This window comes from Eutrema salsugineum, unplaced genomic scaffold, assembly GCF_000478725.1.
Source record: "Eutrema salsugineum unplaced genomic scaffold, Eutsalg1_0 scaffold_13, whole genome shotgun sequence".
Lineage (NCBI taxonomy): Eukaryota > Viridiplantae > Streptophyta > Magnoliopsida > Brassicales > Brassicaceae > Eutrema > Eutrema salsugineum.
In genome coordinates this window covers 1,181,515-1,238,064 of record NW_006256885.1, presented here as the reverse complement: position 1 = coordinate 1,238,064, position 56,550 = coordinate 1,181,515, and the positions used below count along the sequence as shown (strand labels likewise).

General features: G+C 36.0%; 12 protein-coding genes and 1 pseudogene across 18 annotated transcripts; 5 read left to right on the top strand and 8 right to left on the bottom strand.

Annotated features, from left to right (window-relative positions):
- The first annotated feature begins 7,001 nt into the window (after window positions 1-7,001).
- Window positions 7,002-10,016, top strand: LOC18023662 (pentatricopeptide repeat-containing protein At3g22150, chloroplastic). Of its 2 annotated transcripts, none has more exons than XM_024159608.1 (2): window positions 7,002-9,624; window positions 9,735-10,016. In XM_024159608.1, the coding sequence occupies exon 1, from the start codon at window positions 7,064-7,066 to the stop codon at window positions 9,539-9,541; it is 2,478 nt and encodes an 825-aa protein (XP_024015376.1). In that variant the 5' UTR covers window positions 7,002-7,063; the 3' UTR covers window positions 9,542-9,624; window positions 9,735-10,016. The 2 variants fall into 2 exon arrangements, with proteins under 2 accessions (XP_024015376.1, XP_006406206.1); XM_006406143.2 differs by having other exon boundaries at window positions 7,002-9,628.
- A 2,038-nt stretch (window positions 10,017-12,054) lies between these two features.
- LOC18023661 (VQ motif-containing protein 22) lies at window positions 12,055-12,950 on the bottom strand. The gene has a single exon (XM_006406142.2). The coding sequence runs from the start codon at window positions 12,885-12,887 to the stop codon at window positions 12,309-12,311; it is 579 nt and encodes a 192-aa protein (XP_006406205.1). The 5' UTR covers window positions 12,888-12,950; the 3' UTR covers window positions 12,055-12,308.
- A 2,019-nt stretch (window positions 12,951-14,969) lies between these two features.
- LOC18023660 (protein FAR-RED ELONGATED HYPOCOTYL 3) lies at window positions 14,970-18,993 on the bottom strand. 3 transcript variants are annotated; one of them, XM_006406141.2, is made up of 8 exons: window positions 18,710-18,993; window positions 16,245-18,471; window positions 16,091-16,147; window positions 15,937-16,005; window positions 15,784-15,852; window positions 15,610-15,678; window positions 15,471-15,515; window positions 14,970-15,374 (listed from the first exon to the last, which is right to left on the bottom strand). In XM_006406141.2, the coding sequence occupies exons 2-8, from the start codon at window positions 18,417-18,419 to the stop codon at window positions 15,318-15,320; spliced, it is 2,541 nt and encodes an 846-aa protein (XP_006406204.1). In that variant the 5' UTR covers window positions 18,420-18,471; window positions 18,710-18,993; the 3' UTR covers window positions 14,970-15,317. The 3 variants fall into 3 exon arrangements, with proteins under 3 accessions (XP_006406204.1, XP_024015054.1, XP_006406203.1); XM_024159286.1 differs by having other exon boundaries at window positions 15,610-15,672; XM_006406140.2 differs by having other exon boundaries at window positions 16,245-18,463.
- Window positions 18,994-20,550: 1,557 nt separating this feature from the next.
- On the top strand, window positions 20,551-24,220 carry LOC18023659 (probable protein S-acyltransferase 20). The gene is made up of 9 exons (XM_006406139.2): window positions 20,551-20,595; window positions 20,732-20,845; window positions 21,085-21,480; window positions 21,603-21,671; window positions 21,785-21,856; window positions 21,939-22,067; window positions 22,144-22,224; window positions 22,529-22,720; window positions 22,973-24,220. Exons 1-9 carry the CDS (start codon window positions 20,551-20,553, stop codon window positions 23,999-24,001), a joined length of 2,127 nt encoding a protein of 708 aa, XP_006406202.1. The 3' UTR covers window positions 24,002-24,220.
- On the bottom strand, window positions 24,160-27,264 carry LOC18023658 (protein IQ-DOMAIN 1). 2 transcript variants are annotated; one of them, XM_006406138.2, is made up of 7 exons: window positions 27,094-27,264; window positions 26,686-26,807; window positions 26,361-26,579; window positions 26,018-26,245; window positions 25,796-25,909; window positions 25,006-25,483; window positions 24,160-24,645 (listed from the first exon to the last, which is right to left on the bottom strand). In XM_006406138.2, exons 2-7 carry the CDS (start codon window positions 26,767-26,769, stop codon window positions 24,506-24,508), a joined length of 1,263 nt encoding a protein of 420 aa, XP_006406201.1. In that variant the 5' UTR covers window positions 26,770-26,807; window positions 27,094-27,264; the 3' UTR covers window positions 24,160-24,505. The 2 variants fall into 2 exon arrangements, with proteins under 2 accessions (XP_006406201.1, XP_024015079.1); XM_024159311.1 differs by having other exon boundaries at window positions 26,361-26,573.
- Window positions 27,265-28,117: 853 nt separating this feature from the next.
- LOC18023656 (gamma-aminobutyrate transaminase POP2, mitochondrial) lies at window positions 28,118-32,010 on the top strand. The gene is made up of 19 exons (XM_006406137.2): window positions 28,118-28,259; window positions 28,666-28,763; window positions 28,854-28,938; window positions 29,064-29,136; window positions 29,262-29,359; window positions 29,515-29,607; window positions 29,700-29,773; window positions 29,860-29,898; window positions 29,989-30,077; window positions 30,158-30,234; window positions 30,320-30,394; window positions 30,493-30,540; window positions 30,663-30,746; window positions 30,832-30,919; window positions 31,012-31,090; window positions 31,229-31,322; window positions 31,400-31,478; window positions 31,575-31,690; window positions 31,808-32,010. Exons 1-19 carry the CDS (start codon window positions 28,215-28,217, stop codon window positions 31,883-31,885), a joined length of 1,512 nt encoding a protein of 503 aa, XP_006406200.1. The 5' UTR covers window positions 28,118-28,214; the 3' UTR covers window positions 31,886-32,010.
- Window positions 32,011-33,705: 1,695 nt separating this feature from the next.
- On the top strand, window positions 33,706-38,269 carry LOC18023657 (annotated as a pseudogene).
- A 28-nt stretch (window positions 38,270-38,297) lies between these two features.
- LOC18023655 lies at window positions 38,298-38,938 on the bottom strand. Its single transcript, XM_006406136.2, has 2 exons — window positions 38,751-38,938; window positions 38,298-38,639 (listed from the first exon to the last, which is right to left on the bottom strand). The coding sequence occupies exons 1-2, from the start codon at window positions 38,844-38,846 to the stop codon at window positions 38,520-38,522; spliced, it is 216 nt and encodes a 71-aa protein (XP_006406199.1). The 5' UTR covers window positions 38,847-38,938; the 3' UTR covers window positions 38,298-38,519.
- Window positions 38,939-39,145: 207 nt separating this feature from the next.
- LOC112088848 lies at window positions 39,146-42,526 on the bottom strand. Of its 2 annotated transcripts, XM_024159154.1 has the most exons (5): window positions 42,292-42,526; window positions 40,156-42,022; window positions 39,852-40,056; window positions 39,579-39,766; window positions 39,146-39,470 (listed from the first exon to the last, which is right to left on the bottom strand). In XM_024159154.1, exons 2-5 carry the CDS (start codon window positions 41,999-42,001, stop codon window positions 39,382-39,384), a joined length of 2,328 nt encoding a protein of 775 aa, XP_024014922.1. In that variant the 5' UTR covers window positions 42,002-42,022; window positions 42,292-42,526; the 3' UTR covers window positions 39,146-39,381. The 2 variants fall into 2 exon arrangements, with proteins under 2 accessions (XP_024014922.1, XP_024014923.1); XM_024159155.1 differs by lacking the exon at window positions 42,292-42,526 and having other exon boundaries at window positions 40,156-42,227.
- Window positions 42,527-43,155: 629 nt separating this feature from the next.
- LOC112088862 lies at window positions 43,156-43,635 on the top strand. The gene has a single exon (XM_024159196.1). The coding sequence runs from the start codon at window positions 43,156-43,158 to the stop codon at window positions 43,633-43,635; it is 480 nt and encodes a 159-aa protein (XP_024014964.1).
- Window positions 43,636-47,808: 4,173 nt separating this feature from the next.
- On the bottom strand, window positions 47,809-50,369 carry LOC18023654 (probably inactive leucine-rich repeat receptor-like protein kinase At3g28040; the record flags this gene model as incomplete). Its single annotated transcript, XM_024159195.1, has 3 exons — window positions 47,809-48,460; window positions 48,507-48,945; window positions 49,739-50,369. Coding segments are annotated over 3 exons (1,278 nt in total), but the record flags the coding sequence as incomplete, so codon positions are not given.
- Window positions 50,370-51,484: 1,115 nt separating this feature from the next.
- Window positions 51,485-52,102, bottom strand: LOC18023653 (60S ribosomal protein L27-3). Its single transcript, XM_006406133.2, has one exon. It carries the CDS (start codon window positions 52,035-52,037, stop codon window positions 51,630-51,632), a length of 408 nt encoding a protein of 135 aa, XP_006406196.1. The 5' UTR covers window positions 52,038-52,102; the 3' UTR covers window positions 51,485-51,629.
- A 1,046-nt stretch (window positions 52,103-53,148) lies between these two features.
- LOC18023652 (cysteine-rich and transmembrane domain-containing protein PCC1) lies at window positions 53,149-54,452 on the bottom strand. 2 transcript variants are annotated; one of them, XM_006406131.2, is made up of 3 exons: window positions 54,307-54,421; window positions 53,987-54,119; window positions 53,149-53,405 (listed from the first exon to the last, which is right to left on the bottom strand). In XM_006406131.2, exons 1-3 carry the CDS (start codon window positions 54,335-54,337, stop codon window positions 53,360-53,362), a joined length of 210 nt encoding a protein of 69 aa, XP_006406194.1. In that variant the 5' UTR covers window positions 54,338-54,421; the 3' UTR covers window positions 53,149-53,359. The 2 variants fall into 2 exon arrangements, with proteins under 2 accessions (XP_006406194.1, XP_006406195.1); XM_006406132.2 differs by having other exon boundaries at window positions 53,160-53,405; window positions 53,987-54,125; window positions 54,307-54,452.
- Window positions 54,453-56,550: the final 2,098 nt, after the last annotated feature.

The window sequence follows — 56,550 nt, the reverse complement described above, 5'->3', positions numbered from 1 at the left end:
AGTCTCTTCTTTAATAGGCGGTATTGGTGTCGGCGGTGTTATGACGGGTGTTGGTGGTGACTTTGGCGGCGTTATAACAGGTGGTGATGGTGGCATTATGACAGGTGGGCTTGGTGAAGGCGGAGGCTTGATAATAGGCGGTGTTGGGGTGGACGGAGGTGGTTTTACGGTGGGAGGTTTCGGGTGGGGGTGAGGTTTTGGGTGGGGGTGTGGTTTAGGGTGAGGGTGGGGTTTAGGGTGGGGGTGTGGTTTGACGGTTGGTGGTTTAGGGTGGGGATGTGGTTTAGGTGGTTTGAGGGGGATGTTTTGGCGGTTTGTGGGGATGTGGTGATTGTTTAGGAGGGCTGGGGCTACAGTGACGAGCGTAGGAGACGGCAAGGAAGCCGAAGATGAGAAGAATGAGCAAGGGGAGGTTTTGTGTGGGAAACCCCATCTTTGAGAATGTGGGTGTGGGTTTGTGACGAAGTGATGAGATTCAGTAAGTAAGAGGAGTGTGAATGTGTTCCCTTTTATAGAAAAAATATTTAAAGATATTATTTTGTATATCTTAATGTAAGCACCAAATTGAGATTAAGGGAATCGGATATGATTTTGTTAAAGCACATTTCGGGTCACTTAGTAACAAAAAGAAGAGGCGTATTTCTAGTTTTAGATTCTTTTACGTCTATGAAAAAATTAAGAATTATACCAACTTTTTAATAAATACTCGGTTGTAAAAAATACTGCAAAAAATAATGTTATCGGAAATATCATACTCTTGATATGGGATCCAGTCTTGGTTTTGGAAATCGTTCGACCCTAACCCTCTTGAATTATCATTTACGCTCTTAACAAAGTTTATCAATGATAATAAAAAAAACCTTAACAGTAATGTTATCCTAAATAAAATATTGTGGCTATTAAAAATTAAGATGAACTCTTATTAATTTGCTAATAAAATATAACATATATTGAACTAAAGTCTATAGATAAATCAATGGGTTGGTATTCTACGTATAAAATAGAGAAGTTCTTAATAATACTTTATTTTTAAACTCCTAAGCTTTCACTTAGATGGATTGGGGTTCACAACTTCAAATCATATAATTACCATCGATATTAGTACTAGACATATATGATAACTATTAGCCTGCTACTCGACACCCTTAAAAAACAAAAAAAAACTCTTACATGCCAAAGCAGGGATAATTTTATCATTTGATCCTTGCCCTCGGCTTCTTTGTTAATTTGAACATGCTAATTTCTATCTTCCCCATGTAAACCATGCATAATTTGTGGTGTGATCAACATTAACTTTAAAAGAATTGATTGACTCAACTTTGCTTGGAATATTAACTTATTGAATTACATATATATATATATAGTTTTTATTACTCTTGTAAGTAAATTTTTTTTTCAATATATTCAAAAAATTCTAAGAGTAAGAAACATTTTTATATTTTCGTTAATTTAACTCATCGTTCCTGATATCTTCCAATCTTTTATTTATTATATAGTGGCAAGTAATTTTTATTACAAAAATGTAGGTTAGTATTTCATTATATACACGTGCTAGTTTTGTATTTTGGCATAGATACGAATATCTATTTATATGGACTCAATAATATACCGACATAACTATTTTGTTTTCTTATATTTTTTTTATTAAGTTGCCAATTTCATTTTTCCTAATTTTATTTTATTGCCGACTTCAGTTCTCTTAATTTTTTTATTTGTTATTATTATTTTTGACCACTTATCTATGAACCTCATATTTCATGACCACTTAACTATAGTATACAATTACAATTGTGAATATCTATTTTTATTAACTCTGTCAGCACTAATCCATAGTTAAAATAGAAAAGATCATTCTTTTTAAAGCTAACAAAAAAATAATTAATCAATATATATGTATCATAATCTGATTCGTTAGAATTTTGAATTACATGTACAACGTGATATAGTAAGATTTTTTTGTAGTTCTGATTATTATTTTATTTTTGGCAATTGGTGGAACAATTTTACTTGTTTTTTAAGTTTTAACTTTGAAAGAACAGTTTTTTGAGAATACGATCTTAATATGAAGGTTGTGTTTCTCCACTTGCGAAACAACCATTAATACCCAAACGCGATTAACCAGTTCAATCGGTGTGAGCCTATAATGCTCCATATTCATCTAATGTCCGTTCTTTATATTAATTGTAATGTTCCGATCACCACCATCTTAAAAATAAGAATTTTAAAATCCACGTACGCTTGCATCAATTTGTATTTTTTTCCAGATTGTATGAAAATACGCTCAACCAAAATAAGTTTTTTTTTTTTAACAATAACCAAAATTAGTTTCATTCGGTCGCCGTTCTTTATTAACGTAGCATGTGTTTTTTTATGCGAGCTCATCACATGTACTATCATTCTATTTATGAAACTTAAAAAAAGCACACACACATGACACATTACACCCGAGAGATAAAATCGTCCAGAAATTATTTCTTCTTTTGACAAGCTTCCCTCATTTTTTTTGTTTTCCTATCTTTTTTTTTTATCTTTTCGAAATTCTACAATCTAACATCAAATCAAAGCATTGAACCAGCAAAATCAGAGAAATCAAAGCATAAAATCTAGTCTATAACCTTAGACTTATGGAGCGATGCCTAGCTAGTCTTAGTATAGTCTTTAAAATTTTAGAAATCAGTAAATTAACATTCGCTAGCGAATGTTATAAAATTAAGAACTTGACGTAGTCATATTTTGTAATTATTGGGTGAAAACAATGGGAGCAACCAAAGGTTTTTGTAGTGTAATGCCCAGTGGGACAATAATACGAAAGAGTTTTGCATTATTATTTGACTTAAGAGGCACTACCAATTGTCTATTTTCTACAGTCACAAGAGATAAGTAAAGACATCCTTTTCTCTCATTTCGTTCATCTTTTAGGTCCACGTTGTTTTGTTATCATGATATTAGGTCATTTTTGGGTGTTAGTTTGTGTCTGTACCTATAGAAATGGAGAATCAAATTTTGCATAGAATCACAAATCTACGAAATGGTCCATACGCTCTCATAATAATCTTATATATTACATTGATGTTGCTGGTAAGTGGTATCGTATTCACTATTCAGTCTAGGATTTAAAGTATAATGTAAAAGATCAACATCTACTATTACTTTTTTCCATCTTTTAATCAAGTCGTTTCACATCATATGCATTTTCTCTCTCACTATGTGAGGGTTTTATGTTAGGGTTCGAACCCTCTTGGTGACATAGAGTATTACCTTGGGCCACTCAAATCTCGTAAACATCTACTTGTTAATGCTAAATTATAGTTTAGCTATGATTAAATTCAAACAGTGATTGTAAGGCAATTTTTACGCGCACAGTTCAAAACAACTAAACCACACACACTGACACGCACACACATATATATATATATATATTATATATAAACAGTTCATAACAAGTTAAACTTCTTCTTTTTTAGAAAATGTATACATATCTTCAGATCTAGAAAAAATTTAATTGGGGACATAATAAATTTATAAACAGGAAAAACAAAAATTAGTTGAGGACAAAATAATTTTTTTACTACTAAATTAAATTTATTTTCATTGAATTTGCTTAAATATTAAAAAAACGAATCAAAAAAGTAGGGGCACATCACCCCACTCTTTCTTTACTACATCCGCCCATGGAAATGTTAGCTCCTCAGTATATAGACAATTTAATATTTATATTCGCGAAATATAATCTAATTTATCTTCTAATTCAGTTGTGTGTTCGAAACCGATATTAGAGCTACCAACCCACCTTTCTTTTTGTTAAAGGGATTAGCTACGAAGTACGAACCCACTTTGTATGATATAATCATATAATCATGAAACTAAAAGTATCAAGATTTTGTCCTTCCGATATATTTACGGTGCATGAGTGCACGATATCCATTCTTTTGCTTGAGCATGAGATGAGATCCATTCATTACGTAACATTATCCATCTCTCTCTGTCTTACGTTTTTTATTCCTAGAAAATTAAATCCTAATAGTGAATGACTTCTTGGGTTTACACTAATTTTACGTACAACCTGCCAACTAAAACTAATGGTCGTCTGAGTACTAATTTTCCGTATAACCGGGTCCATAATTTATATATCGTTTTCTTTGTTTCCTCTCATCATAACAGCAGCACTAATTAAAAAAAATAAAACTAAAACTAATGGTCGTCTGAGTACTTGAGTACTATTCGTCTATTCGTAACGTCACATTGTTGGTCCATCACCAGCAGAAAAGACCAAGAAATTGGGACAAGAAGACGATAGTGGTTTTGATATTTTTTACACATCAGCAGAAAAGAGAATAAAATTGGGACACAAGAAAACGATTATCGTTTTGACATTTTCTATTTTTGACAGAAAAAAAGTTTTGACATTTTGAATAAGTCGGTCAATCACTAGCAGAAAAGAGCAAAAACATTGGATCAGGATATGGTCATTGGTATGATATTTTCTTACACTTCTAAAATATTGCCCTTTTATTTCGAAAATCTTAAAACAAAAAAAGAGTTACGATATGGAACTTAATTTTTAATTATAAAGTTAGTCCTTTTAGCAGTACATTTTTTTATTTTAAAATAAGATGGTTCAAAACCAAATTAGCAGTAAATAAAAGAGAAGACTATTTTCTTTAATTAGCAAAAAAAAAAGGGAAGACTATTTCCACATATAAAAGAAAAAGAAGACTATGTTTTTTGAGAAAGCAAAGAAGACTATTTTCATACGATAGTATACGAGGTTTTTAATTTGCAGAGGTCTTCTATCATATGTATATGCTTACGCGGCTGTGTTCTAAGACATTATTAATAGTTAAAAATAACAGATTTAGGCAATAAGACTGTAACAAAAAAAACTATGGCAATAAGCATCACCAAAAAAAAAAAATTAAAAATCAAAAATCAAATAGTATGGTGTGGCGTTGAGCCTATTTGGAAAAAAAAATCCCAAACGAATTACACATAAGTACATAACCATCATCTCATATGTATTACCAATATGTTTAAATGCTGATTTCAGCTTTAAAACATACATTTTTTTTCTTTCTTTTTGACGTCAGAAATGTATTTGAATTTAGATTTATCAGAATTAATGCAATTTTCGTTTATAATAGGTTGAGCATTTTTTTTTGGCTTCAAAGTTGAACTTCCAAAAATGGACATTATTTCAATTGATACTTTAGTAGTCTATCAGACAATAAATCTGATTGTGAAGGTTTGGCACTTACACCTTGCAAATATAATATTACACATTTTTTCATGTTACATATCATTTTAAAAATTTTCACTCAAATTAAAAAAAACATATTAATTATTTTTACTATACATATTTCTGCCAAAGCAAATTTTTTTTTGGAATGTTATTCTAGATTCTATCTCGTGCAGACGCACAAAAAAATTATTTTTTTAATTTTATTTTATAATGTAATTTGTGTTTTTTACAAATATGATTTTTTTTAATAATAATACAAATTTATTTTTGTGTTTAGATAAAATTTATTTTTAAATTTACAATAAAAACATATTTTAAATGCATCCATTCGATTAATCTGAAAAATTATAAATAAAAAATATAATTTTGTTATGTTCTATCATATTACCATATAATATAAAATTTTATTAATTTTAAATATTTAAATTTTTAAAAAGATTGATCATAAAAAACTATATAATAATATATCTTTTATCATCTTACAAATATGAAAATATTATTTAAATTTAAATATCTAAATAGAAAATAAATTAATATCTTATTTATTATTTTTATAAAAATAATAACAAATAATTTTTATAATTAATCTTACCTATATATCTAAAAAAATCTAAACTAATCAAATTTAAATTTGATTTTTTTCATTAATTTTAAAAATAAAATTCAAATTTATTATTTTATTAAAAATATATTAAAAACAAAAATAACAAAACAGTTATCCAAATACAGAATAGTAAAAAACTAAAAAAATCTGTTTGGACACAAAACATGCTTCTGTTTTAATAGAATAATAATTTAAACCAAAATTATATTCAAAATCCACAATGACATTGATTTAAATTTAAAACATATATAAAAAATGTTATAATGATAATTAATTCAAAAAGGAATAACCGAATACGTAAAAGTATTTTCTTGTTTTTATAAGTTACTTTTACTAATGTTGTTGTCTTATCTCCTAGTATTATTGATTTTAGAGACGTCTATTCTGTAAGGTCCCCCAAAACTTAAATTTATAATAGCAACTCTTTCAAGATGCCAAAAGCAACATACTGTAAATAATGTATCAAAACAAAAGCATCAAAACTCAAGCACCAAAACTCTATTATTTTTGTGACACGATTGTAGGTAAGAACAAAATATCTTTTATGCCTTGTCCTTTTTTCAACCTATCCTTTGATATATTGCTCTATATTTTGTCCGAATCTGTATTTTTTTTGTATGCTGTATGTAGCTAACTTTGAAATAAAATATGGAAGAATTGACATGTTTTAAAATATGCCACTTATCTCGTAAATATACTTTTCAGCACAAACAAAATAGATTCATATACATGACAAAAAAGGAAATACAGTGTCCTTGACAAAAGAACAAAAATAATGATAGTAGAGAGTTAATGCTCATACCTATTACCTAGTACAATTCTGGAGGATTTGGATTTAGGTTTGTCCCACTTTGGGTCGACTCAAACAAGCCGAAGCAATCTAGAGCCCATTAATATTGCACTTTACCGCCCAATATATAAGCCGTTTTTAGCCCAATAAATATAATTTTGATAAAGAAGCCCAATATATAATGTGAAACAGAGCCTCTGTTTTTCTGTTATATGTTTTTTTCTTTTTGTTTTGTTTAATTTGGTAAATAGCAATAAAAGAAGAAGATTGTAAATTGTTTAGAAAAATGGAATATTTATAAATTTATTGAGTGTAATTAAAAAATAAACTAACAAAACAAACTCTTATCACTGAAACTTCAAAGATGATAACATAGAAAGAAGAGAGCCAATAAAGGCTCTTCTTCTTCTTCTTCGTCATCTCCTTCATAATGGCCGGATCAGCTCTGCCACTTCCACCGCCACCGCCACTGTCGTTCCAATCTCCGCCGCAAAATCAAACCCGACATTCTTCTTCCTTCTCACCGCCAAACCTCACTCCCCAAACGCCTTCCATTCGTTCCCGCCTCAGCAGAATCTGCCAAGATGGTAACCCACAACTCGCACGCCAACTATTCGACGCAATTCCCAAACCAACCACTGTTCTATGGAACACCATCATCATCGGCTTTATCTGCAACAATCTGCCTCACGAGGCTCTCCTTTTCTACTCCCGGATGAAAAAGACGGCACCTTTCACCAAATGTGATCCTTACACTTACTCTTCTACACTCAAGGCGTGTGCTGAGACCAGAAACTTGAAAGCTGGTAAGGCCGTGCATTGCCATTTGATTCGTTGTTTACAGAACTCAAGCAGGGTTGTGCATAATTCTCTGATGAATATGTACGTTTCGTGCTTGAACGCTCCTGTGAGTGAATTGGATTCTTCTGATTACGATGTGGTGCGTAAAGTTTTCGATAATATGCGTAGGAAGAACGTTGTGGCGTGGAATACGCTGATTTCTTGGTATGTGAAAACAGAGAGAAACGCAGAAGCGTGTAGGCAGTTCGCGATTATGATGAGAATGGAGATTAAACCGAGCCCGGTTAGCTTTGTCAATGTTTTCCCCGCGGTGTCGACTTCGAGAAGCATTAAGAAAGCTAACGTTTTTTATGGTTTGATGCTTAAACTGGGTGATGAGTATGTGAAGGACTTGTTTGTGGTGAGTTCGGCTATTTCTATGTATGCCGAGCTTGGCGATCTTGAATCATCACGGAGAGTTTTTGAATCTTGCGTTGAGAGAAACATCGAGGTGTGGAATACAATGATTGGGGTCTGTGTTCAGAACGATTACCTTGTTGAAAGTATCGATCTTTTTCTTGAAGCAGTAGGATCAAAAGAGATTGTGTCTGACGAAGTAACGTTCCTCTTGGCAGCAAGTGCTGTTTCAGCTCTGCAGCAAGTGGAATTAGGCAGGCAGTTTCATGGTTTCGTCAGCAAGAAATTTCAAGAGCTACCGATTGTGATATTTAACTCGTTGATGGTGATGTACTCGAGGTGTGGCTCTGTGCACGAGTCATTTGGAGTCTTCGATTCAATGCGAGAGAGAGATGTTGTATCGTGGAATACTATGATCTCTGCATTTGTCCAAAATGGCTTAGATGATGAAGGATTGATGTTGGTGTACGAGATGCAAAGGCAAGGGTTTAAGCTTGATTCCATAACTGTGACTGCTTTGCTTTCGGCTGCGTCAAATCTTAGAAACCAAGAGATTGGGAAGCAGACTCATGGTTTCCTTCTCAGGCACGGGATTCAGTTTGAAGGAATGAACAGTTACCTTATCGACATGTATGCTAAGTCAGGTCTAATTAGGATCTCACAGAAGCTTTTTGAGAGAAGTGGTTATGCTGAAAGAGATCAAGCTACTTGGAATTCTATGATTTCCGGGTATGCTCAGAATGGACACACAGAGGAAACGTTTGTTGTGTTCAGGAAGATGTTAGAACAGAACATCCGACCCAATGCTGTTACTCTGGCATCGATTCTCCCTGTGTGTAGCCAAATAGGTAGTATCGACTTAGGTAAACAGCTCCATGGTTTCTCTATCAGGCAATACTTGGATCAGAACGTATTTGTCGCTTCTGCCTTAGTTGATATGTATTCAAAGTCAGGAGTGATAACGTATGCAGAAAACATGTTTTCTCAGACGAAAGAGAGAAATTCTGTGACATACACCACGATGATATTGGGGTATGGTCAACATGGAATGGGTGAGAGAGCAATCTCGCTTTTCCGTTCAATGGAAGAGTCGAGAATCAAACCCGATGCGATCACCTTTGTTGCAGTGTTATCAGCTTGCAGCTATTCCGGTCTAGTGGATGAAGGTCTCAAGATATTCGAGGAAATGAGAGAAGTTTATAACATTCAGCCTTCGAATGAGCATTATTGCTGCATTACAGACATGTTAGGGAGAGTAGGCCGGGTTAATGAAGCCTATGAGTTTGTTAAAGGACTTGGTGAAGAAGGAAATGTAGCTGAGCTATGGGGTTCAATTCTTGGGTCGTGTAGACTACACAATGAGCTTGATCTCGCTGAAACTGTTTCAGAGAAGTTAGCTAAAGTAGATAAAGGAAAGAACTTTTCAGGGTATCAGGTTTTGCTATCGAATATGTATGCTGAGGAGAAAAATTGGACGGGCGTTGATAGGTTGAGGAGAGGAATGAGAGAAAAGGGTTTGAGGAAAGAAGTTGGTCGTAGTGGGATTGAGGTTGCAGGTTATGTAAACTGTTTTGTGTCTAAAGATCAGGAGCATCCTCAGTCTGATGAGATATACGATGTAATCGACGGTTTAGCTAAAGATATGAGAGACGGCGATTCGTATCTGACGTCATTCCCAACTGTTACTCCAAGTTTTGAATTGGATGAGTGAAGGAGAATACCAGTAACTCTTTAGCTCTCACAGAGTATGGATATAAGATGCGAGGAAAAGTGAGATGTTTCAAGGCCTTAAAAGTGGGTAAGCTCGCAAAAATCTCATAACTTTGCTTTCTGAAGCTCTTTTTTATTGAGGTTGAAGCAAATCTTAATGGTCATAAACACTCTTTGTTCATCATTGTCTTCAGCAATTCTTCTACCTAATTAGCCATCTCTGGATCTGATCCCTGAGAGAACTTTACCAGACATAAAACAGCAGATGGAGGTTTTAGACCATTCTTTGCCACACATTGTACAGTTTGGTCGTTGTATCCAATATTACAAGCCGATCATGAAGAAGGCAGAGTAGAAACTGGGACAAAAAGAGTTGTAAACACCATTGTAGTTTCCTTTCTCTCATCTTCACTCTAGGCCAATTCTTTTGTAAACGGAAATATTATAATTATTAAATTTTCATAATTTAGAATAAATGATGAATGGAATTGAATTTATACACAAATTTAAGCTCATGTAGGGAAAATTTAAAGATATAAACCTAATAATTTTACTTGCTTCGTTTTCATAAATTATGAGAAACTTAAAAAGCTGATTCTAAACAACAAAACATTAATCATGTCAAAAAACAAAAAAAAAAAAATACATTGAACAAATTTATGTACATTTCTAATGAGGTGGAACTTTTTAATGAGTTTGAAATTTTTGTTTACATATATGATTACACTAAATATTACAAATACCATAATGCATGGAGTTTTGAGAATTACATGGCCATCTAGAAAAACTACAACTCAACCACTAGTCCACCTCTCCATAAACTCATAAGAAATATGTTTATATCCAATTAAATACAATTAAATACATTTATATGACTGCAAAAACTGTTAGGTGAAAGAATATTAGAGAGTTTGTTCCAATCAATCCTTTCATGTGTTTTAAAATCACCTTTTAGTCTAGTTGTGTTTCTATACTTTCTAAGAAAATAAGTTAGATTATTTAAATTTAATGAATTAATGAAACCATATCTAATGAAAAGAGACATGATTTAGTCATAAATAACATTAGAATCTATAAAAGTATGAGTAAGAGATCTTTAGATGTTTTCGATAGTAAAAGAGAAGTGCAATTTCACTTAAGCTTAATGGGACCCACAATGTGCTTAGATTCATCCCCTCTTCCCAACCCATTTCTCACTCATTTTATTTTATTTTTATCATTTCTTCAATATTATTTTATTTTTATTTCTTTTGTCCAAAAGAAACACGAATACGACATGATAAAATTATTCTCTTTCATTGATTTATGGATTTATCGTAGGAATCTGAAACCTAACGAAATTACAAAAGAAACAAAAAAAAACTACAGACATTCTATAAGACTAAGTATTTGTTATCTACCGTGAATGCGAGGCTTTGGTATATATTTATGCCAAACTCTATATTAACTTCGATCTCCGTCAAATCAAATATAGTAATAATCATAAATTAATTTTAGCGAAGGAATTGGAAAAGAAAAGAAAATAAACGATAAGAATCTAGGCATGTTGGTAGCCTACCTTCACCAAAAAGCTTCCTCCGTTTCCGAACGAAAGGCAAGTTTGATTTCGGTATGATCCAATACTCTCTTCTCCAAATTTTACTGTCAAAGATTATTCTAGTCCCGTTTCAAAAAAAAAAAAAAAAAAAGATTATTCTAGTCTTCAGGAAAATTCTCCTTCGATGTATTTCAATAATCCTAAATGTTAATGATCAAAGACAAAGAAAAAAAGGGGGTCAAATTTAAGTTGTCAAAAGGAAAAGGCTAATCACCGTTTTCCGTCTACAAGTCATATGATTAATATGTAACTATATATTGTGCCCTAAGAAAAAGAAAAAAAAGTTATAACTTATATATTATATATATTTTTTGACAAAACATATAATTTTTCTATATTTTCGCGCTGATTTGTAAAGCGACATTCACATTCTTTTCATGTTTGAATGTCTACAATCCAATAATAAGAATACAAATGCTTCATGATCCTCTATGCACGTTTTATAAAAGAAATTATGAAGTTATAACATTTTATTCATTTTCTCTATTTTATCGAGCTAATTTGGTAAAGCTACATTCACACTAATTTCACAATAATACAAATGCCTCATGGTCCTCTGTTATATGCACTTTTTAGTTATAACTTATATTCATACGTACTCTCTATTTTATCGAGCTAATTTGGAAAATATCCACACAATTTTCGTATTTGAATGTCTACAATCCAATAAGCACAGAAAATTTTGATATGTAAGCTATTTGCCTTAGTCTATGCTATATATATATATATATTTCTTTGACTAGTATTTTGGAAAAGATATAAACTTTCACATGCACTTGAGAACTTCACGTGATTTTTTTTTTATTATAAATATTATATGTGATAATTGATATACATTAGTGTTCGAGCATATTAACTGTTTAAATTTAAATTCTAATAAAAAAAAATATATAGTCCACAATCCATAATCACCATTTTTAAAATTTTGATTGACAGTTTGCAATATGGAATGCAAGTATGCAACTTCAGTTACTGAATATTTGCGGATTTAGGGCCATGATAACGCTATAATCTCTTGAGCCTAAAAAGAAAAAATATTAAATATGAAAACGAAAAAACTTAAATATACAAAAGTCAAAGTTTTCATTCTATGACAAAGAAAGTCAGTACCTAACATTTCTGCCTTTATGCGAAAAAAAAAAAAAAAATTCAAAAGAATCCAATCGTTTTCTCATTGTAGCCTCGAAGAAGACGTATTACTATTCGTTGCCTCCTTAGACGACGGAGCACCAGCACCACCATCCACCGTTCCAAACACACCGGAAACCAAAGTATTATTAGGGTTGTTCATGTTACTATACCCAACGATGGGATTCACGTTGCTCAACGAGAACATATAAGCCCTTTGAGGAGGAGGCTGCGGCGGCGCGTGAGGCTGGAAATTATATTGCCAAGGAGTTTGTTGAGAAGATCCGGCGGTTGGATCCGACGAAGTGGTGAGGCTAAAACCGGAAGTAGTATTACCGGAACCAAAAGCCATAGCGGATGGACCACCAGTGAACTGCTGAACCATGGCACGGAAATTGGATGTGTCTGTGTTGAGAAGTGTTGTTGGTGTTCTACGTGAAGCTCTTGATCTTCTACGTGCCGGTTTTGTTACACGACCGGTTTCAGGACTCAGACGAGAGTCTGTGGAGGTGGCTTCACCGGAGGGAGAAGCGGTTGTGACGGTGGTTGAAGTGATGGTGGAAGTTGTGAAGAAAGTTTGGTTGTTGTTGTAGAACTGAGACCATTCGTTTGGGTTAGCCATTTTTTGTTGTGTTTGTAAAAAGACTATGTTGAGATTTGTTGTAATAAGAAAGAAAGAACTAAAGAAGCTAAAAGCTTTTGTCTTCCTTTAGTTCTTATTTATCTAGGTTTAATTTTGATTCGACTTGGTCAAAAGGAAGACTATTCTAAAAAATTTCTAATCAATCGTGACCGTTGATTTAGGGAACGTTTTCATTACACGTTGATTTTGTAGCTTTGCGTTAATCTACTTTTTGTGTTTAATTGATAAATCTTTTTTTTGGTACTTAGTTTACCTATTCTGATTTAACCTCATTCGATGATATCAAAAATTCATATAAAATAATGGACCTTACGAAGTTACAGTTAGTTGAGTTGAGTTTTATCTATCAATAAACTAGTAGAATTATGTTTGCTATTGGCTACTTTCCCAACAAGTTGACGAAATTGGCCCATTTCACTATTGTGTGTATTTTTTTATTAAATAGTAAATTAAGTCCCTCACTTTACATAATCGTCACAAAGCTGACGGCATATTTTTCTGTACGTTCTTGCTAACAAAAACGTTAATATATTTCATTTCACGTTGCCTGCTTAGTGCAGTAGCCGTATTATATAGCACGAAGTAACGAGGGTCTTACGATAATGATAATGATGCGATTTGCTATATACTAAGTTCTACATGCATATATATCATTTTAAAAAAGTTATAATATAGGTATAGGTTAGACGTAATAGAATATGATACACCGACAATTTTGTTCAACCCACAACAGAATGAAAAGCCTTTAAGCTGTTTTAATCAGCGAAAACGAACGATTAGTCAAATTACAAAAAGAAATAGATATTCGTATATGATACTTAAAGACATAATCTAGAGCTATTGAGACCCTAGGCGGTACCAAGAATGCCTCAATTCATAGAATAAATAATAACTATTAAATTGTGCTTATGTCTATTCTATATTTGAGAAAAACTAATAGTAGTTAACAGTAGGCTATTAAATGAAAAAAAAAATATTTTCCAATTGATTATGATTTTGTTTGTAAATGTAGAAGAAAAAAATAAACATACATTATCTCTGGTTGAAAATAGGTAAAGAGACGAATGTAAAAATTAAAAACAATTGATTAGGCAGATCATGTATATTACCCTAATTTCTTTTTCCAATATTTATTACTATTTCTGAAAAAAAAAATCATTAACTATTTTGATTAAAATTTTATTAGGACTCTGAGACATTGAATCTAATAAAAAAATTAGATCCTTAATATTTTCTTAAAACTATGGGCCCGTAGGCCAATGTTTTATTTTAGTACATATAGGCACGAGCCTGATAACAAAATCATCAACGAGACAACGAAATAAATCAAGAAGATGTTGCTAAGATTTATATATAACCATTGGACAGTGATATATTATTAAAATTTTGATAAGAAACTCAGGATATATCCTAGTGTGTTAGATGCTTTCTACACTCTTGCATACTATTTGATTATTTTAGATGTTAAGATTATTTAAATCCACTGTGGTAGTAAACTGAGGAAAGATTAATTGCGACTAGTGTTTCAATAGTTGATATGTATTATTTACGCAATTTAATAGGGAATAAGTGGACACAAATTAATTGACGGGACAGGTGACTTTGAAATGAATGCTAAACAAGAGACGACCAAATAGGAAACTAGTGAGAATTTTCAAAGAAAACAATAATTTGATTCTAACGTCGTCATAATAGTTACTATCTCATCGTTCTGTTCTGTTAGAATTTTGCATCAATGGAATAACGTAGTTTGTTATTTTGAATTTTTTTGTCAAAAATATACATAGTAGTTTGTTTAGGGGGAGAGCACATTTTCCCTTTCCATATTTGGTATATACTAAAATTTTATCAAATTTAGGCGTTTTATGTCTATAAATGTGTTCAGTAAAAAGTAAAAGCACATTTTTGTTGTTTTCAGATAAATACTGTGTAGTAGATTATGATGTGAGATCCATTCTACAAATGTTAAAAATATAAGGTAGGGGATCAATGAACAAGCCATATACCATTTTTGTATTTGGTTTCAAGATCAGGCTTAATTCTGATACAAATTTAAGAAACTTGATCAAAAGAATTAACAAGAGTTTACAAATAGAGAATATCTCTAAACACTGTTTTTTTCCCTCTAAAATCGAGCAGTCAATGATCAAAGCTTGGTGATCATCTGAACTAACAATACAAACACGAACAATATTAACAGAAGCGAATCTCTGGGATAATAAGCGAAACAATACAACATCCTATTAAACACGTGAGCAGATAAAAACAGATCATGCTCTTGTTCTGTTCCAAACCTCAGTGTGTCAAATGAGCTTCTTTCTAGTGCTTGTTGGCGTCTGTTCTACAGAGATTTGAACCTTTCATCCAAAGCATTTTGAGATTTGCTTCGCAGTTGGGCTATAGTTTTGTCTATGAGTGTCTAGATGCGTCCTCATGCAACTGCGTAGTCCTCACATTAGGATCATCCTGTAGTGAAAATAAGTGTTTCATGAACAAGATAATCCACTTGATACAAACAGGAAAAGAAAAGGTGATAATCTGTTATTACAACAGAAAATTTACCCGGATATCATAAGGAAAATTGGGTGGCCTGAAGAAATCAACTCCCTAGAAAGAAAAAAAAGAGTAAGAATGATCATTTTTGATTGCAGTCTTGTAAGAGATTGACATTGCTCTTGAAAGCTCTGAGAATAACTGTTACCTGTCCATGGATGCCTTGCTGAGCAGCGTAGTAACTGTCGTAGCTTGGCGCTATTGAGTTCAACTGTCGCTACATAAAACCAGCCGGGGATTTTTGTTTTTTATCCAAAAATTAATGAAAGAAAAAACAGCAGAAGCTAGTTTTACAGAGAGTTGTCATGGTCGATTTTCATACCAATCCTTGAATTGTTTGCTGATTCCCATAGAAATTATCGCGAGTTGGCGCCATTAAATTCAGCTGGACCTGTAATCACACAAATCATACCAGATTACATACAGAAAATCTCAGTCTATATGAGAATAATATGAGTATTTTGTGATTAATTACCATGTTCTGCACGCTCTGCTGTGTTCCATAATAACTTTCAATGCCGACTGTCCTTGGGCTCAACTTATCCTGCAATTATAAAAGTCAGATATCAAATACTTAGGGGACTCTTAAGTTAACAAAAGCTTGCTACGACATATCAACAAAGAGAGACCATCTGTTGCAAGCTTTCTGGCGCTGCAACTGGCATAACCTCCTGCTCTGAGTTCACCTGCAATTGGTATTTCGAATCATCAGACTTCCAAACCATAAAAGGGCAAGAAAAACCTTAAGTTGAATGCAAAAAGAGATCGTAAACAAGAAGTTACTTTTCTTTTCTTAGTTGGATTCTTTTTTTTGCTTGTCTTGCCAGCAATTCTGCTCTGGTTATCCTCCTCGACGGAAATCAGACCTTGAGTTGGCGAGGTGACCACATCTGGAAGACTTCTGCCGGAAGTATTAACACTAGCACAATTTCCCAAAGCTTCTTCAATGGCAAGGAATGCAATATTGTAACTCTCTTGAGAGAACGATGCCTCTTCATTCAGCTTCAACGCTCGTTGGCACAAGTCGTTATACCGCTGCAGCCTACTCTGCAACTGCTGAGGTTCTCCTGAAAAATGCCGGCTTTTTGCATCTTTTGTCCACCGCTTCAATATGTACTGCGAGGGGATGGAAGAAAGATGACAACACTGAAGAACATTAAGCGTGTGTCTGCAGAGATAGCCTTTGTACTCAAATAACCGACAGATGCAAGAGACTTCAGCCTTTGCTTGGTTCCATGTTACAATGAAGTCCTGGTTGTTTTCAAAATCCTGAACTCTAAAAGTAGAACAAGTTGCATCTCGGTTCTCCTCTCTGGGACTACACGCAATTGCACCCAAAACTTCAATCTGGAATTTTTTGAATACAGCAGGAGTATAGACTTCAGAAACACTCTTCTCAAAAGGCGATGGAGACTTCATTGCTGGCTGCTTGTTCCACGATTCAGAATCAGCTTTGGCTTCTTCTTCACATCTATCTTGCAAAATTGTATCATATAGTTTCACAAATTCTTGTACACTAGTCTTCTTATGCAAGTACTTGTCGAAGAAGGCGTTAACACTATCAGCTCTTTGAGGTGTAGACATCCCTGCCAAAAGAACATTAGTCATGTAGGTCGGTGCCCATTTCCTGCGGTCTTCATATAACGACTGCATCCACTGATCGTCTTTGAGGCCGAATCTAGAAAGAATCTTCCACCATCTTCTAGCAAAGTCTTCCTCCTTCCATGATTTATAGATGCACTTCTCGAACTTTGATGTAAAATTTTCATGTTGCTTAGCAACTTGACCAAGATTCTCAGAAACCTTAATCAAAACATGCCAAAGAAAAAGGCAATGTTGGGTATTGGGGAAGATTCCGGGGACAATGGAGTTCAATACAACATCTTGCTCAGTGATCAAAACCTTTGGAGCTTGTCCACCCATCGCTTTCAGCCAGGTCTCCATTAACCAAGAAAATGTTGCTGCACTCTCGTCGGATATCAAAGCACACCCAAGGACCATATACTGGTAGTGCTGGTTCACTCCAACAAAAACAGCAAGTGGCATCTTGTACTTGTTTCTAACGTATGTGATATCTAGAGAAACAACATCACAAAAGCTGCCATAGTTATGCCTGCTCTTTGCATCTACCCAAAACACATTCTTCAGCCGCTGATCATCGCCAAGATCCACCGCATAAAAGAAGTTGGAATTCAAGATTTGCATCCGTGACAAGAAGTCAAGCAGGACTTTGAAATCCGCCGTCTCCACTGATAAACTCCGACCTTTCTCAAAAGAACTCTTCGAATCGCTTTTCAGGCTAATAACAGTTTTGTATTCCGCAAACTGCTTAGCCATAGCAGCATATATCTTTCTAGTCTGCTCACTCACAGCTTGTGCAGGTAAAAGCTCATGATTATGCTCCCTCACAAAGCTATGAATCACCCATTTCCCATCAGGCCTTCTCTTAACATGCATGCTAGCTTTGCAATCTGTTTTCGCACACGTTCGTCGACCAGCCATATTCTCAGGGTCTTGCTTGCTCTGCCTAGCTCGTGGCCTGTTAAAAGACTTGTCATACTCTCTTTTAGTACCATACCTAGAGCAAGCAAACTTGGCATCTATAAACTCTCTCGTCGTCTTTGACCTACGACTGTTCTGTATCGCAGTGTTGAATCCAATCGCTCGAGAATAGTCCTGGTAAAACGAATACGCCTCGCCGTGTGACGCAAACTCCATACCGTTGAAAGGTTCAGGGTTCGTACCTTCTGTGTATTCAACCAACTCCACCGTTGGAACACCCATGCCTACACTGTCATCGGTTTGTACCTCGACAGTGACGTCCTCGATTTTGCCAATGTCCATATCTTCATCAGCATCATGAAGCTTGTGCTCGTTCTGCAACACATTGTCAAGTCCTCTATCATCATCACCTTCCTTGCAGAGGTCACCTGAATGTAGTCGAAGATCTATATCCATGACAAAAGATAACTTTTTTCCTATAATTTAAGGAAGCAGACTCCCTGCAACACTGAAAAAATCTATCTTTAGGTCAAAAAGATCAGAGAATCAAGTTCGATGGATACATTTTGTTCTCACAAATGCAGAAAAGGTAGCAACTTGAAGCTAAAATTCATAGTGGTTAACGATATCATTCATCATAGCAGGTAATTACATATTCCTGAATCCGAATTTCAATTTGATTGAAACAAGAAGAGAAGCTGATCAAACACTGTAGATATATATGTGGTTCCAGTAAATGAAATTACCTGGTACGAAGAGCAGAGAGATTGGGAAAACAAGAAGAATCGAAAGAAACCAATCTATAATCTCAAGAAAGACGAAGATTCGAGGAAGAAGAAGGCAACGCACGCGCCAATCGGTGCGAGTTGGCGTTTTCGATCTGCGAAAGGAAGAGGACGATAGAGAGAAGAGGGAAGAGAGAAGAGAGAAATCTCGTGTGTGGTGTTCACGCGATCTAAGGAAGCGAGTGGGAGGTAAGGAGGCACGAATTTCCTCTTTTTTTTTGGTTTTCTAGGGTTTCTCTCTTGTCTAAACGCAGCACCGTGTTGTTGATGATATTGTTGTCTCTCTCTCTCTCTCCACTTAAGAGAGACATTTTTTTTTGTTTGGTTTTTTTTTTCTCGGTGTTCGATACTTCCCTACGGCGCACGCGTTGCGCGTGCCAACACTTGCCAGGTAAAATAGATGAAGCGTGAATTAATGGCATCATTAATAATTACTATAGTCTATTGGCTGTCCGACTAGACTTAGGCTTTTAAATGGTTGGTCCAAATTATTTTAAAAACGAACAAAATAACTAAATTAGCTTGTATTTTTCCTTTTAATTTTAAAACATCTATATATTTAGTTTGTATTTTTTTATGACTGTGTAATAAACTATTATAAATCAAACTTGAAAGCTTAAAACTTGGTATTTTCAAGTAGTTAGGGTGGTGAGAAACCTAAAACCTAAAATACTCCAATTTTTTTTAAAAAAAAATTCTAACAAGTTTTTAATTTTGTGTAAAAATTTATCTATATTATTTTCGACTGTGTCAGGAATTGGAATTTATTTAAAGATGAAAAAGATAGCTGGAAAAACAAAAAAACAAAAAATTATAGAAAATATTGTATGTTAGAATTAGTCCACGAAATTAATCCTAACTAGATTTTACCCCGTGCATTCGCACAGGAATTTTGTTTTAATCAAAATTTATATTTTCTTTATAAATATAATTTGTTAATAAGTGGTATAAAAAGAATTTGTGTTTAGATATATATTTTTTTCAGTATTATTATGACCATCATGATCATAAAAATATAATTTAAACCCGATTATTTTATTAATTTAAAAGTGACTGTTATTATAAAAATGTATTTCTAACTTGCTCATTTTATTAATACGAAAAACCATATTTATGATACAATAATTCTAATCCGCCCGTTTATATTATTTTATAATATAATTATTTACTAATTTTGAAATAATTTTCTCTTAATATCATGCATGCTTTCATAACCTAACAAAAAAACTTAACTTATCCCATCAAATTATTATATAATATTAATATTTATCTATTTTTAATATGTGAAATTTTAATCTGATATAATATAATTAAAAAATATAATAAGATATTTTTTAATCATATGTGTTATTCTAAAAATTTTATTTAAATTTCAAATATTAAATTAAATCTAACCTATATTTAAGAAAATCTATTTAAATTAATATCTATAGAATATAGATATAACCTATATTTAAGCAAATTTTTAGTTATCTAAATTAATATCTAATTTTCGGAATTAAATTTATATATATATATAAAATATTTTTAAAAAAATTTAGGAAACAATCAACTAAATGTGCTTGTGTTTTAATATAATAGATGTAATAGTTTTTTGGTCAATAATTACGACTAAAACCTGCCACAGTCAGAGTTAGAGAGAGAGACGATATTTTCTCAGTCAGTCACTTTCCTTTTCTTCCCTCTCACAGCTCCGCCTCCCACTTGATCATCTCCCGGCCGTGAAACCGTGGCGGAGACGTTGTTGACATTAGGGTTTCGACTAGTTCTCTGGTTGTTCTGTTGTTGCTATTGGAGAAGCTATGGTGAGGAAACACGGTTGGCAACTTCCCGCTCACACACTCCAAGTAATCGATTCGTAACCTTCTATAACCATTAATCGAATTCCAATCTCTTATACGATCCTGTCGACGAACCTGGTCAATCAAAAGTTGTGATTTTGATTGGCGATAGAAATGGCTCCTGATATATGTTTGTTGTCAGGTGATTGCGATTACTGTGTTTTGCTTGTTGGTGGTCGCTTATTATGCTTTCTTTGCTCCTTTCGTCGGTGGCCGCATTTGGGAATACGTCTTGATCGGTGTTTACTCTCCGGTGGTATGTTCAATGCTTCTCAAGTTGTATACTTCACAATCTAAGTTAAAGTTCGTTCTTAGCAACTTAATAAAACCATATAACCAAGAGCACAAGCATTGATTTTTAGTATCAATATGCAAATTCATCCACGAGTTTTAGGTTTTGAGCATCTGAGCGAGGAAATAGAGATGATGCTTATAAGTGTGAAGATATACATATCTTACTGCATTACTCAATGTTGATGGATTATGTGTTTGCAGGCTCTTCTTGTGTTCGTTCTGTATGTTCGCTGTACTGCAATCAACCCTGCAGATCCAAGAATCATGTCAATATTTGATACAGGCATTCACAGAGCTGACATGGCTCGTGCCTTATCAGCTAGAGATATCTCCAGGAATTTTGATGAAACTGGCAGTCAGTTGCAGTCTTCTCCTTCAATTGTCTCCAGGAGTTCTACCTTAGCACCAAACTCTAGTGTGAAAGGTTCTGTAGGAGATGCTCAAAGAGTGGACTCTGTTCGTAGAAAAACTTGCTATAATCCTCTGGCTATCTTCTGTTGCGTGTTTGTTCTTGAGGACTGCTGGAAACAGGAAGAAAGAGCTGAACAACAGGGAAACAGCGAAGAGGCTCTATTTTGCACATTGTGCAATTCTGAGGTATAGTAACAATGGTTCCAAGATATATAACATGGCTACAGTCAAGTCCCCATAGCTGTATTTGTCAAGTGTACATGTATACTCCTTAATATAAAAGTCAATTATGCATGAATTTGTCACAGGTACGCAAGTTCAGCAAGCATTGTCGAAGCTGTGATAAATGCGTTGATGGTTTCGATCACCATTGCAAGGTAAACTCTCTCATGTTTTCAAATTTTTTTATTGCAATCAGTTGCCTTTGTCTGGATATTTGACTAGATTTTCATGGGTTCAGTAGATGACATAGTTGTAATAAATGCTACAGTGGCTTAACAATTGTGTCGGTCGCAAAAACTACATGACTTTTGTGTCTCTGATGACGGCCAGCCTTCTTTGGGTATGTATTTGCCTTGTAGTATGTTCTATTTCTTAAACTTATTTATCACTTAACCATTAAAAGGTTACGCTTTCTTCCTCAGCTCATTATTGAAGCAGCAGTCGGAATCGCAGTTATAGTTCGTGTTTTTGTTAATAGGAAGAGCATGGAAACCGAAATTGTCAATAGACTTGGAAATAGTTTCTCCCGTGCACCTTTTGCGGCAGTTGTTGTAAGTATTCTTGATGTTGTGTCTTTGCTTGGAGGTGTGGTCCTGTTTCCTAATGTCATATCTGCAAATTATGTAGGGTCTTTGCACTGTTGTTACCATTCTGGCATGTTTTCCACTGGGTGAACTTCTCTTTTTCCACATGCTGCTCATTAAAAAGGTCAGTAGGAAAGAAGCTAGCTTTTATTTTACTTACTTATAACACTGAGAATTTTTCTTAGCACAAGAGATCCATGGTTGCATAGTAGTGAGGTTAAACTTGGATAATTTTTGTTAGCTGCTTTATATCTTAATGTTCAGCTGTATCTTTCATAACTATAACCATCTGAACCATTCTCCCGAACTCCTTTCCCAATTTTAAAGCTCACGGCATTTTAACTTATGTCTACAACTTTGTTTATAACTTGCTGATGGCATGTTCCAGTATAAGCAATGTGAGGTTATCTTCTGTTTAATATCGGCAGGGACTTACAACGTATGAGTATGTTGTGGCAATGAGAGCCATGAGCGAGGTGCCAGCTGATGAGGAAATTCAGAATGTGCTCTATTCTCCTACCGGGTCTGCCACAACCGGCTTTAGTGGTGGAAGCTCTCTCGGCCTACCATACAAAAAGGGTGTCTGGTGCACTCCACCTAGAGTGTTTGTTGATGATCAGGTATCTCTTCCTTTTCCTAAACATCCAACCATTCTATTTCATCGCATCTCTAATCTCTTGTAAAACTCATTAGAGTTTTGGTTTGCTATAGTTGGTTTTATACCTCATTGGAAAATCGTGTTGTCCATGGTATTAATCGCTATGTATGACCTTGAAAGGCGATGATGAAATGCGTTAATTGTTGCATACATGTACTGCCTAAACTGAGATGATGGTCCGGTATTGACTTGCCAGTTATAATTTCTATTGCAGGATGAAGTCATTCCCCATTTAGACCCTCACATGGTCCCGTCGACCGTAGATCCAGATGCAGCAGGGAGAGGCATCAAGGCTCCGAAAAGACCCGTTGTCAAACGTAATGCATGGAAGCTCGCTAAGTTGGATGCAAATGAAGCAGCAAGGGCAGCCGCCAGAGCCAGAGCATCTTCATCTGTCCTAAGACCGATAGATAATCGCCATTTACAAGATAATGAACTAAGTTCCATTGGCACAGTTAGTATCATCAGCAGTGTAAGCACAGATGCAAACGTGACTGCAAGTAAAGAGATGCAGAACAATGAACTACGGTCATCTCTTTCTAGAAACTCGTTTGCTCCAACCCAGAGTAGCCGGGATGAGTATGACACTGGAAGCCATGGCATTAGCAATTTCAGCAGTCCAAGCCATGTTCACGAGTCTATCACACTTGCTCCTCTCCCTCACAATCATACATTAACTGACCATCGCTTCGCAGCAACAACCCATCACATGCACTCGACGTTTGATGAAAAGGTGCTGCACAGAGGAAACGGCGCTGATCCGCTGTTTCTCTCCAATCCTGCAACTTCGCTTCTGCGAGACGTGAGAAAGACATCGGTTGTTTGGGATCCCGAAGCTGGGAGATACGTATCAGCTCCTGTAACGACAATGCCTGAAGGCCGCAACAGATTGCCAAATCCTAGCTCACAAATAGCCAACACTCAGAATCCAAGACCTATTCTTCCACCTCAAGATTCATCTTCTGGATCATCAGCGTTAAAGGCTCCTCTTCCTCTGCAGCAAGCCGAGAGAAGACTGACATATACTGGTGACTCTATATTCTTTGGAGGACCTCTGGTTAATATCCCGACTAGAAGTAACCCGAGAAGTGAAAGGAGCTTGGTAAGAGAGGGACATGACAGATTGGCATCGACACTTCATCGTGATGCAAGATTTAGAAGGGATTTAAACTCAAACCAGCTTCCAGTGTTTACCCCTGGAGGTCTTGGGACAAACTCGCAACCCGGTTCTAGCATCAAGTAGATAAACTAAGCGTATTTCTCGAAAGGAAATTAGGATTATTAGTTTTCTTTCAATGATTTGAGCTTCTTTGATAGGCAGTTTCTTTTCTTGCACTTAAATTAATCACTTTTGCAAAGCAACTAATTATTGATAAAGATCACTCTTTTGAAATGGGAAAATGTATACAAAACAACGAACTCTATATAATCACATTGGGAGGGCCACGAGCAGCATGGTCTGTTCTCCCAACAAAAACTGTTTCACAAATATACCCCAAACACCTTACTTAAAATTATAAGACTACTTACCGGTCCATATATATGAATCCACAGAGAATCATGGACAAAAAAGGGATGGCTAACATAAATAACGACAACAATGAAAGCAGAAAGACGCTGTTCTCTTCTTGTTCGATGAACCAAGCAGCTCTCTCGAGTTTTGAAACCCATTCTGTTCTTCCATGATTTTTGTCTTTATCATTTTTCTTTCATTTCATCAGAACCTGTGTATGTACACTTAACATGGCTATGCGAGCCTCTGTTTTATTGGATCGGAATTACGTCTTCTCTGGTTTTGGGCAGTTTTCTCCTCGACTACTTTATGAGATGTTGGTGTGAGTTTTCCCGCTCGGCTGGCTTTAGCTGACTGAGATCCTGAGGATCTTCCTGCTCAAGAATATTCACAATTTAGACTTAAAAGGACAATAAAACCAAAGACAACCGAAATGTTTCAAAGATCAAATGTATGCGTCTTAGTTGAATGTGACTTGTTCCGTGTTTAATAATGTATTCAGATTGATTTGAGGCCTGGTCAAACTCTCCCCTGACACAATAGATCAGATTTGTAGGTTTTACTAAAACTTAGTTAACCTAATTATCTAACTTGTGGTTTGAATCGTAATGACCAATGCAAAACTGATTCTCTTATCACTATCACCATGTTGGTAAGACTATTCATTCAATCATCACAGAAGGGAAAAGAAACGAGGTTTCCTACGCGTAGAGAAAGAGAGAAAGAGATCTAACCACTGTTTGGCAGAGATAATCGTTCCTTTGAAGATCTAATTGGCTCTCTTGATCTTTCTTTCGGATTGCTGTGCGATCTTGGACCAGCGCCAGGTTTTGAGTTAACTTCTACAGCAAGATCGTCTTTAGCAAGCTTTGACTTAGCCTTGGATACCACTGGAATGCTTGAAGATATTCCAGGAGAAGACGAATTACTATCCGACAGAGATGGCCCGGTTGCCTTCTGACTTGAAACACCGGATACAAGAGTTGAAGTGTTTGGCATTTTGCTTGCATTTCTCATCTGCGTTTTATGCAAATTCTCAGACTGCTCCACATTGTTTTCAACTAATGTCGTATCCTCCCTGAGGTTACTGTCAAGAAACCGGTTCTCCCATGGACGAACAGCCATCCATCTTTCCAACCAGTTCCATCCCCAGTTGTTTTTGTCAGGTTGAAAGCCACTGTGCGCAGATAACTGCCGAGTTCCCGCTTGCCACTACAAGAGAGCAATTTGTATGTAAGACAAAGAAAGATCCTTTTGCATACACAAAGAAACAACAGCACCGGAAACTGTGATCGGGGCTGAGATGAGGCCAGTAGCATAAGCAAAAAGATACACTTTCATGGGAGATTGTCATAGTGTGTTTGGTTAAAGATTGGTCCTATGGAAGAGAACCATTGACGATCAAAGAGACTATTCAGGGATGTTATGATTTGTACAATGTGAGCAGATTCAAACAATTACTTCTTAACAAAGTGAGCAAATTCAAACAGTTACTTCTTAAATAGCATAGTGGTTGTGAGTAACCTGGTGAGTCAAAGCATATGCCATAGCCCTCTCACGCTTAGCTGCAGCTTCCTGCCTCTTTACCAGCTTTGCTTGTATTTGTTCAACAGATCCAATGCTATCGCACCAACCTTCCTGAGAGATGATTTTCACATAGTCAACATTACTGTAATTCTCTCAACAAAAAGTAAAGGCCATACAAAGTTTGTATATAACTGAGACAAGTGAACAACTGAACATCACCTCTATTTCTCGAACTCGGGCTTCATCAGCTAGCTGTTGCTGAAGTGTCTGCTGACCCGTTTCACTTTCCAAGGCAAGACGAACACGTCTTGCGCGTACACGAGCCTGAACTCTTACTAACGCTTGCATGCATCGAAGCGTTACCGCTGCTTGTTTCCTCACCGCGTGTCCTCTGACAAGAGCTTGAAGTCTAACCAATCCCTTCAACGCTCGTAAAGCCCTTCTAGCCTACGAAATGTATCATCTTTACTTCAGTCCAATCAAACCCACAAAGCAAAGCATGCAGATAGATATACAAGGCAACAAGGAAAATACAATCAACTTAATAAGGCGAAACTAATACCAGAAATCCTCTATAAGCTGTTTGGATGCGTGTCGCAGCTCTATGTTCTTTCCTTTGCTCTTCATAAGCTGCACCATATGATTGTAGTGAAGTCGAAGTAGAGACACCAGTATCTATCATACTATGCGCATTGGAATCTTCAAATCCGTCTTGAAATTTTTCAGCGTCAAAATCAACTGAATTCTTTCTCCCAAACCGGCTCTTGGTGGCAATCTTTACCTTCATGAATACAAATAAGATGAAGGTTGTATACATTTTTTTAACCAACATTTGCATAATTTGATAAAGAGATACTCTTGTAATCAAAATAGCATAGAGTACTCACATTGTCATCTTTTTTTGAAGACCTTGACTTATCAGATTTCGTGAAACCAACCAATGCTTTAATCCACCTCCCCGAAGCACCCATTGTATCAGATTTCAACGATCAGCAAAGATAACAACGACCTGCAGGATTGCATTTAGCAACTGAATTATTCAAAATTCGAAACAAAAATGATAACTTTCTGTTTTGGGTTTAATTAATAAGTAATTAAAAGCACAGAGACACAGATAAGGAAACTCAATTGAGTCGCTACACTCTTTTGGATCCCAAAATGAAAGTGACGAACACTAAATCAACAACTCTTTATACCAACAAAAAAAACCAAACTTTTTCAAGAAACTCTCAAATTAAGAGAGAGGGAATTGAGAAATGAGCAGACATAAAAAGAAGCAAAATTAGAAACTTTACAGGTGGGGAAGAAAAGATCGGCCGATGAGATCTCCAGAGAGGGTGTGAGAGTGAGTGATCTTCTTCAGTCACTGATCGTCTTTCTCGCACTACTTTTACTCTCTCTCCAAAAAGTCCATTTCTCTCTTTCTCTATCTGAAGAATGAAGGATTACAGATAGATAGGACTTGGACTTAGCTAAAAATTGATTATTATCGTTTCGTTTCCCTCTCGTCAGATACGAATGAATGATTGATAGATTGCACGCCGTACGGTGCTAATTTGCGCCGCGATAACCTGAAACTTAGCAGCGTTTATTGAGTTGTAAAACGGCAAGCAGTTTTGAGCTTTATTTATTCGACGGCTTTAATGCATGCATTTACACTATATAAGTTCTAAAGAATAATATTTGGTATGAAAGACAAAAAATCTTTTTTTCTTATGTGACGTGTTGTCATATATGATATGATATGACTGATTTTGTAACGTTTGTTACTTAACGGGATCATTTTTATTTTGCTGCAGTATTCAAATTAATACACCGATAATTATACATAGCTTAGTGATTTGTGTTATATTACGATTACTGTTCAGACAGAAAAAAAGATTTTTTTTTGTCGACAACAGTAAAAAAATATTGGTCAAAAGAAGACAGTAAAAAAATCTTTTATCTTTTACCGTTTATAAGGAGGACTCTTTTTTTTTTCCTTATCATATGTGTCACCTGTCAACAAACAAGACAAATTTTTTTATGTATTTGATGTAATAATAATGTAGTGAACACTCGTAAATTGTATAAGTGTTATCCCCTACTAACTTCAATTTAATATCTAACCAAGTTTGGAAGTTTTTTTCTACTAGTTGGCCTAGTTGATGCGGTTTAATATGGTAAGAAATTTGCTAAATACTATGGCAGCCTATCAATAAAAACTAAATTATTGTAAATATACAATGACTCAATGACACGTCATTGGTCAAAATCAAATGGAACTTGAAGTGATAAATAAGATATTTTTGATTCATAAAGCCATCATGATCCTTCATCACTCTCAAAGAATCCAGGATTCTACAGATTCCTCCTTCTTTGATCATTTCTTCTCTCTGTTTCTTCGTTCTGCTTCGAGACATTCGACTTACGAGAAATGGCAGCAATCAACAGCCTCCGACGATTGGCTCGTACAACTCAGGTTCTTCTCGATACCATCGAGTTCTTCTTCTTACTCGCTTCTTCTTTCGATTATCTTATTATTTCCGGATAGATGATTCCTCGATTGCTTTTAACTGCGTCATCATCATCATCAGACCTAGAGAATTTTGTTACCTAAAATCATAACTTTTCTCTCGTCACTCGTCACCCTTCTCCTTTTTCGTTTAGTAGATCAGGATTCAGAAAAATGCTGAGATTAAAAATTTGTATTTTTTTTGTAAGAAATCAACAAATTGATACTCCAAGCTTGATGAAATAGCTCAGGTGTCTTTTTGGAATTATACTTTTTGGGGATTCTCCAGTAATTAGGGAACCCAAATGGTGATGTGATTCGTAGGTCAACCTTAGTGCTAATATGAAAGAATATATTTTTCCTATCATGGCAGGTTAATTTGCAGAGTAGATATGCTGCTTCTTCCAAATCCATGTCTGGCTCGAGGATCTTCACTACGGAAGCATCACCGGAGAAGCAAAAACCAGCTGGGTGAGTTTCGATTTGATGATTTCTGATGCTTCAGTAGAGTAATGAATAGTGGAAATGTGTTTCTTAGAACTTACATGAAATTCTGAGCAGGTCTAAAGGGCATGATATGCTTGCACCTTTTACAGCTGGGTGGCAAAGTGCTGATTTACATCCCTTGATCATAGCAAAGTCTGAGGTACATATCAAAAATGTCAACTTTATTTTACTGGTTGTTGGTTTTTTTATCGGCGTGCAATGTAAATGTTGATTCAAAGTAGTGTTATGTATGTAAGTTATGACATTTTTCTTAAATTTGTACAGGGAAGTTATGTGTATGATGACCATGGGACAAAGTATCTTGATTCTCTCGCTGGTCTATGGTGTACAGCCTTAGGTTGTTTCCTCATTTATCTTGATACACATGACTTGATGTTTCTCTTGTACAGTTTGGATTTCCTGGATAGTTGTGAATGTGTTGGCTTTACGTCCTTGACTCTGACCCTCCCCAAAATCTTGCAGGAGGAAATGAGCCACGGCTTGTTTCTGCTGCTATGGAACAGTTGAACACCTTGCCGTTTTATCACTCCTTTTGGAACCGTACTACGAAACCTTCTCTGGTACTTAGGCATTTCCTTTTGGTGCCATTATTATAAAGTTTTTTTTTTTTCTACTGTCTGCTGCTGCTTTCTGTGTGCTGTTAAGACTCAGGGCAGTATACTTAATGGGTAATCAAAGAGAATTTGATCACTGTGCTGGTTTACCTGCAAAACAGGATCTTGCTAAGGATCTTTTAGGCATGTTCACGGCTAACAAAATGGCCAAAGCATTTTTTACAAACAGTGGATCAGAGGCCAATGATACACAGGTTTGAGGTTTCCATAACTATGCGCTGTACCTTGATTTTCTAAGCTGTTTGCCTATAAGAGTTGTTTATAAATCTCCTGTATCTATCTGCAGGTCAAGCTGGTTTGGTATTACAATAACGCACTTGGAAGGCCCGAGAAGAAAAAGTTTATCGCAAGAAATAAATCGTGAGAAAGATATCTGCTTGTCATTTTGTGTTTGTCTTATTTTATAAGATCTCAAGGTGTTTATTAGTTCGGTTTTATGACTTCAGGTACCATGGTTCCACTCTAATATCAGCAAGTTTATCCGGGTAGAGTAAATATAGTTCCTCAGACATTCTTTGTAGATGTTCTAAAGATTCTTTTCGTTACTACCTAACAAATTTATCTTCTACTTCTAGTCTTCCAGCGCTGCACCAAAATTTTGATTTACCTGCACCATTTGTGTTGCACACAGATTGCCCTCACTATTGGCGTTTTCATCTTCCAGGTATTTACTATGAATGATTCTAAATTCTTTTTTTAAAGTAAAAGTAATCATTGATCTCAACCTTGGAATTGTTTGTTCAGGTGAAACGGAAGAGGACTTCTCAACCAGATTAGCCAAGAATTTAGAGGATCTTATCATCAAAGAGGGACCAGAAACTGTAAACATTCTTTTAAATACGTTTGGTCTCTATGCATTTGTGATGATGTTGGAATCTCAATCTAACAAAAATGTCTTCTTACTAGATTGGTGCTTTTATCGCTGAACCAGTCATGGGTGCTGGTGGTGTGATACCTCCTCCTGCTACCTACTTTGAAAAGGTCAATTTCGTAAACTTTGTTGGTACTAAGCATAATTATGTGGTTCAGTGGTTAGATCTTTCTGGATGTAACATTGAGCTCTTTTTCCTCTGCTGCAGGTCCAAGCTGTTGTTAAGAAATACGATATTCTGTTCATTGCTGATGAGGTATGTGCATATCTAATTAAACCTTGTTTAATATGAGTCCACACACAGGATCGTGGCCCCAAAATCGATCAAGAAGATGGGTTACCATTTATCTAATTTTATTTTGTTGGACTTTAATTAAGGTGATATGTGCATTTGGAAGGCTCGGGACAATGTTTGGCTGTGACAAATACAACATCAAGCCAGATCTTGTTTCCTTAGCTAAGGTCAGATTTTGCAAACCGAGTATTTTTTCTTTACTTCCTCTGTTGACAAATTTCACATACATGTTGTAAATGTTTTAATATGCAGGCACTTTCTTCAGCATATATGCCGATTGGAGCCATTCTTATAAGTCAAGAAGTGGCAGATGTAATTTATTCTCAAAGCAACAAGCTAGGTACCTTTTTAGTAATGTTCACCGTGGTAATATTCCAGTGTTCTGATCTTAAAATGCCAGTAATTTTTGTTTTTGTTTTTTTTTTATGTCAGGTGCTTTCTCGCATGGATTTACTTATTCTGGTCATCCAGTTTCATGTGCTGTAGCAATTGAAGCGTTAAAGATATACAAGTAAGTTTGTCACTTTTGCTCGTTCATGCAAGTAAGCCGGTTTTGAAATTGTAATTTGCCAAAAACTCAAAACCTGTCTCACACACATGTGATAAAGTTACTCGATTCTTATCTGCACTTATTTTCTTCATATTACAGGGAAAGGAACATACCAGAGCATGTCGCCAAAGTTGCCCCAAGATTTCAAGATGGTCTTAAAGCTTTCTCCAAGAGTAGTCCTATTATTGGAGAGGTATAATTTCTTTTAGTCATTAGCTTTTCTTTTGAAGTATTTGATTAAACATTGGGGCATTTTGTGATCATATTCAGATAAGAGGAACGGGTTTGATTCTCGGGACAGAGTTTACAGACAACAAATCACCAAACGAACCATTTCCACCTGAATGGGGTGAAGTCTCTCTCATGACCAAAACCAAAAAATGTTTCTCCTCTCCTAAACTCACTACTTTACTAAATCCCTACCATTTGCAATCAATGTTTGCAGGTGTTGGCGCATACTTTGGAGCAGAGTGCCAGAAGCGCGGGATGTTAGTCCGTGTTGCAGGTGATAGCATAATGATGTCTCCACCGCTCATTATCTCACCTGAAGAGATCGATGAGGTAAAGTGCCAATCTTGAGTCATTTTTAAGGCTTTTTGTCTGCTAAATCTTGTGACCAAATTCCCTGAGACTCACCCTTTTCTTCTTCCTTCTTTGGGATTTTATCATTTTTTTCAGTTGATCGATATCTACGGGAAAGCGTTGAAGGCAACGGAAGAGAGGGTAAAGGAACTCAAGACTCAGCAAAAGAAGTGAGAAACAGAGAGTTATGATGAGTGGTTTAGATTAATCCCATCTCTCTCCTTGAATTGTTTGCCATTTGCTTTGCACAATTTACAGTTTCAGTGATATGCATAATAAAGATGTCAATTTTAACTCCATTTCTCTCGAGCTCCTCACCAAATGACAGCTATGGAAAATGGTCTTAAGTCTTAACTGTAAATGAGGGACTAAATAGTGGAAAGGATCTTTTGTATCATCAAAAGTTTGAATCTTTTTTGTCTTTTTTCTACACAAGTCTTAACAAATGCGTCATTCTATGAGGAATAAACAACTGACGATGTTACCAAAATCATCTTACCAAACCAACTAAACATACAAAAATGCTAATTACGTATTTATTGTTAGAGAGATAGATTTTGTTTTGTTTGATAAGAAACGACGATAGTTTAGGTTTTGGGATTAGTACATACTTGGGTTTAATATTAGGCCCAATTGTTCAGTAGTTTTGTTCTCGCTTTTTAGAATTGTTGTGATTTTGTTAATAAAATAAATATAGTAGTGTTGTTTTGTTTTGGTTTAACGTCTTGAAGCTAGCAATCTCCACAAGGCTATTGCATTAAAGTTTTTGAACTTCAAAAAAAGAAGAGCTATTGGTTCCATCTTACACAAAGCCAATCTTTTCTTCTTTTTATTTCATTTGGTAATTACCATAAGTCTTCTCAATTTTCAAAAAAAAAAAAAATCTGCATCACAAATTTAATTACTTAAAAAATAAAAATTACAAAACATTCCACAAACATCATAAGTAATAACACAAACATACAATATAGAAGAATATAGTTAACGAAAATCATAATGTCAAACTAAATATTACACCAACATTTCACAAAAAAAAAACATACCAAACAAAGAAACTACAGTCCCAAACAAATCTAGAAACACAAAAATTATAATAAATATCCCAAAAACATACAAAATAATAATCTCATGCCAAACGCTACACAAATCTCATTAATAGCACAGAAAATATATATGGAAGCAAAAACCATAATCTTCTTGTTTCATGCCTTTATGTTTAATTTTACAAGTTTTGTCTTTTGATTACTTTTTGTCTATATATATTATTTTGCAGTACCTTTAAAAACCTGGATGGCTTCATATTATATGGCATGATCTTTTCGCACATTATGTTCTTAAGAAGCTGAACAACTCAAATTCTTTCAAGCCGTAAGTAGTTTCGTTTCATGGTGGTACTTGATATTTTCCTCTTGCAAATCCTTACGCATTTACTAGTCAAAACTGATGAATGATGCTGAATCTCATGGAGTTGATTTTCTTTTCTTTTTTTCTTAGTGAAGTATTGATTGTAGATAGTAGAATTTGAGCTAAGTCAACAAATTTTTTATTCTCCTTGCTTACTAGATCCAGGTTTACACACTTGGTTTAATGTCTCGTGCCTTTATGTTTGTTTCTCTATAAGCCTTGATCACTTTTTGCCTATATTATTTTGTAGCTAGCTAGCTTTATTTTCTGATTCAAGTCTTTGTTTTTGTAGAAGTTGAGTAAAATCAACAAACTTCAACTGTACTCTCCACTCTCCACTTGGAGGAAAAATGATTCTAGTGGGGATAGTTTGGTTTTGCTGAAGAAGACAGTCTATTTTGGTTTATACTGAAAAGGACAGTTTATTGAATTTTTCAATAAACCAAATTATTCGTACTAGGATTACTAGTCATTGTCATTGGACAAGTCATTGGCTAAAAGCAATTGAACTTGAAGAGATAACAACAAAGTATATATTATGTTTCATAAGGCGTTCATATATGTCTATAAAAACCAATATTATCCTCCTTCTGAAAAAATCCACTCGCTTCTCCTTCTTTTCCTCTAATAATATTTCTCTCTGTGTTTAATTCTTTTTTTTTCTGTGTTTAATTCTTCATTTCGGTTTGAGATTCCACATACGAGAAATGGCCTTGATCAACTGCCTCCGACGCTTGGCTCATACCAGTCAGGTTTCTTACGTTTCTCTCCTTTTTCAGTAGAACGTTAATTTGGATGCCAAAAATTGGAAAGTGAATTTATGTTGTATAACCTAAATAGTAATATTAAACCCTTTAAGGGGGAGAATCTTGTTCGAGTACCAACGACAAGAAGGAGACTGAATTAAACTAACATGTTTTGGTCTCCGGTCCGAAGAGATTAAAAATAAGCCTAAGGCTCGAATATCTTAGTTTTTTGTTTTCGAATTTCTTTTTTTTGTTTTCGAATTTCTTAGTTACCAAAAACAAAAGAAAAAATAGTGAAGTTGTTCATAGCTCAGTGCTAATATATATCTTCCCCCTCATGGCAGGTTACTTTGCAGAAAAGGTACGTTGCTTCTGTCAAATGCATGCATGGGAACATTACCTCGAGGATATTCACTACAGATGCATCATCAAAGAAGCAAAATTCAGTTGGGTGAGTTTCATAGTAATTTTGTTTTAGAGAAATTTGGTGATAGGACTATGAAATGGTCTATAATTAATGGAAGGGAATGACCAACTATTCAAGTAATTAGACACAATAGTCAATACACATTTTATCCTTTGTTCGAAAAGTAAATATATACTGTAATAGGACACTCAATTATAATGGTGAAAAAATGCCAAAAAAGAAAGAAGAAGATACGTTTTAATATTTTGTTTGAAAAGTAATAAATTATAGGGCCCATAGGCCACTAAATTGTAATGGGGAAAAATGCCAAACAAATACCAAACTCCTACTCTCTCTCTCTCTCTCTCTCAATCTATACAGTTGAATTTTATCTTTTAGTATAGAAATCTTGCTTCCAATATTTCTCATAGAAGTTCAAAGAAGAAAATATAGAATATAACATTAGGTTCCATGAATAACATTAGTATGTTTTATCAATAGAATATCAGTAAATCTATTTAAAAGTATATATGTATAAAATAGAATTATATATATATATATAATTGTGTTATCAGTCCCAAGAATTTTTCGTCTATCCATACACCGAAATGGTCAATTCCCCTAATTGTGTCACTTATGATGCTAGTTTCTTAATTCTTAATTATGTTCTATGTTTTTGCCAACACAAATGCCACTGAATGCTTTACGAGTTTGTGAATAGTGCAACTGTTTTTCTTACAGGTATAAGGGTCATAGTATGCTTGCACCTTTTACAGCTGGGTGGCAGAGTGCTGATTTAGATCCGTTGATCATAGCAAAATCCGAAGTGATACTTCTTTTGATAGACCATAATAAATTGTAAATGTTGCCACTTGATACAAACAAGTGTGACAATTTTTCTTTCATCCTTCTTAATTTTTTTTACAGGGGAGTTATGTGTATGATATCCATGGGAAAAAGTATCTTGATTCTCTCGCTGGTCTTTGGTGTACAGCCTTGGGTTATTCCTCATTTATCCTTCTATTACTACACATGTCTTGATGTGTAAGGTTTTTTTGGGGGGTTTGCTTGATGTGCAAGTTATGTGATTGATACCACAAAATCTTGCAGGAGGAAATGAGCCACGGCTTGTTTCTGCTGCGGTTTCACAATTGAACACCTTGCCGTTTTACCACTCCTTTTGGAACTTTACTACTAAACCTTCTCTGGTAGTCAATAGTTTTTCGTTTTGGGTGCCATTATGCTAATTTGTTTCTTTGTTGAGTTTGGTCACTGTGATGTGTTTTTCTTGTAAAAAAACAGGATCTTGCTAAGGAACTTTTAGACATGTTCACTGCCAACAAAATGACCAAAGCATTTTTTACAAACAGTGGATCAGAGGCTAATGACACCCAGGTTTCCATATATTTAACTCTATCCTAAACTGTTTATCCTAGAGGAATTAAAGATTCGTTTCATATTCAGAAAATTACTTTTTCTTCTTGTTTCGATTAACTATTTGTCTCTAGCTCTGATATCCTCTAATGATGTTTGTAAATCTATTATTATATTTAATGCAGGTCAAGCTGGTTTGGTATTACAATAACGCACTTGGAAGGCCTGAGAAGAAGAAAAATTATCGCAAGAAGCACATCGTGAGGGAAAAAAAAAATTGTGCTGATATGCTTTGAACCTAGAGAAATATCCCTAAAATAGCACAAAAAATAGTTCTTGTTCTCATTTTCGCCACTATAGTATTTTCAAGTGATCTTCCACAGGTCACAATTAATATATACTATCCATGGACGTAGTTAACACAACTTTGGTCATGAAAATATAAAATATGTCTACAGTTTTTTGGTTGATATTCGTTTTCTCACATCCACCATAACAATTTGTCTGTTTCCATTAGATTTTAAAATAAAGTGCTTATATATGAATTCAGGTACCATGGCTCTACTTTGGTGTCAGCAAGTTTGTCTGGGTAAAGATATCTATTGTTCCTCAGTTAAATCTTCCAAGAAGTGCTAATTCAAAAAACAAAAAACCAAAAATTCTAACAAATTTCATACATTGTTCCAGAATTCCAGGGATGCATCAAAAATTTGATTTACCGGCACCATTTATGTTATACACGGATTGTCCTCATTACTGGCGTTATCATCTTCCAGGTTAATTCGTTTTTTCAAAAAAAAAGTCAAAATAAAGTAATCTTTTTATTTTATATCATGCAAACTGTTTATGCAGGTGAATCGGAAGAGGAGTTCTCAACCAGATTAGCCAAGAATTTAGAAGATCTTATCATCAAAGAAGGACCAGAAACTGTAAACATTCTATTAAATACTTTTGGTCTTTATGCGTTTGTGTTGATGTTGGAATCTCAATTTAACACAAATGTCTTCTTAGTAGATTGGTGCTTTTATCGCTGAACCACTCATGGGTGCTGGTGGTGTGATACCTCCACCTGCTACCTACTTTGAAAAGGTCATTTTCCAAAACTTTCATAATAGATAGCATGAATTATGCGGTTTAGTGGTTAGATCGATGTGGATTAGGATCGTATACTCTTATCAAAGTGTGTTTCTTTTTGCTCTTTTTATGTTGTTGCAGGTCCAAGCTGTTGTTAAGAAATATGATATCCTGTTTATTGCTGATGAGGTACATGTATAAAAAATGTTACTATATATCAGTCCACACACAGAATCATCATCATATTAATTAAAACTCTAGAATCTATTAAAGAAGAGAAGATATCATTAGACAATTTGTATATTGTTTGGACTATAAGGTGATATGTGCATTTGGAAGGCTCGGGACAATGTTTGGCTGTGACAAATACAACATCAAGCCAGATCTTGTTTCCTTCGCTAAGGTCAGATTTTGCAAGATGATTAGTAGATTTTACAAAATTTCTCTCCGGGGCATAGATTGAAATGTTATTGATATGCAGGCATTGTCCTCAGCATATGTGCCGATTGGAGCCGTTCTTATGAGTCAAGAAGTGTCAGATGTCATTTACTCCCAAAGCAACAAGATAGGTACTTTTTTAGTAATGTTATATCTAAAAATGTTCTGATCTTACAATGCTTAAATAAAACTTTGTTATTTTCAGGTATTTTCGCACATGGGTTTACTTATTCTGGTCATCCAGTTTCCTGTGCTGTAGCAATTGAAGCGTTAAAGATATATAAGTAAGTTTAAACTGTAATTTGTCAAGAACTCATAGCAGTTGATAAGAGTATTATCCCACTACTGTTTACTCTTATCTGAAATTTCTTGACGAGAAATTCATATTACAGGGAAAGGAACATACCAGAGCATGTAGACAGAGTTGCCTCAAGGTTTCAAGATGGTCTTAAAGCTTTCTCCAGTAGTCCTATTGTTGGAGAGGTACCATTTCTTTTAAAGTCACATTTTTTCTTCTTCTTTTGAAGTAGCATTTGAGTATTCTGTGAATGGTTTTCAGATAAGAGGAACGGGTTTGATTCTCGCGACTGAGTTTACAGAAAACAAATCTCCAAATGAACCATTTCCACCTGAATGGGGTAAAGTAGCAACTCTTCTCTAAACCCTCTTATACTCTACTTGAAGGCCGTGTTCGAATGCTCTACTTGCACAAGTTAAAAGATCACGGTCTCATATTACACTTTCTTTCTTTTTTTTTGTATTGATGTTTATAGGTGTTGGGGAATACTTTGCAGCCGAGTGCCAGAAGCATGGGATGATAGTCCGCGTTGCAGGTGATGCCATAATGATGTGTCCACCGCTCATTATCTCACCTGAAGAGATCGATGAGGTAAAGTACAGATCTTGAGACGTTTTTGATCTGCTAAATCTTTGTGTTCGTTTCTCTCTGAAACTCTCTTCTTTGGTTTTTATGATTTTGCAGTTGATTTCTATCTACGGGAAGGCATTGAAAGCAACGGAAGAGAGGGTCGATGAACTCAAGACTCAGCAAAAGAAGTGAGAAGCAAAGCTCTGATGAAGTGGTTTAGAGATTCTTCTCCCATCTCCTCTCCCTGGAACATTTCAGTTATATTGCATAATAAAGTTTCCAACTTTAAAAACCCATTTACTCAAAGATTGGATCTTTTCTTTTGAATGCACACAAGCTTTAGTTATTTTGCAGTCTACTTGATGGAAACAGAGACAACAGTGGGACTTCTCACTATGTGATCAGAACCATATGACCAACCAAAATCAAAGATGGCTTTTGAATGCACACAAGCCTTAGTTTTCTCTCCACTCTCCATTGCTATTTTTTGGGGATTTTTCAAGATCGAGGACGTTTCTTATTTGCCTCTCTTCTCGATCTTCTCTCTCTCGAACTTAGTGAAGTCTTGAACCCTGCTCCGTCTCCATTCTCTGAGTCGTACAAATCTTTAAACGATTTCTGCACAATTCAAAATCCATCAATCGAACCTAGAATATTGTCTTGATGAGGTTTCTACTCAGAGAAATTGGAATAGAAGAGAAAGAAGTTGTTTTGGGAAAAACGACCAACCTCTCTGATCTCGGCGAAGCTAACGACGTAGAAAGTAACGACGGAGACTGCGAGAATCCCCAGGACAGGAAGACCGATGTGGCTAAGCCCATCCATTTCTCTTCTCTGAACAGACCAGAAACCAAACGTATCTTCTACTCTCTTTAAGGATAAGGCTCTTTATATATGTAAATGTGCGTTCTTGAAAACCACACAACCTTAACCATACATTATTAACGAATTAAAGACAATTGTAAACCCGATTTAACAACCTCAAAAAGTGTCTGAATCTAAACTCGATTTTTCACTAATTTATTTTCAAGAATCAAGATCACCCCATGTCCAAAAAAAATCCATCAAGACCATATCTAGAGAAGAGATAATATAAAAGGGTATTTGTGTAACATTTGAATAGTCTGGAGATTAGACAAACCCTGAAAATTAATAACAATCAACATCTTTGAATGGTATTTGTCCTCACTAACATATAGAGAAATGCATGCTGAGTGATAATTAGTTTATGGGATACAGCTTAAATTGGTAACTGGTAAAGACTCCTATTGAATACAAATCAAACCCTAGAGGAAAATCACAATTTTTTTTTTGTCCAAATCAAACACTATGATTACAGAAAGAGGTCTTCTTAGTGAGTTCACGTGAACAGCTTCTCTGATATGTTTGTGTAATAACCTTCATCACTCACTTCTTTTTCTCCCTTGAATATCTCAGCATCATCAAAACCTGTTCACATTTCATTAAAAAGCCTTTGTTTACACAATTAACGTATAACAACTTCTCACACCATTATTCAATCTCCAATAAAAAACTAGATTGTGTGAAGCTTTTTACCTGAGCCCAAGTCTTCTGTTTCATCGATAACCGCTACTTCTTCTGTCCTCTTTATGGACTCCAGTGACTTCCAGTCTGAGCTTCCATTTCCTTCTATACAGACTTGGTTTCTGGAAACCCAGTATTCAAGAAGTTCCATGTTGCTGTGTGATAACGGGTCTACATTATCATCTCCGCTTTCAACGCCCCTGAAGGAGACAGAGAAAACCCTTTAGTTCTGTCTTGAACAGACATGGTGTTGTAATCGAGAAGAAGCAAAAGATTTCAACTTACAGTCGTCTGAGGCGCATGTTGTACTGAACAAACACAAGATCGCTAAGCCGTTGCCGCTCAATAGAGTTCTTCGATTCAAAAACTTGCTCGACTGGTGTCAGGTTTCTCCCGGAGCCAATCAATGAGCTGCATGTCTGACTCAGAATGCGTATGGCAAAACGTGACAGGTTCAAGCAACTTTCTCCATATGTAGACCACCATTCAGCTAAAAGAAATCAAACATGTTTTAAGTACTTACGAAAACACTTTAACATACGAGTCTTATTTCAGATTTAATGAATTACGAATATAATATGGCATATACCAGGAAGCATTGTGTCCCGAGCTCTGATTGCTAAGTTCCTCCCGAAAATCCCAACAGCATTCTTGTATGAGTTTATGTCCTTAACGATAATATCTTGAACGTTGTCGTCAGGGACCAACTTCTCTATGCAATCAACCACCGCTAAATGGATCTCACTACGCATTTCTTCGTCGATGCTATAGAAGAACTTCGGGTTAAGATAGAAACCAGCAGCATGCAAAGGAAGACGGTGTTGTTGCAACCACCACCTGTCTATAATTTTCCAGTAGATTATGTAATCCTCCCTGTGAACAAGATGAGTCTTAATCGCTTCCTTTGCTCGATACAGTGCAGCATAGACATACCCCATTGCAGGCCTCTTTTCAGAACAAACTATCCTCAAAACTCTCAAGAGAGGAACTGTTATATGGTTCGCCAATGTTAACGCCTTCCAGAAACTCTCATCATTGATAGTCTCAGTCATTGCCAATCCACCTGCTTCCTTCGAATACGAACAATCATTCCACTCGGACGAAGTAACCATGGCCTGCAAATGAGGTTTCAGATCCACGATTCTTGCTATCGTTGCGAAATTAGTAGCGGAACTTGTGAAGGCTGGCTGCAGAATATCATTGCCAAAAGTGAATTTCCTCATCAGATTCAAGACACCACTGTGATTGTAGATAATTCTTGTGACGGTTCGAGCTTGCTCGATGATTTCGCTTATCCAATCAATCTTCCCAAACTCTTCCAGCATCTTGTCTAAGCAATGTGCAGCACAAGGAACCCAGTACAGAGTCCGATACACAGACATCAGCTGTTTCCCAGCAGCGACGTAATGATCATCACATTTGGTAATAACCTGCACAACATTGGTGTCACCAACTTCTTCAACCACCTCCTTAAGTAACTCATAGAGTTTATCAGCAGAAGCTAGTATCTCCGACGCGTCAACGGATTTCAAAAACACTACTTTCTCCGAGCAGTAAACCAAGAAATTAAGAACCTTAGTGCCTTTCTCGGAGCTCGATTCCTGTACTAAAACAGAACAGCCTGTCTTCTTCCACAGAGACTTGCACTCATCGATCTCTTTCTTCATTTCCTCAACGCAGCTCTTCAAAATCCAGCCTCTGAGGTCTTCATTTGCAGGCAGAGAAACACCAAACCCTCCAGAGACAATCGCATCGATAAACGGCTGGAAATTCACAGAGCTCACAGCATCAAAATCAGCTCCAATATCGAACAAAAACCTTCCAATCGCCATATGAACTGTCTTCTCCCTATCTTTCGAGGACGGATGCACAATGTTCTTCACGCTACTAATAGCCACAGGGATCAAATTCTCCATGTCTCGACCCATCAAGTCACTGATATCGCTCGCACCACCAACCTCAACATTAGCCAAATCGTTTCTCTCAAAAGCATTACTACTACTCTTCCTACTCCGATAAGTCCTCTGCTTCGTCCTCCCCGTGCTCTGACCAGCCACCAAATCCGGAGATTTGAATCCGTTGTTCGCGTCGGAAGAAACAACGACCTGTGTCTCTCCTTCACAAGGAGGGAAGTAAGCTATAGGCAGAGGCTCAGGGCTAGTTTTTCGCCTCTTCCTCTGACGTCTCACGGTGCCATCAATGCATTGTTGCAAGAAGAGACGGACCTCTTCGGGGACTTGGTCGCAGATCGTGCCTTGTCCCTTTTTACCGGCGAGATGTTCTTTGACTCTGGTGATACCACCTCCTTTGAACATCTTCTTACAGTAGAGACATCTCATCTGAACTCGATCTCCGTATTTGTAAACCTCACAGTGTTTCCATGCACTGTCTTGTTTCTGAGGTGTGAGAGCTACAGGCTCCAAATCCGAATCCATTCTCAAACAGAGAGAGAGAGCCTACAAAAGAAGAAATCCAGAAATTTTACATTGCTGATTCAACCTCTAAAAACCCTAGATCCTCCAATTAACGTTTACAAGATCAAATTAGCTGCAGGAAAAATATCTCGAGTTTCGCAGGGAAGATGTTCATAATTCAAAAAACGGATCGGATTTAAAAACGCGAAATTCTAAAACCCAGGTGGTGCACCAAAATCTCAACCGAATTACAAAACCGGTAAATTTCTTCGTCTATCGTAAGAACAAAGACGAAGAAGAATTAAACGAACCTTTATTGGTTTGCAGGTTGTGACCGGGTTGGTTACGCGAGAATCGGTTCGGTAAAAACTTGATTAAATTACGGTACAGAGACTTCGGTTCCGGGGAAGACGAAGATGGAATCAGGCGGAGGAGAAGAGACGGAGGAACGGCGGAGGAGAATCTGAGGATGACGAAGAAATGCAATGTCTGGGAAATTTTTGAGATGACCCGGCTCGTTTAGGGTTCGAGAGGAAGAAAGTTTGGGCAGCTTTTTCTGGTTTATAAAAACGACAAGTTTATTTATTTTTATTTTCTTGTGACGTCTTTTCTTAAAGAAAAATCCTTTATTTGGTTGGCTAAACTTGTTTTATTTTTGGTTTGCGTAGCTGAATCCGTTTTAGTTCGAGGACTGAATTGTTAAATAAATAAAGTCTAAGGTCTGATAAGATGATAAGTAACTTTATGTGGGGCATTTTCTAATTAATTTTTTCCTTACAAAAATAATTGGATAAAAACCTTAAAAAATACCTCAAGTTTATAACTTTTGTCAGAAAAATACCCAAACTATTTACGCTTCCTTTTTAATATCTGACATTTGGCTGACTACCTCTTTAATACTCGAAAGTTCAAAAATCGTAAGTTTCACTACCAGTTTTTAATCACGATTAATTGTTAAACGGAGACTGTGATACGGCATTAAAAAAATTAAACATGTGGGTTTAACTCTAACCCAAAAAGACAAAAAAAACTGCCTGAACATACATATCATATCCTCTTCCCACGTTCTTCCCCAAATCAAAACATAAACCCTAAATCGATTTTTCCTTCACTTCACATCTTCGCTTTTATCTCAGCTCTGTTCGCTTTTATTGGCCAGTCTCTCGCACCAATCAATGGAAAACTCATCATCATCTGCTAACTCGTTCAACGATGGATACACCCAGATGGAAAATCCGATTTGTCGCTGCAGGAAAGTGACGACCATGGCGAAATCATGGACTGATGAAAACCCAGGAAGAAAGTTTTACAAATGTGATACACATGGGTTTCTTTGTTGGGCTGACAAGGAAAAGCCGTTTGGATGGCAGAAGATTAGCTTGCTTGAGGCGAGAGATCAGATTAGGCAACAAAAAGAACAACTCAAGGAGCTTAACGAGTCTCTCCGAGCATGCAATGACAAAGATCTGAATGGAGCTGATTCAGGTATGATGAATTTGGAGATGTTTGAGAAAATTGCAGAAGAGAAGAGAAAACTTGAAATTGAAGCGATGGCCTCAAAAGAGAAGGAAAAGCTTTTACGCCAATTCATTGTGATATCCTGGGGAGGATTCATTGTTGTCACAGCGATGATCCTAACAATGGCTAAGAAGTAGATGCGATTGTCTTTGTTGTAATGTTGTTATTTTGCTTGTTGTTATTTTGCTTGTACTCTCATATGTTGCTTGTTGTCTCACTTCTTGTCATTGTTGTTCTGTTTTTGGATCAATGAAGATAAGTTTTGGAGTTATGCTTTCATTTTGTTCAACTCAGTTTATGACATACTAAGAAATACCCAAATGCTAATGTGCTTACATAACAATTGTAGCAAACTACAACAACAGTCTAACACCAAAAGAAACAAAAAGCATATTGTAGTTGAGAAAGCACACACAAAAGTACTAAAACAGTAAGCAATTCAAGAGTCTCGGTGATCATAAGGACCCATAACTTCAGTTGCAATTGAGCCCCACACGTCAAAAACTCGACCAGTGAAAGGTGAGATGTAGCATCCATATCCCCTTGGAATCGGAGGCTCACGGCCACGTCCACGGCCAGTTCCACGTCCACGGCCACGTCCACGTCCACGTCCACGGCCAGTTGATGCAGTTGGGATTGGAGCACTTGATGGCTGCGGATCGACTGATTCCTGTGTGGAATTCACTGATGGTTGTGATGGTTGTGTAGAACTCTGGCCAGTCCTCCTTCTTTTTGGTGCGTTTTGAATGCTCCATGCATCATCCTCCTATTACACAATTACGAACACAATCACCAACCTATACCGTACCATACAAAACAATCACCTATCACATAATTACATACCTGTATCTTTTTAGGCCTTCCCCTTTTCCGTTTAGGACCTGTTTCCACATAAGTAGCATTCTTACAAGTTCCTTTGTTATGACCTGTTTGCTTACAATTGCTGCATGTTACAACCCTTCCTTCTCGAGTAGCCTTCGTCGGATTTGAAGATGACTCATGAGGCTCCTTTATCCGATCATGCTTCTTTGGACGGCCAGGCATTCTCCTTTTCTCAGGTACAAGAATGGGAGCTTTGCCCGTCTTTTCCCAGAATTTCTCACCATTAACCGGTTTGATGTTGTCTCTATAAGTGTCATGCCACTTCGAAATAAGGTAGTATTCATCCACATAACTACAAAACATGGAAAAGGAGACTCGGTTAAGCATACAATATAAATAAAAAAGAATATAAATGGCCACGGCCAAAAGAACTTACTCTTCAGGGTCACGGTTAAAGTCAGAGATGACATGAATAGTATGCCTACACGGTATTCCAGTGATATTCCATGTGTTACATGCGCAGTGCTTATGTAGCAGATTAACCTCGTAGCTACAATCATTCTGAACCACTTCAAACAAATTTTCACTGCTATGGAGCACCGTATAGGTCTCACTATGAACACGGTTTTCCTCAAAAATCTCCATAATATTAGGTGGAAACCTGCTATCACATTTCCCTGTCATTTCTTTCCTCCTGCTCGTACGCTTCATTGCTTGCCTCCTAATCTCTTCAAGCATGTTAATCAGTGGCAGTTTTCTGGCATCTTTGATGGTCCTGTTGAAACTTTCTGACAGATTGTTACAAACATCATCACATCTTGCTTGCGGACTGAAAAATGCTCTGCACCATGCCTTTGGTTCTGTTTTGAATAAATCCTTACACGCTACAGGATCAAACTGCTCCAAAGCACTTTTGTTGTAAACGAACTCACCAAGTGATGAGCTTTTAGCGATTGCCCAGAAGTAGTTTTCATACTCTACCATCCCATAAACCTTTTTCCAATTCGCAAAAATGTGTCTAGCACAATGCCTGTGCTCAGCTTCTGGCAAGAGATCCGCAACCGCATTTATCAACCCTTTCTATTTGTCTGAAATGATACTATAACCACTCCCCAATCCTAAATCCAAATCTGCCTGAAGCTTACCAACAAACCAAGCCCATGATTCATTATCCTCAACTCTTACTACAGCCCACGCAAAAGGGACAATCCTATTGTCAGCATCTCTTCCAACAGCTGCTAGAATCTCGCCTTTGAGCTCCCATTTCATAAAAGCTCCATCAAGACCAATAATTGGTCGACAGTTTCTTTTCCAATTATTCCGCAGATTAGCAAAACTAATATAGAATCTGTCGAACACATATTTACCATCAGGACGAGAGATGGTCACAATCTCTGTTGACACATCATTAGAACGCCTTAACTCCTGCTCATAATCCCAAAGCTTCGCAAACTGTTCTTTATGAGTTTCAATGACCATATCTAGTGCTAATCTTCTAGCTTTAGTACATATCCACTTAGAGACGGATAGATTGTACCTGATCATGATCTCATCCTTGATGTCAGTCCACTTTATACCCAGTCTTCGTCTTGCTTCGTCTTTAAAAAGCATTGCTATTGTACCCTGCTTCAACATCCTAGCCTTGCTACTCTTCATGTAGTTATGCTTGCCTTGATAAGTTTTAACCATCCACAACCCTTTCCCTTTCTCCACCGAGCAGTAGATCCTCCACTTACAACCCTTTTTAGCACATATTGCAGCATACTTGTTCTTATCCCATTTGTTTTGGTAGATATCGTAGTTTGTCTTCAGAACATATCTCAACAACTGCTCTTTAAATTCATCACCGCTCTTGAAAGTCTGCAGTAACCAAAAGTATGGAGGCCGCTCCTTACTGTAATGCTTCCTTGCATTATCTCTTTCTACTCTATTGAATCCTTCCCACTCGTCGTCTGTATCTTCCGCTGGATCTGGATGTTCAGCATCCCTACATTGTCTCTCGAACTCAGCCTCAGCATCACCATCTGCGTTTGGTGCACTGTGCTCATCTTCAGGACTACTCTCATTCTGATCAGCATTTTCATCTTCTCCAATACTATCATTCACCTCACCTAACCCAGCATTATCTCCATCATCACCTAACTCAGCATTATCTCCATCCTCACCTAACTCAGCATTATCTCCATTTTCCATTTCTGCCATGAAAGATTGAAATCTCTCATCATCGGCTCTTTCTTCTACAACTTCTTCTCCTGCTGCGAAGTCATCTGAGTGTGGATCTTCATGAGCTTTATCATCTTCAACATCATCACCATCAGACTCGCCTCCTTTGTCCTCTTTTCCCTGATACAATACAAGAGCTTGACTCACGCTTCCTTCATTCTCTCTTTCCTCGTTCTCGACAGGCTGAGGAAGTACACATTTCTCAATGTATACATCAACTTCACCACCTACACTAGCTTCAGCACACATCTGCATTAACTCTGCATCAGAAGAGAGGTAAAATATAGGTCTCGCTGAGTCTACAGTCTCGTTCGACAGCTTGTACCATACTAGTTCCACCTTGCCGCCCGGTCCTGTGTCTTCTTTGTCGCAAAAATCATCGAAGATGCTCCAAGTCAGAAAATCTGGGTCGACAACTAATCCCTCCTTCACCGAACCTCCTACGTATACCCGCTTAGAATCTTTGATGTACATAAGCCCTCCATAATGCAAATTAATTTTTATGGTGTCACTGCATTATCGAAAGAGAAGCAAGATGTCACTCAAAAAATCTCATAACTAATCGAAACACGAAATTGATAAACAAACCAACTAAGCTTCATACTCGACACAAATATCCACACTAGACAGCCCAAATGCAGTGAATTTAGAAACCTTACCTCATTTTTCGAGTCTCGCAAATCACTGTCTCATATGGTTATACGAAATCGACGTGAAGACGCAGATCGCTTTCGAAGAGAAATAGCGATACGAGAGAGTAAAGAGTACGGGTTTTTCGATTAGCGATTTGTTGGATTTGAATTGGGGAAAATCGATTTGGGGAAATCGATTTAGGGTTTATGTTTTGATTTGGGGAAGAACGTGGGAAGAGAATACAATACGTATGTCCAGGCAGGTTTTTTTGTTTTTTTGGGTTAGAGTTAAACCCACGTGTTTAATTTTTTTAACGCCGTATCACAGTCTCCGTTTAACAATTAATCGTGATTAAAAACTGGTAGTGAAACTTACGATTTTTGAATTTTCGAGTATTAAAGAGACAATCAGACAAATATCAGATATTAAAAAGGAAGCGTAAATAGTTTGGGTATTTTTCTGGCAAAATTTATAAACTTGAGGTATTTTTAAGGTTTTTTCCCAAAATAATTTGGGTAACTATAGAAGAACACTGGATGATTTGGATATGGCCTTTACAGAATCTAGAGAAAATTTATTTATTATTATATTTTCTTAACGTCACTGAAATTTAACTAATCAAGCCCACTTTATAAGTCCAATTCTGAATGCACTTAACGATCGATCTTCTTCTTCCTTCCCCCATTATTCCATCTTCTCGAATGTCTTGAATTCCCTAAATTAGGGTTTCTTATTAGCAGATCTCTTTTGTTAAATCAAAGTGAACAAGGATGAGAAAAACAAAATTCAACTCTAGCGACTGCATCGATGTAAGGGAAATGCTAAGAAATTTTAATGAAAAGAGTACCTCATAAACGAGCTAACGAGTTCTTCTTCGTCTCTGATTGTTGATGTTGAACACCATGGAGAACCAATGCGGTTTGCAGGAGAGCATGAAGTATCCAATGGTCAATCCAAGCACGATTCCAGGTGTGAAACCTATGGCAGCTGCAATCCAGCTCACGAATTCTTCTTCCTCTTCTTCATTATCTTCATCTTCTTGTCGTGAATGTAGCGGGTCATGGACAGTTCCACACTCATCGAGAGGAAGACCACAAAGTCCTATGTGAATGATAGGTTGGATTTGTTGGTAAGTTGGTAAGGTGCGCGAGATCAGGAGGTATCTGGCCTGAGAGCTTGTTGTGCGATAGGTCTAGTGACTCGAGCTGAGTGAAATTCGCCATAGATGAAGGGATGTTGCCAGTGAAGCCGTTGCTTGACAGATTAAGCACGATAAGACCTTTTTAGTAGACCAATGGATTCAGGGATTTCTCCTCTGAGTCTGTTTCACGAGAGATCAATTGCTGTGAAGACTGTAAGGATCCTGTCGTAGCGCATCTCTATTCCTTTATTTGTGAAGACCATTGAGTCCTGGTAATAACTATAGTCTCCAATGTACTTCAATTCCGAACGATCTCCCTCCGAGTGCATCGCACTCCAATACATGAAGAACTCAGACGGTAAAGTTCCCGTGAAGGCATTATTATGTGATATGTCAATGACTCGCAGCTGAGGAAACCAAGAAGCAACTCGGGGATGATACTGTAATGACCCATGAAACTCATTAGAGCGGAGGATCAGCACTTGTAGGTTATTTTTGCTCAGATTTATCACCTTCATCTGCATTCTCGAGAGATCTTTTGGGAATTCTTTGAAACCGCTGAATCTGTTGTTGGAAAGATTAACATGATACAACTCTGGTAGCCTCGATAACCAACCGGGCACTTGACCTTTGATTTTGTAAATTAGAAAGGTCTAACCAACTCAAATGTTGTTGGGTTCTTATGAACTCTGGAAACCCTGTGATATTGCAGTCGGACAAGATCAACACTTGCATTTGCGCTGAAAGCATAGAAACTGAACTCATGTCTTCTGGTGAAATGTGGTTGCCGGTAAGATCCAAATACGACAGCGACTTGAGATGCGAGGATAGAGATGCATTCAAACCAATAAACCGAATCCAATGAAGGAATGGTAAAGATAGTAGAAGGGAGAGTCCCAACAAGATTATTATAACCAAAGGTCGAGAATGTTGAGACGGGAAAGGTTTCCAACTGATGAAGGAATCGAGCCACCTAGTTTATTAGAAGAAAGGATTAGAGAGGTGAGATGAGAAAGACTTGCAATTGCAGATGGAATCTTCCCTGTTAATTCGGAAACGTAAAATCTCAAAACTTTCAAGTGTTCGAGGTTGCCGATGGAGTCTGGTATGTTACTTGAAAGAGATGTTTTAGAGGGGTCCAAATATACAAGACTAGAGTTATTTCCATTGAATTCTGGGAGAGTTGAATTAAGATCTGGATTGTAACCCAAATCAATGGATTGAATAGTAGGACTGAGAAGAACACTCCGAGGAAGTCTACCAAATAACTGGCAATCACGAAGGTGGATTGACCTTAGAGAGGTTAGGTTTGAGATTATCTGGGGAATTTCTGCGGAAATGTTTACGTAGCTCATATGAAGATGTTCAAGGTTTGTTAAGTTCCGTGCAAGTTGATGAAGAAATGACTTTTCAGTAATAACAGATTCTGAAAAAAAACGTAAAAGAAGAAGAAAGATCGAGAGATACCAACTTGGTAAGATGAAGAATCTCTGGTGGAATCTGACCTGAAAACGAAGAGTGAGAGAAGTTAAGTCTTTCTAACTCCATGAGTTTGTTGAGCCTAGTTGGGACTGGAGAGGCATTGAAATTATTGTAAGCAAGGTTTAGATTTCGGAGTTGTCGCAACCTAAAAAGACTGCTATTGGGTTTGAAATGGCCATAGAGACAGCTGCAACTAAGGTCTATCCCAATCACCTCACCGGACTTTGCATCACAAGTGATACCGTCCCAAGAACAACAATCACTCTTATTAGCCCATGATTTTGTCTTTGGATAGGAAGTGGCATCAGCCCACGTCAGACTACCATCAAGTATAGACTCATTAAGAAACTTAGGAGGGTTGCGAAGCTCAAACTCGTTTTTGAATTCGAGAAGTGCGTCCCTTTGGTTGGGAAGACACCGTGTGTAAGAGAAGCACAAGTGTATAAGAAACTTGGAATAGAGAAGAAGAGAAGAAGGATGGTGCAAAGAAAGAAGCTCATTGAGTTGGATCTTATCATCCTCTCTTAAATTCAATACACTTTTTTCGTTTTTTTGTCTCTTTTGTGGTAAGTGGTGATATTGTTATGTGACCTTATCACTCTATATATATACACAAGTAACATGCATTGTTCTTAGTATGAACACATATCACATTATTTAATGACATTCTTTACAAATAGGTATTAATTGCTGTTAAAAACGTTTATCAAGTCGTTCGCTATTTCCTAAAAGGCGAAAGCAATACATATAACTTTAAAATTGTTCGTACTATGTTGAGGGCTTTTTTCATGTTAAGGGGTTTTCTCATTAATACAACTAAACAAACAAAATGTCATAAGAAAAAAGAGTGGGAACACAAAGATTGTCTCAATGAAATTAAAGAAACTTATTATTGTGTTTGTTCTTTCATCTATTTGGGGAAGACAATGGCTTGTGTAGCTTTGCAGCTGCCTCTCTACATTTGGATATGAATGCCATCTAAGTCTTTCTCAATGACTAATTGATCTTTGCCTTTTTATCATCAGAAAACGTTTTCCTCATGTCTTTTTTTTGTACTTTTTATGTTCGTTCAGGTTGGAAATAGAAAACAGAAGAAAGGGAGAAACTTGAAAAAGGAAACAAGAGATATGAACATAGCTTACATCGTGAAAAATGGAGAGAAGTTATCAAGGTGATTAGGTTCAACTTCAGTTTCAGACAATTATTTCTCTTCTTAAACTATACATCATCACCATCTTCTTAACTTCTAAATTCAGGTATGAGCAGAAGACATTTGATTCCAATTGAACAAACACAACAATACCGGAAATACTGATAAGACTAGAGCCATAAACAATGATCTTTTGGCATTTCAAAGGAGATGAGAAAGATATGATCTCCTCAGAAAATTCTGGTTCAGCTGGTTATTAAGATCTCTTAAACCATAAAGTGAAGAGTGACAACTTGATGCATGCTCTTATGATTCTAATATGGTCCCAAATGCAAGGACATAGACTACGTTGGCATTACACAGAACATGAATCCACTCTAACAAACCATTTACCTGATTGATTCATAACAGTTGAAAAAAAAATGAATTCAGAAAAAAAAGCCACTTCAATACCAAAACCATCACGGTGACACTGGAAAATCTAATCTTGCAGAACATTTCTAGAATATAATTAAATACTAACGCACAAAGCTAATTCAGCTATTAAACCACTGATGACATAAATTAAGGCAAAATCCAGAATCATTTTCAAACCAAAGGTCTTAAACCATACAAAAAAGTAGATTATAAATTCGATAGTAAAAGAAGACATTTAACCAACGGAAAATGAAACTCGGTTCTCAGAACCTGAGCTTGGTGAAGAACCACCTGTTCTTTCCGGTCTTGAAACGCTCCTCGAGCTTAGCCTTAGCCTCCTTAAGAGCAGCGACCTTCTTGTCCTTAGACTGGAGAGCATCGAGAGTCGCAACTTCCTTCAGATCCACGTCGAGTGTGTAACGAGTAGGCATCAGATGCTGGTAATTCACGAGCTTGATGAAGCACTTGACCCTCGATTTCTTCGCCGTCTTCTTTGCGGAGTCCTTGCGGATGACTTTGCTCGGATACTTCTTGAGTCCGGCGACGAGACAGTGTCCGTACGGGCGCTCGCGGTTTCCGTCGTCGAACGAACGGATGATCACGGCCTTCTTCCCAGCATAACGACCTTGGAGGAGGATCACCGCCTTGTTCTGCTTCAAAAACTTAACCATGGCTTCTCAACCTCTTCCGGCGTAAAACCCTAATTTCAGAGACGGAAGACGATAACTAATAGGTTTTGAGTTTTTATATAGTGTGCTAAGAAAAAACCCTAAAGGCAAAGGCGTTGCATCTAATTCGACCCATATAAAATGGGCTGGGCCAAACACACAAATTTCAGAAATTTCACTTAATAGAAAAGATTTTGTTTTACAAAATTAAGGTCAAAATATTAAAATTCAAAAAATACTAAACTTTAAAATGAAAAACTGAGGTAATACGTTAATTAGAAAATTAGAATGAAAAAAATGGTATCTTTTAATATAATAGGAATATGAATTCTATGGCCATAAACCATAGGGTATAAACTAAGAGCTTCTCAAGCTCAACAAACAAATACGAGATAGAATGTAATAATAGCATAGCAGATCGAATAATAAAGGAAACTCTTTCATTTACAAATTGTGTTGCTAAGTATTCTTTAATGCCAAACCGAGTAAAACCCTTTTACTGAGGTTGATTTATCATCATTATAATATTTGATTAGAGAAATGAAAATTGTTGTTGAGCAACAAAAAAAAAAACAGGAAGATCGAAGATGGACCATGCATGTGCCCGTGTCCCATTTGTATATATGGAGTTTAAAATTGAACATTTGAACTAAATGTTTCTGTAACTTCCACATAAAAACCTGAAGAAGTTTGATAAGTGAAAATCAATCAGCTTGATATTTATGGTTGTTATCATAAATCATTGTGTTTACTTATCCATTTGATACTATTATACATGCTACCATGCATGATTTAGAGCATCTGCATGGGAAGTTTCTCAATAAATCTTTCACCATTAAAAAAATGAAAAATAATAAAATATGAAAAGAAAGAATAGAAATAGTCTCTTACTTGAGAGATTTTGAGATAATAATTGAGAGACTCTCAATTTTTATGTTTGATTATTAGGTTTAATTTTTTTTAATTAAAATTTAACTAAACATTTAATTTTTTATTGAAATATTAATATTATTTTGATGAAAAATTCAAAATAGATCTCTCGCCAAATGGTCTTAAAGCTTGGTCTTAAAGCTTTATACGCTATTCGACAAACCAAACCAAAGTCACTGACAAATGCTTGAGGAATCGAAACACATCCCTTCGTTATTAATTGATGGTGCGATGAACTGATCATAATTCACTTAAATATATATAATCACTTGTAAAACATAACAACAACAAGTCAACAACACATAGCAGACAGAGAGTAATTAATAAAGCAACATAATCATCGAGTTTTTCTTATTACAACAATATATTTGGATGAAATCGGTAATCCCGAAGTCTCAGAAGCATGCATCCAGGACACAGCAGCAGCATATGGCAGCACAACTGCATAAAGACAAGACACGACATAAATCAATGCTAGTCCCTTTTTTATTTCCTTCTTCAGAATTTATGTGTAGGGAAATATGAGTTTATAATATACTTAGCATAGTAAAATTTCTGAAAAACTAAACACAGATAAATTTTATTTTAGCGACGTACGTAACATTCCATAGTTGCTCAGTTGAGAAAAAAAATTTTGAGCTGATAACTTTGAAGTCGAGTTGTTTTAAAACAAAATTTTGCCAGAAAAGACCAGTATATAAATTAATTTCATAAACTAAAAATGTTGAAAAATATTAGCTATAACGTTGACCCTTATTTTTTGAAGCACTTTTGACAGATTGTTACCAAAAAATTGCAATACGAGTTGAGTTTGTAAACAGTATTTACTACTAAAATTCGAATTACTATATACCTCATAAAACTTTTTAAAGGTATACTGAAATCTCAAAAAAATTTGATTCATATCATCCAAAAAATAAGCGCTATATGAATATTTTGCACAAGATTAATGGATGATTAGAAACAAACCATATATATATATATACATATATATATATAAGTAAACTGAAAGAAATATATACCATCCTTTCCAAAACCCATCGCCCTTGGACTTGGTCTCCACTGTGGCTGCCGGAGGATCACCCGCCACCGTGTCTCTGGTCGGATAACCAATCGGTGGTGGACTTGTGTACGTTCCCTGTGAAGGTTTCTCCACTACGACTAAAATAGATCATTAAATCACATATCTCATAATTTTTCTCCAAAACAAACAAAATTACATATCTTTTTTTTTTTGATCAAAACAAAAATTACATATCTAATTGGTGTTTATAGAATAATTGTTGGATACGGATTTCTATATTGAATTAAAAAGAATTTATTGAAGAATTCGGAGGATTACCTGGAGGTTGATTTTGATCGGATGGATTCATTCTGACTAAATGATAAGTAAAGAGCTGAGGATTATTATGAAAAGGAGAGAGTGTTGTGGTTTTAATTTAAAGAAGACGAATATTATGAAGTTTTATAATAATAAAAATAAATTCTAAGCGTTGGTGATGTATATATAGATAGAGACTGTCTGACTGTGATGCGGACGACAAACTAAAGCAGGTATGGACTTGTTAAGATTATTGGAGTGGTTGATTATTCAATTAAGTCATCCTTTATATGAAAGTTTATTGCCTAATACAGAATCTTATGATATCTTAACAATATTTAATGGTATATTTTACACTATGAAGCTTTTTTCAAAGCTTTCAACTTTTATCAAATTACAAGTAGTTACAAATTTATATGCTAAAACATAAATAATATAGTGTTTTTAATACTTGTGCTTATATTAGTAGTATCAACAATTCTTTTAATCAAATAAGAATTCAATTTTGTCTTGTCTTTGACAACCAAATACTGTACAAACGACGTCGCCTTTAAACAACAAACATCTACAACCCTTTTATCAAAAAAACTGCAATGGTCCTTTAAAGTACGCGTCAACTACTATTTGAAATTTCTAAGTACAGAAAATTCGGTATTCACTTATAGATGCAAAGTTATATGCTACTAGAGCTCAATTTTGACTACGCAGCATCAAAACATAGATTATCATTCATTGAGATATGGCTGCTAACATATTAAGTTTTTGTTTGTTTAAAAGTCCTCTAAATACTCCTATTAGTGTATTAGTTAAGATGTCGTGTGCTAAAAGCATAAAAGTAAATAGTTTGTTTTCAAATTCAAAAGAGTAATCACATAGTATGATGTTGGAATGATGTAGTACTAGTTTTAAGTTTTAATGTTCTAAAAGAGCGCAGAGAAGTTTATGATTGGACCACTATATATTGAAGATTCGCGTTTTGTTTAATTTTTGGTGCCGTGATCCTTGATTTATATGTAACAATGTTTTTGATTTTTTTTTTAGTTCTTTCTTAAAGTAATTTTGGAATCTAATATCGATGACTTTCTTGCTTCTCGTTGATTATATGAACCAGTTACATATGCTTTGTTCAATTCAAAAAAGAACTAAATATGCTTTATACAAGTTTGTCTAGTTATCGATATATTTTTATAATTCGTTAAGTTTTTTTTTTTTTTTTAATAATTCGTTAAGTTAGGAATCCATTATGAGTATATTACGTGACATAGGTCGTTAAATCTATTTTTTTTTTTTTTAATGCTTTCCTTTTATTCCATTGCTCTTTCCCGAAAGGGACAACATTTTGAACGATTACAAACGAAGCAATGAAACGAGCAAGATACTAATCTGCTAAAAACTAGAAACTCATGTGAAGTAACCATTTGGGGGTGAAAATCATCAACCGATTTAATCTTCAAAACCGAGCACAAGACTAGGTTTGAATAAATCGATACCAGTTATAGATGAAAGATTCTGAGGAGTTCTGGGATTGGGATCTTGACTGGGCACGAGAAAGAAGAAGATGACGATCCATTCCTGCCAACTTTGCCCTAAGGAGAAGCTGGATGTCTTTGACTAAGACGAAAGACGGTTTAAGAACCGCAGAATGCAGACGAGAATTCCGTTCCTTCCAGATAAAGTACACCACTGCTTGAAGTATGAGCTTGGAAATAATATTCGACTTAGCATTCCTGGATGGAGATTTAATCCAGTTCACAATATCGACCAATGCAACCGGAGGAGATAATGAAGCGTGCGTAAAGAAAGCATGCCAAACCTCTGTCGAAAACGAACAACCGAAAAACAAGTGAGCCATATTTTCAGGAGCAGCATCGCACAAAAGGCAATTGGGCAGAACATTAATTCCCCAACGAAGCAGTTTATCACGAGTGACCAAACGATCCCGCATAACGACCCAGAAAACGAAGGCATGTTTTGGGATCCTAGCTTTGAACCAAACAGAGTTGAACCAAGTCACCATAGGAGGAGGAGGGTGCAAAGTAATCCAAGTTTTGTGTGTAGAGAAGGTCGATGGAGGTTCATTAGGAGAGTTCCGCCAATAAAATGAGTCAGGTTGAGGAGAAGATGAGTTTGGAACGACATCTGGAAGACAATCACGAAGAAGAACCAAAAGAGGATGTCTGCCTTGCGATATGCTCCAAGATCCATCAGAGATGACATCTGAAACCTTGGCAAGAGACGATATTCCAGAAACCCGAGGACCATTAG

Excerpts from the sequence above, each read along its gene's own strand:
- LOC18023653 (XM_006406133.2), bottom strand. The coding sequence starts at position 52,037 with ATGGTTAAGTTTTTGAAGCAGAACAAGGCGGTGATCCTCCTCCAAGGT.
- LOC18023661 (XM_006406142.2), bottom strand. The coding sequence starts at position 12,887 with ATGGCTAACCCAAACGAATGGTCTCAGTTCTACAACAACAACCAAACT.
- LOC18023652 (XM_006406132.2), bottom strand. The coding sequence starts at position 54,337 with ATGAATCCATCCGATCAAAATCAACCTCCAG. Across the intron at positions 54,126-54,306 it reads CGATCAAAATCAACCTCCAG|TCGTAGTGGAGAAACCTTCA; the intron begins GTAATCCTCCGA and ends GATCTATTTTAG. Across the intron at positions 53,406-53,986 it reads GATGGGTTTTGGAAAGGATG|TTGTGCTGCCATATGCTGCT; the intron begins GTATATATTTCT and ends GTCTTTATGCAG.
- LOC18023660 (XM_006406141.2), bottom strand. The coding sequence starts at position 18,419 with ATGGATATAGATCTTCGACTACATTCAGGTGACCTCTGCAAGGAAGGT. Across the intron at positions 15,853-15,936 it reads AGCAGAGCGTGCAGAACATG|GTCCAGCTGAATTTAATGGC; the intron begins GTAATTAATCAC and ends GTGTGATTACAG. Across the intron at positions 15,516-15,609 it reads AGCAAGGCATCCATGGACAG|GGAGTTGATTTCTTCAGGCC; the intron begins GTAACAGTTATT and ends TTTTCTTTCTAG.
- LOC18023659 (XM_006406139.2), top strand. The coding sequence starts at position 20,551 with ATGGTGAGGAAACACGGTTGGCAACTTCCCGCTCACACACTCCAA. Across the intron at positions 20,846-21,084 it reads TCGGTGTTTACTCTCCGGTG|GCTCTTCTTGTGTTCGTTCT; the intron begins GTATGTTCAATG and ends ATGTGTTTGCAG. Across the intron at positions 22,721-22,972 it reads GAGTGTTTGTTGATGATCAG|GATGAAGTCATTCCCCATTT; the intron begins GTATCTCTTCCT and ends TTTCTATTGCAG.
- LOC18023662 (XM_024159608.1), top strand. The coding sequence starts at position 7,064 with ATGGCCGGATCAGCTCTGCCACTTCCACCGCCACCGCCACTGTCGTTC.
- LOC18023656 (XM_006406137.2), top strand. The coding sequence starts at position 28,215 with ATGGCAGCAATCAACAGCCTCCGACGATTGGCTCGTACAACTCAG. Across the intron at positions 30,078-30,157 it reads TTGGCGTTTTCATCTTCCAG|GTGAAACGGAAGAGGACTTC; the intron begins GTATTTACTATG and ends TTGTTTGTTCAG. Across the intron at positions 30,395-30,492 it reads CTGCTACCTACTTTGAAAAG|GTCCAAGCTGTTGTTAAGAA; the intron begins GTCAATTTCGTA and ends CCTCTGCTGCAG.
- LOC18023655 (XM_006406136.2), bottom strand. The coding sequence starts at position 38,846 with ATGGATGGGCTTAGCCACATCGGTCTTCCTGTCCTGGGGATTCTCGCA. Across the intron at positions 38,640-38,750 it reads GCTTCGCCGAGATCAGAGAG|AAATCGTTTAAAGATTTGTA; the intron begins GTTGGTCGTTTT and ends TGAATTGTGCAG.
- LOC18023658 (XM_006406138.2), bottom strand. The coding sequence starts at position 26,769 with ATGGGTGCTTCGGGGAGGTGGATTAAAGCATTGGTTGGTTTCACGAAA. Across the intron at positions 26,580-26,685 it reads CTTCAAAAAAAGATGACAAT|GTAAAGATTGCCACCAAGAG; the intron begins GTGAGTACTCTA and ends GTATTCATGAAG. Across the intron at positions 25,910-26,017 it reads CCCGAGTTCGAGAAATAGAG|GAAGGTTGGTGCGATAGCAT; the intron begins GTGATGTTCAGT and ends ATCATCTCTCAG.
- LOC112088848 (XM_024159154.1), bottom strand. The coding sequence starts at position 42,001 with ATGGATTCGGATTTGGAGCCTGTAGCTCTCACACCTCAGAAACAAGAC. Across the intron at positions 40,057-40,155 it reads TCGGGACACAATGCTTCCTG|CTGAATGGTGGTCTACATAT; the intron begins GTATATGCCATA and ends GATTTCTTTTAG. Across the intron at positions 39,767-39,851 it reads AACATGCGCCTCAGACGACT|GGGCGTTGAAAGCGGAGATG; the intron begins GTAAGTTGAAAT and ends TGTCTCCTTCAG.
- LOC112088862 (XM_024159196.1), top strand. The coding sequence starts at position 43,156 with ATGGAAAACTCATCATCATCTGCTAACTCGTTCAACGATGGATACACC.